The 69,503-nt window shown below is 42.3% G+C and overlaps 1 protein-coding gene across 1 annotated transcript; it reads right to left on the bottom strand.

Annotated features, from left to right (window-relative positions):
* Positions 1–9,664: 9,664 nt before the first annotated feature.
* LOC132882644 (uncharacterized) lies at positions 9,665–59,165 on the bottom strand. The gene is made up of 7 exons (XM_060915730.1): positions 59,090–59,165; positions 12,247–12,374; positions 11,902–12,030; positions 11,028–11,221; positions 10,543–10,690; positions 10,036–10,240; positions 9,665–9,948 (listed from the first exon to the last, which is right to left on the bottom strand). Exons 1-7 carry the CDS (start codon positions 59,163–59,165, stop codon positions 9,665–9,667), a joined length of 1,164 nt encoding a protein of 387 aa, XP_060771713.1.
* Between the last annotated feature and the right edge of the window lie 10,338 nt (positions 59,166–69,503).

The raw sequence follows: 69,503 nt of genomic DNA on the forward strand, positions 1-69,503 counted from the left end.
ACTGAAAGCAAAGGAGCTGGTAACGTCATTAAATGAAGCATCTTTACAACGTTAAGTCTTAATGCTTTATTAGTTATAAAGAAACATGAGCATTTGGTGTGAAAGAAATTGTTTGAAAAGGTTTAAAGAAACATTTGAAATAAAAAGATAATTACTTTCATGATATTACATGGCATTTAACAGACACTCTTATCCAGAGCGATGTACAACGAGTGCAAAAGTCAGATACATGAAGTGCTGAACTTCTAGATAAGAAAGTTCTAGTGCCAACTGAACAAGTGACAGCCATACCTAGTGTAATATGCTGTTGAAATACCAATATTCAAACAGCCAAGGAAAAAAAAAACCAACCATATAAAGGATAACTCAGTAAAGAATTCAAAACAGCTAACCCCAGGCTAGACCATACACAGCCTGGGTTGGTCAAGACCGAAACGCAGTTACACAGTCAGCAGGGAAGAAGGGGAGAGATACAGCCTGAAGACATGATTTTTCAGTCTGCCCTTGAAGGTGGTCAGGGACTCTGCAGTTCTGACCTCAATGGGAAGGTAATTCCACCAATGGGGTACCAGGACAGATAGTAGTCTTGAGGGGGCTGGGCAGGAGTGGAGAGAAGGAGGGGCCAGGCAACCAGTAGTAGTGGAACATAGGGATCTGGCTAGTGTGTAGGGGTGGATCAGACTCTGGAGGTATGTTGGCCCTAACCCCTTAAAAGTCTGGTACGCTTGCACCAATGTCTTAAATTTGATGCAGGCTGCAATAGGTAGCCAGTGCAATTCGGCAAGCAGAGGGATGACATAGGAAGAATGAGGGAGGTTGTTGGCCAGATAAGCTGCAGCATTCTGGATGAGCTGTAGGGGTCTGATGGCAGAAGCGGGAAGGCCAGCAAGGAGAGAGTTGCAGTAGTCCAAGCAGGAGAGGATCAGCGCTTGGACCAGGAGCTGAGTAGAGTAGGTGGTAAGAAAAGGGCGGATGCTTTAGATGTTGTAGAGGAGGAATCTATAAGTCCAGGTCACTGCAACGATGTTCACTGAAGAGGAGAGTTTGTCATTGAGCACGACCCCTAGGTTCTTCGCACTGGGTGAAGGAGACCTAGAGATGTCCCTATGGAGATGACAATGTCCAGGGGTGGAGAGTATGGGGCAGGAATGTAGATTACCTCTGTCTTGCCTGGGTTGAACTTCAGGTGATGGTTGTCTGTCCAGCTCTGGATGTCACACAGACAAGCCGAGATGGAAACAGAGATCTGTGTGTCAGAAGGAGGAAAAGAGAGAAACAGTTGGGTGTCATCAGTATAGCAGTGGTAGGATAGACCATGAGCAGAGATAATCAGGCCAAGAGACTGGGTGTAGAGGGAGAAGAGAAGCGGACCAAGGACTGAACCTTGAGGGAGACCAGTGGTAAGTGGGCATGGTTCTGATACCAGACCCTCCAGGACTTCGCGATGTTGCAATTTGCAACTTCAATGCAAATTCAACCAATCCCCGCGAATTCAGGGCAGTGTTGCAATTATATCCAATCACCGCAACTTTCCCGCAAATTTGACCAATCTTTGGTGTCATCTTGAGGTGACGTCGACAAACTACCTTCTGCCTTACTTCTGTGTATACGTTCAAGAGAAGCAGCATGTACACAGTGTTGCCAGATTGGGCAGTTTTAAGTGCATTTTGGCAGATTTTGAACATATTTTGGGCTGGAAAATGTCAGCAGTATCTGGCAACATTGCATGATGTGCGAGTCAGTGTTTATGTAGGCTTAAATTCTGTTACTGAAAGTGTGTTATGTTTACAATGAAGGACTGTGTGCACTTTATTTTTTTACTTAATACAAGAAATTAATGGATGACAACATTTTTGCCAAAATGGTATTTTATTTTCCATTGTTTAGGCAGCTTCAGCATCATACTGTGAGATTCTGTTCAAATTGTTTTTTTTTCTTCTATGAAGCCTGAGCCATTTATTTTATTAGTTTATAATTATTGTTTAATTTAGTCTTCAGGAGAGACTGCCTGCACACAGTACTAGTATTAATAGTTTTTTTATTTTCTTACATGAAAGCTGAGGCATTTATATTATATTTTAAGGTAACTTCATGTTGTGCTGTGAGGTTCTATGCACTTTAACTTTTGAACCAACAGGTGCATTTGGATAAGTAAAGCCTATTTTCTGCATTTTTGTAGTCCTAGTAATCTTTTATATTGGTAAAGATGTTTATAGGAGGCGGCACGGTGGTGTAGTGGTTAGCGCTGTCGCCTCACAGCAAGAAGGTCCTGGGTTCGAGCCCCGGGGCCGGCGAGGGCCTTTCTGTGTGGAGTTTGCATGTTCTCCCCGTGTCCGCGTGGGTTTCCTCCGGGTGCTCCGGTTTCCCCCACAGTCCAAAGACATGCAGGTTAGGTTAACTGGTGACTCTAAATTGACCGTAGGTGTGAATGGTTGTCTGTGTGTATGTGTCAGCCCTGTGATGACCTGGCGACTTGTCCAGGGTGTACCCCGCCTTTCGCCCGTAGTCAGCTGGGATAGGCTCCAGCTTGCCTGCGACCCTGTAGAAGGATAAAGCGGCTAGAGATAATGAGAATGAGAATGAGAGTTTTTCAGTAATAACTTAATATTTAACATATCACTCAATTTTAATCACGAAAAGAGAAAATCGCAACAATTTCTCACAACTTTCACTTCCTCCCGCAATGTAATTGCAACAAAAACCTAAAAAACACCGTAACTTTCATCGCAATTTTTTGGAACCCCCCCCTGCAACATCAGACATTTTAGCCCGCAACAATCACAAAAAAGGCCCATGAAATCCTGGGGGGACTGTGATACAGTACCAGACCAGGTAACCTGGAAGGAGTGACCAGAGAGGTAGGACTTGAACCAGTCTAGGGCTGTCCCATAGATCCCTAGAGCTGATAAGGATGACAAGAGGATGGAGTGATTGACAGTGTCAAATGCAGCAGAGAGATCAAGGAGGATCAGGATCGAGGAGAGGGAGGCAGGACACATGCTGCATGAAGTGCCTCAATGACTGAGAGAAATGCAGTCTCAGTTGAGTGTCTGGCTCGGAAGCCAGACTTGTGAGGATCCAGGAGGTTTCAACATATTCTCAGACACAGGTCTCTTTAATGGGACAGACAAGCACAAAGGCCAAGTCAAATTGTTCAAATGAACAATTTGAAAATACATATGTAAAATAAAAAAAAAATCTATTTATGTATTCTCATCTCATTATCTCTAGCCGCTTTATCCTTCTACAGGGTCGCAGGCAAGCTGGAGCCTATCCCAGCTGACTACGGGCGAAAGGCGGGGTACACCCTGGACAAGTCACCAGGTCATCACAGGGCTGACACATAGACACAGACAACCATTCACACTCACATTCACACCTACGGTCAATTTAGAGTCACCAGTTAACCTAACCTGCATGTCTTTGGACTATGGGGGAAACCGGAGCACCCGGAGGAAACCCACACGGACACGGGGAGAACATGCAAACTCCACACAGAAAGGCCCTCGCCGGCCCCGGGGCTCGAACCCAGGACCTTCTTGCTGTGAGGCGACAGCGCTAACCACTACACCACCGTGCCGCCTATTTATGTATTGTAACTTTAAAAATGTAATATTACATTAGCATATTATACAAATCTGCAAATGTTTATGTATTGGAGAGAACTGCAGCATGGGATGATCCAGGGTAGAAAATCCCTACAGAGAACTTGATCAAAAGTTTGCTCAAGCATCCTGAAAAACACTCTCCATTTCTAACCCAATTATCATTTTCATCAGGGCAAGAGAGAATGAGTCTCTGCTTAAGTTTATGAGATATTAATTAGCAAACAATTACGCATACATGATGGATGCTTTCTGCACAAGCCTTCACCTTCATTCAAGATCTAGCACCAGTGGAAACTGAATCCCAAAGCACTTGCTCCAGAGTGGAAGTTATTATACTTGTTTATATCAGCAGATTATCATATGGGACTATTCTGATATTTGTCGGCATTAGGCGGGGCTCAAACAAAGCTGACTGATCCATAACCAAACAGTAGGAACACTGAACTAGGTGAGGACAAGGAACTAAAATAAAAAAGTTTAATAATACAAAGAAACATAGAAGCCTTCACAAACACTCATAGAACCCCAGAGGCCTGACATGGCCAAACACTTCTCTACAGAACTTGACTTGATCTTCAATATGAAGAGCTTCCAGGTAATTTCAAGCACCAGGTGCTACCATCCAATCATTACATTACATTACATTACATTACATTACATTACGTTACATTGCAGGCATGTAGCAGACACTCTTATCCAGATTGACATACAACAGGGGTGTCCAAACTTTTTGCAAAGAGGGCCAGATTTGGTGAGGTGAAAATGTGTGGGGGCTGACCATTCAGCCTGACATTCTTTGAACCATTAACATTAAATGCAAATGAACTGTTTAATGAAATTTTTATTGCAAATGGCATACTTTTCATTTCTTCACATAGAACACAAATAAATCTAAACAAGTTTTTACCAAAAATCACTCTGCCTTTCATATTTGAAGACTATATAAAATGAAGAAAAAGTCTGACTGGAAAAAAAAAACTTTCGGGAAGATGAAACATATCTAGGTTCATTTGAAACATTACGTATTATTCACTATTAAATGCTCACTGTAAACTTCTAAATTCAAAACATGTGAACAGGAAAATAACACTAACAGTTATCTTATTCAGAAGTACAAAACATTGAGGGCCATGTGAATCCGTATATCACTCGTTCTTTCGTTTTTCAGTTGACAATCAAAAATTAAAAAAAAAAAGAAAATATGTTATTTGATTTTGAATCAGATATCAGAAATGAAAAAGGCCGTGTTTTTCATTATTTCAATTTTAGACTCGGATCAAAAATGCGTAATGGAAAAATGTGCTGCCGGACGGTCCGTGTATGTTTTGGTCATTGGATTTTCCCTTTAGGAATGGGTATTAAAAAACAAAAAACGACTGGTTTATTTGATTTTCGTTTTGAAACACAAAAACAAAAATTGAATTACACTGCATTTTTCTTTTATTTTCATGTTTTATTTCACATTACAAAAATAAATTCACTAGTCAACAGGAACGAAAAAACGGACCAAAAATAACCATTTTTTAATATTATCGCACTGGAAGCCAGCAAGAGCCCATCATAGACAATAGAAGAAAAGCGCATCATCCAGGACTGAAGGAGAGTGATAGCCTCATGACGATGACGGCAGCCACAGAGACTTCAAGGAGGAACATGGACCAGTACGTTGTGTTCAGAAAGGACAAGAAAGTTTGTCTTCGCGATGAGGACAAATTAAGTCGGATCTTTCAGGTAGGTAAAAAAAAAAAAAAACGGAGCTAACGTAGGCTACTAGCCTAACTTACTGTCTGCTTCATGCTAGCTCAAGTTTTTTTTTACTTCAAATTTAGAATTAATGTAATTTGGACAGTTAGTTTGGAGGACTATCCTCATAGTAACAATAGATCACGTTTTTAAAACGCTATAATAACACTAATATTAGGCTTAGCTGGTTAATGTTAATTGACTTGTGTATTTCTTAGGTCTCAAGTCACAGTCTGTATCTAACAGATGACTCCAACGTGGCTATATTTGCTGGAGAGATATCTGGCGCATTCAGCTCATTCGACCTGAGCCCAAGGGGGCATTATGAAGTGCACGGCGAGGACGATGTCGCCTCAGGGTCAACCACAACGGGGCAACGCTTTGCCTTCACACGACCTTCGAGTACAGTCACAAGTGGCTCATTGCGGGGTGCCTCAGCCCTCCCCAGAGCCACTTCCAAATTATTTCAAAGGTAACATTAAGTTACGTATGAAACCATAAATAACATACTGTATATAACAAATTTTGTTGCACACAAGCACCATTAGCCATTCTTTGAGTCGTTTGTAGACTCTATTATCTAGTTAACCCCGCCGACAGTAGTCGGAGGGGTTATTATTTTCACCTGCGTCAGTCTGTGTGTGTGTGTATCTGTCTGTCTGTCTGTCTGTGTGTCTGCAAGATATCTCAAGAACCAATGGATCGATTTGGACCAAATTTTGTACATGTGTTGCCAATCACCCAGGAAGGAAACCATTAAATTTTGGAGGTCAAAGGTCAAAGGTCAAGGTCATGGCAGAACTTCGAAATTTTCACCCAATGTATTTTAATAGGGAAAAGGCGGGGTTTGCACTCGTTAGAGTGTCCCTGTCTAGTTATTGTTGATATACAAAGTAGTGGAAAGTAGTCAACTAGGCTAAATAATTTTATTTAAGTAGGCTACTGAGCATTTTAATTTGCTTCTATACTTCTACCAATACATTTCATAGCAAATATTGAAATTGTTACTCTACAATATTTGCTATACACAATATTAATATTTACTCCACAATATCTTACATGGGTGGCACGGTGGTGTAGTGGTTAGCGCTGTCGCCTCACAGCAAGAAGGTCCGGGTTCGAGCCCCGTGGCCGGCGAGGGCCTTTCTGTGTGGAGTTTGCATGTTCTCCCCGTGTCCGCGTGGGTTTCCTCCGGGTGCTCCGGTTTCCCCCACCGTCCAAAGACATGCAGGTTAGGTTAACTGGTGACTCTAAATTGACCGTAGGTATGAATGTGAGTGTGAATGGTTGTCTGTGTCTATGTGCCAGCCCTGTGATGACCTGGCGACTTGTCCAGGGTGTACCCCGCCTTTCGCCCGTAGTCAGCTGGGATAGGCTCCAGCTTGCCTGCGACCCTGTAGAACAGGATAAAGCGGCTAGAGATAATGAGATGAGATGAGAATATCTTACATAAGACCATTAAGCATTGCTAGGTGTCATGGTTTGTGTTCATGTGTCTCCCGTTCGTGTCTTGTGTGATGTCATTCCCTGTCTTGTCATGGGGTCTGGCATGTTCCTTTAGTGGGAATTTGGTTTGTGTTTTATTTTGAAGTCTGTGTCTCCCCTCTGTGTGTCTCACCTGTTTTATATTGTGTATAGCCCTCTTCTCCCTGTGTATTTAAACCCTGTGTTTCCCCTAAATCTTCATTGGATCGTCTGTTACTTGTCATTTGTCCCTGCTTGGCCCTCTTGTGCTGTTCCTCCAGTGAGAAAAAAATGATATTCTTCCAGGTCAGTGTTCCTTGCTGAGGTGGTTGGTGGGAAGCTGAATCCTAGCAGAATGGTGGTGGTGAGGTTTTTAGAGTGCGAGGCTTCTTTTCAGGGGATTACCACAAAAGTACAGGATGCCATTGGAAGTCATGAGCCTTTAATATTGACTGATGCACAGGGCAACGCCATTGTGGAGTCAGAGGGAACAACAGGTGGGTAACATAAATACAAAAAATTGTGTTTCTCTGTCATGAGTATATGCTTCTGATTACGAATGAGTGAACCACTTCAGTTGAAATGTTTTTTCCTGGTTTCCACTCCTACTCCAAGGGTTGCCTTACTGGAAACAAAACACAAGAAAGGTTCTTGCTGTTCCAGAAAAGGACTTTAGAGAGCTGCAGGGCACCAAAAGAAGGAGAATGAGGTAAGGTCATCTCATTTACACTGAAATGCGTTCCTTTTTTGTTGCTTTGTTTTTTTCTGTTAGACTTATCATTACATGACTTTTCAGACAATTTTGCCATTGCCACCTCTGTATAGGCTACACCATACATAGGGTTAGCATTCCCTAATACCCTGTCTGACACTAAGGAACCAACTCCCCCTTAAAGTATGAAAGCCTATCGACCTCATATTCAGGAATGGAATTTTTCACCCCTTATCAATTTTACTGTTTTGTGTATTTTTCCTAATAAATACATTTCCTAAATTGCAGATCTGACCTGGCAAAGCTCATCTCATCTCATTATCTCTAGCCGCTTTATCCTTCTACAGGGTCGCAGGCAAGCTGGAGCCTATCCCAGCTGACTATGGGCGAAAGGCGGGGTACACCCTGGACAAGTCGCCAGGTCATCACAGGGCTGACACATAGACACAGACAACCATTCACACTCACATTCACACCTACAGTCAATTTAGAGTCACCAGTTAACCTAACCTACATGTCTTTGGACTGTGGGGGAAACCGGAGCACCCGGAGGAAACCCACGCGGACATGGGGAGAACATGCAAACTCCACACAGAAGGGCCCTCGCCGGCCCCGGGGCTCGAACCCAGGATCTTCTTGCTGTGAGGCGACAGCGCTAACCACTACACCACCGTGCCGCCCCCCTGGCAAAGCTACTTTTATAAATCAAATACTTATTATTTTTTAGTCTCTTTTCTAAACCTTCAAACCAAAGGTTAAGCTTCAACCCCACCACCACCAATCCTGCTCACCAAATCCAGTACATATCTAACCTGGGTGTTTTGTTTTATCCTCTGTGTAACAGCCGAAAAGATGAAGATGTTGGAAGCATTGCAGAGGTCACAGAGAAAATCGAAGACCTAGTCCTTGCATCTCAGGGTCTCCCAGATGTCACTTCAACAATCAGGGAGCTCACACAGCAAATTCCTCAGTGTTGAATTAACACTTTCAGAGTTAATTTGTGTCCCACTGGACCTATATAAACACAGTAGGGTGTTAAATCAACACTCTGGGTGTTAATTCAACACTGGGGATTTTGCTGTGCACCAGTCTGGCTGCAGCTCAAAAAGTGACCCTGACTCGTTCACAGCTACAAACCATTAAGCAGGGGTTCTCCTGTGTTATTTGCTTGAGTACAGTACCCAATGGATCTATTCTATATGGTGTGTGCCACAATTTAAGATTTACAAATAAACACTCTTTTTTTACATTATCTAACTAAGGTCAGCTGCGTGCCAGCCACTTTTTTTTTACATTTTTATAATTAACAACATAATTTTATAATTAACAATGTTGTGTAACTTAACGCTCATCCAATACACTAAGAACATTTTACTGGGGACACACTTGCAGAAATTGATTAGTTTTTCTCATTTTGTGTTTTAGAGTTCATGACACTTCACACAGTGTTGCCAAAACATCATTGGCTGCAAAACTTGCATGGAGCAGTGACTGGAGCACTCAGACACCTGTGCAAAATGTAGGGGAAGTGTTGAAGGAAACAGCATGTTTGAAGTCAATGGCCTGTCAGAGGCTTTTTCTGTGCTAAGGTCTCTTTTTGAAGAGGAATAATATTAATTTATTTACTCAAAAACAGGCGGCACGGTGGTGTAGTGGTTAGCGCTGTCGCCTCACAGCAAGAAGGTCCTGGGTTCGAGCCCCGGGGCTGGCGAGGGCCTTTCTGTGTGGAGTTTGCATGTTCTCCCCGTGTCCGCGTGGGTTTCCTCCGGGTGCTCCGGTTTCCCCCACAGTCCAAAGACATGCAGGTTAGGTTAACTGGTGACTCTAAATTGAGCGTAGGTGTGAATGTGAGTGTGAATGGTTGTCTGTGTCTATGTGTCAGCCCTGTGATGACCTGGCGACTTGTCCAGGGTGTACCCCGCCTTTCGCCCGTAGTCAGCTGGGATAGGCTCCAGCTTGCCTGCGACCCTGTAGAAGGATAAAGCGGCTAGAGATAATGTGATGTGTGTGATGTGTTACTCAAAAACAGGCAGGTAATTGAGTTTTGTTTTTTTTAATGATGAAAAATTGTTCAAACGCCCACTGCCACCAGTTCTACTCATTTACATTCATCGAGTTCTAACAACAAATTGTATGTTTACACATTGCGCCGAGTTGCCTCTTTGTATGGCGCGAAATCATTGTTGACTGCTCTAGAGAGCAGTTCAGAAATGTCAGGATATTTGTCTGCAAACTGACTCTCAGCCAGTACTTTTTCTTGTTCTGTTAAAAATGGATCTACTCCAAAGGTAGATTGTGGTGTCAGTGAGGATCCCAGCTGTTGTCTGTAGAGTTCTGCTGCTTCAACTGAGTGAGGCAACAGCTCCTGTGGGATTTTTTTGGGACACCCACTGCCAGCCAAGTCGTTTGGTATACCTTTACCTGTAAAATAAAGAACATACTGTTGACCTTGAGACTGATGTGTGTCTGTTGTAATTATTTTAATATTTGCAATACTGATTATTTCACCTGGAATTCGATGAGCATTCCAAGACTCTACCACTCTTGTAAGACCAATCTGGCACACCTGACCAGTCAGGCAGGACACACAGTATCGGACAAGGCTGTCATCCATGTCTAGTACTTCCTGGTCCACCAACTGCAGAAGGGCTGTCTTCAGGGGGTAGTTGACACGATTATTGATCTCCGGCCAGATTCGTTCAACTATGTGATTCTGAATGTGAGGCAAAAACGTGTTATTAATTTATTCCAATGGTCAAATGAAAGAATGTATTTTACAGTCCATTTGGCAGAATTCCCAGTAACTCCACCAAATCTGCAGACTTGCTAGAAAAGTGTTCTGCTTATCATAAAAGTTGGAAAGCATAGCAATTCTGAAAAAAGAAGACAGCATGCTGCTGAAACAAACTATAGTATCTAAATACTAAACAACACTAAATATTAACAAATAAATAGCTCCAACAGGCATAGACGGTGTGTGTTAGTGAAGCCACCATAGAAACTACTGAACTATACCCTTGTGGATGGAGTTTGTATGTAAGGTCTTGTCTCCTGATTATAGCGATGAGATGACAGCAGCTCCTGAATGAAGAGTGTCAAATAAAATTCCTTTCCATGATCGAGGCGTACCTGGTCCCACATCCCATTGGCAAGTACTGCAGGCCTATTGGATGAAAAACTGGGTTTTAATTTGAGCAAAGCTTTTCAAATTTAACCATTCCAAATCAGTTATTCCCTGTAAAATTTAATGATTCAGTCATAAAGTAACTGTTAAGCTGTCAGCATTTTGTCACACTCGCGTATGTAAGATACTATTTCAATGACAGTATAAGAGTCTGTCAGTTACATGGGACTATGCAGCCTTTCCTTTCAAGTAGGACGTCCAAATTCACATAGTGCATATCACAATCTTGATACCATATTAATACATTGGCCAGCATCCGCTGTCTTGCATAAATGACAGAATACTGTTTAAATGTCCACAAATTACAGGCTGTTACCTGAAAACATCTTCATAGATGGCAAGGTTGTTTTTTATGGGCATTGTGGAATGACCAACAACCTTTTTGCTGAAGCCATCAATGGCTACAACATGTGTGACCCCAAACATCACTAACTTTTCATTCTGGTCCAGATGAACCTTCTGTCCCATGTAGTCTGCCTGGTATGGTATGGGGTTGAGGTTGCGGGCACCCTAAAAGAAGACACAAAAATAATTTGACAATTCCACAAAACACAACGTAGGCTACAACGCTATCCTCCTCAACAACAAAGGCCTACTTTTAATGGGCTGATAATATGGCACCTTTGACACTTCAGGAGTAGCCTACAATATTATTCCCATAATTGAATCTAATTACTTTCTTTTGGCCTATCCCTTAGATTGCCTTATTGCTGTTGTTGGGATGCTTGTATGTGGGTTAGTGTAGTACTGCTACTTTTCGACACCAATAGGTGGCAGTAGCACCCTGATGTGGGCAGAGCCGTATACGACTCTGGATGTGGGTGGGTGACTGGCGCTCTTCATCAGAAGTAGGCTACTAGGAAAATAATACATTCTAAATGCTACACTAACAGAAGACAGCACAACCTGTTTCTATTTTCAAAGTAAAGCATTTGTTATTGTACTACCGCCAGAGACGTGCCCTTAACCACTGATCCTTGTTTACACCAACCTCTCTGTTTACACATCATAACACCACGTAGCGTAGGCTAGCCTATAATAATCCGCTAATCCATTAATTGATTTCTCAACAGCTTCGTTGAAAGCAAATGCATGTGTTTGTCATTGTGATGGTTATGAGGTAGCAGATAAGTTAAGTTACACGCCGCTACCTGAATCATCTTGAATTTGACATTTATAGTATAGCCTACCTGGCGTCTTGCTTCATTGTAAGGTTGGTGCATAGTTCTGAGCACTGATCCTATTCGTGTCTCTGCAGCATGTACCCCTTTCATGGCGAGGTATCCCTTCATCATCCTTCTGCCAAATGTTGGTCCCGTCTAGAAAATAACAAACACAATTTTAACATTCCAAAATCATGCCGATATGTTTTAGTTATTGGGAGTAAGCATGGGGGTGGAGTGATTGTGTAATGGAATTTGCAAGTGTTTTACGGAATCTGTTGACTCTATTAGCCTATTGTGATAAATGTGAAATAAACTTGCTTCTTTGCACACGCACACACATATCAAAGAAGAAAAGGTCAGTTTTCTTACCTCGGTAATGGCTTTTGCCACCTCCAACTCCAGATGTTCCTCGGGCAATCCCATCAAGTTTACGCCGTTTTCAGCACAGAATCTTCTCACATTTCTAGCTGAAAATCCTCTCCCGCCCTCGCTTACCTCTGAAATGCACGCAGAGATTTCGGAAGATGACAGGCCTTGTTTTGCCATGTCTAAAATCATTTCTGAGTAGGGCTCCAGAGACATTTTTCTCATTCGCGCTTTAGCCTAAATGGCAGCTTCCGGTGCGATAATATTAAAAAATGGCTATTTTTGGTCCGTTTTTTCATTCCTGTTGACTAGTGAATTTATTTTTGTAATGTGAAATAAAACATGAAAATAAAAGAAAAATGCAGTGTAATTCAATTTTTGTTTTTGTGTTTCAAAACGAAAATCAAATAAACCAGTCATTTTTTGTTTTTTAATACCCATTCCTAAAGGGAAAATCCAATGACCAAAACATACACGGACCCCGGACCAAATTTGGATTTAATATTTAATTTGTGGGGTTTACGAGACCCGGTTTAATTGTCAATTGAAAAACGAAAGAACAAATGATATATGGATTGAAAAGACTCAGTGCATATTCAAAACTGTGGTTTTGATCATCACAAAAAAGAAAAAATCAATCCACTGAGATTTTAGAATTTATTCACCTCAGAAGACTAAACAAATAACTTGCCTGCACTAATGTGAAGGGTGATACTGAGATCTCGACTGCAGTAAATAGGCCAGGTCTGGCTCAAAGACAGTGGTTTTGATGCGCAAGATGTCACGCAGGTGAGAGTCACTTAGTCTTGTCCTCACGCGGTTGTTGTTAAGGTTCACAACTGAGAACGTCTTCTTGCACAAGTATGTTGAGCCAAACAAGCTCAGCATTTTCTTAGCAAATGTTCGAATCTCTTGGAAACAAAACAGCTTCCAGTTGCTTCAATTTTTTGCTGCGTTCGCTCCCAGTTAGCTTGTCGTAGTTAGCATGTTTCGTCTGGTAGTGCCTCTTGATATTGAATTCCTTGAAAACAGACACAGTCTCTTGGCAAATTAGGCAGACACAGTTGTTTCGTATTTCAGTGAAAAAAATACTCCAATTTCCACTTGTCCTGGAAGCAGCGGCTCTCGCTGTCAACTTTCCTTTTTTTAGTTACAATCGCCATTTTAGAAATGGGCTGGAAAGGTTCACACAAGGGTCACGCGGCGAGAGTGCGGCCACAGGTCTGCTGCGATCTTCTGGTGAAATATAAAATAGCTTTTTTGTACACGTGTATTTTATATTATTATTGATTTTATCACAGAGGCTGTGGGCCGGTGGAAACTTGAACATGGGCCACAATTGGCCCCCGGGCCGGACTTTGGACATACCTGACATACAACATACCCAGAGCAGCCTGGGGAGCAGTTAGGGGTTTGGTGCCTTGCTCAAGGGCACTTCAACCATTCCTGCTGATCCAGGGAATTAAACCAGTGACCTTTTGGCCCCAACCCTGTTTCTCTAAGCATTAGGCTATGGCTTCCCCCACCTCTGACCACAAGTTGGCCGAGTGGTTAGCATGTCCGCCTCTCAACTGGGAGATTGTGAGTTCTACTTGTGGTTGGGTCATACCAAAGACCATCATAAAAATGGTACCTACTACCATCTGGCACAGCATGCTGCAATACAGATGTGAGTGAATAAGTCAAACTTTTGCAGTTACCAGAGGACTAGCCCTCTACTGTAACCCTAGCTGTATAGGCGAGAGGCCAAGGGCTATTGAAATGGAAATCAGCACCGCACCCATACGCCTTAAAAAACTTGGTTAGTACTGGAACAGGACTGTCTGGGAAGACCAGATTCTGGTGTGAGAGGGACGTTGACTTGACTTAACATCCCCCACCTCCAGCCATCACAGCATTACTCAACTCTCTGTCTGGCACATTAATCTACAGACCAACTACTGTACTTTCACTTGGTTAAAAGCCTGTTAGCACTGATCTATTCACCAGCTTCCTTTATTACTGAGATCAGCCAGGGATCTGGCAAGCCAAAATCAAGTGTAATTTCAGATCTCATATTCTCCATCTGCATATTGTTTAATTTTTGCTGTTTCACATCTCAGATGCTATTTGTGCCATCATACACATTGTAATTATAAAGAATTCTGTCAAACCCAAAACCACAAAGTCCTAATATAACTACTCCTTGAATTCTCGCACATATATAATATATTCCCATTCAATCTGTGATGGTCTGTGTCACATTATGGATCAGGACCGGGGACTCTGCTTCTATGAATGGGGACAGAAATAGGGTGCAGATTTTTGAGTGACCACTCCATTATTTCTGGGGAGCAGGCAGAAGAGGGTAGAGAGAGAGGGCCTCATCAAGCAACAGCTCTCAGATGTTGGACCAGCTGACCTAAACATTGTGATGGTGGAGAAATGTGTCCATGAGCTACTGAAACATGGGCATGGCTCCAAACAAACAAAAATTAAATGTGACAAATTTGTGCAATACATATAGAGTGGAAAAGTTAATGTCCCCCCACAGGATACTGGAGTAAAAGGGATCTACCATCAGTCCTTAACCATGCTTAAACACCACAGTTCTATCATCCATACATAACCAGATTACCCTAGTCAGCCTTAGGCACAAGGATTGTTCTCCAATCATCGTGGGATTTCTTGATTACTCCCATTTCACTCATAGCCCTGAGTTCTGATATTTTTTGTGTTTTGTTAATAGCTGTGCACAACCACTCCCAGAGGAGTCTTAGTGTGGTATTATATCAGGATACTGTGAGGTAGAGACAAAACCACTAACTGGGCAAACTCTTCTCTCTAGAGTTATCTCTAAAATTAGTAATTTAGAAGGTTAAGGTGATAAATCTGGAGTAGATAGGCTCTATCTATTGATCTCACCTCATAGTTGATTTTTCCAACTCACCATGTGACCTCAATGCTTTTAAATCTGGAATGTACAGTACATAATTTTGTTTATACTGTGTGAAGGTCACTCCTTCCAATGTTTGTGAATGATGCCCAAACAACCCTGGGTCATCCACCTATACATTAATCCAAATGGGGAAAATCCTGTGGAGGACTGTGGGGCCACTTATAATGTAACCCTGAGCAAGGGTTCTAGCCCCTGAGGCTCTGATTAAATCACTCAACCAGGCTATCCATCTGGGGAAAGATAATATTGGCTCATACTGACTTAATGCCCAATAATTCATACAGTTTCTTTAGTGTTCATGACAGAGCAGTGGTGCCATAGTCTTTCAGAACCTATCTTAGGATTCAACTATCTAATAGTGGGTCTCCATCCATTATCTGTAGCCACTTATCCTGTCCTACAGGGTCGCAGGCAAGCTGGAGCCTATCCCAGCTGACGATGGGCGAGAGGCAGGCTACACCCTGGACAAGTCGTCAGGTCATCACAGGGCTGACACATAGGCCAAGTTTACATTAGACCGTATCTGTCTCGTTTTCTTCGCGGATGCACTGTCTGTTTACATTAAAACGCCTGGAAACGCCGGGAAACGGGAATCCGCCAGGGTCCACGTATTCAATCCAGATCGTGTCAGCTCCGGTGCTGTGTAAACGTTGAGATACGCGGATACGCTGTGCTGAGCTCTAGCTGGCGTCGTCATTGGACAACGTCACTGTGACATCCACCTTCCTGATTCGCTGGCGTTGGTCATGTGACGCGACTGCTGAAAAACGGCGCGGACTTCCGCCTTGAATCACCTTTCATTAAAGAGTAAAAAAGTATGAAAATACTGATGCAAATACTGATGCAAATACTGCCCATTGTGTAGTTATGATTGTCTTTAGGCTTGCCATCCTTCCACTTGCAAGTGGTAAGTGATATGCGCTGGGATCACACACACAGCGGCTCAGTCCCGAATCACAGCTTGTGCACTTCACTCGCGTGCTCTGTGAGCTGCACAAGGCCGGAGTGTGCACCCTCCAGAGGGCACTCGCTGTTCAGGGCGGAGTGATTTGGAACGCAGGATGCCTGCGGAGCCGAGCGTATCCGTGTATTGGTGTTGCTGTGTGCACACTAATCGTTTTAAAAACGTTAATCTGATGATCCGCTGATACGGTCTAATGTAAACATGGGCATAGACACAGACAACCATTCACACTCACATTCACACCTACGGTCAATTTAGAGTCACCAGTTAACCTAACCTGCATGTCTTTGGACTGTGGGGGAAACCGGAGCACCCGGAGGAAACCCACGCGGACACGGGGAGAACATGCAAACTCCACACAGAAAGGCCCTCGCCGACCGCTGGGCTTGAACCCAGGACCTTCTTGCTGTGAGGCGACAGTGCTAACCCTAATAGTGGGTCTGTAACACCAAAAGCAGGGTCTACTAGAACTAATACAAAGTGGTACCTTTGTTCGCCTCTATCCAGTCGCTTCACAAAACCATTGCAAATATTTCTGAAGGGGATATCAGTGAGTTTTCCACATGGGAGAGTAGGTCTCCACAAGAAACGCGTGGCCAGAAGAAAAGGGGAAAATCGGATGGTTCAGTGTCTTACATCACTTTAAATGGCCAGTCATGTGCTTATGATAAGCTGTATGTCAAAGTATTTTCCTGCAGCTCTTTGATACCAAAACTTGGGATGCAGATTAAGTGTTCTGCATCACTCTTTATAATCTTATACTGTATATAATCTTTAATCACAGAGAAGTAAACATACATCAGTATGACTCCTGGTTGGAATAAAGGACTGTTGGTTTCTCTCACTTGGTCAGAGATGAAACAATCTTCAAGAGACTTCTTGAGGGGAATTCCACAGGAAGCAAATGAGGCAGGATGTTATGTCTCAACTTCCTTACATCAAGCAGCAACAAGAGCACCGACCCAGTGAGTGCTGTCATTTCTGGGAATTAAGGAGAGAAGGCAAAAAAGTGATGGTCTTGTCCATTGGTCTGATTAATGGCATTAAATGATCCCCTTTGGGAGCTAAGTGATGCACTACCATATCCTCTGCATTGTGCTCCTCCATTAGGAACCATCTTCACCACATGTTTTGTGCTCAAAGAGCTTTAGGAAGGCTTCTGACATGCCGAGGAGTAATCTTTCAGTGGATGACGTGGGGTGCAGCTGAAATATCAGAGGGTTGCAGCAAGTTCCAGAGCAAAGACACGCACATTAAGAAATAAACACTTGACTACTGTCTGAGACCCACATCATGTCATTAGTCATCACTCCTACACCATTGTTCCCACACTTTCAACTTGTCTGAAAGCAACAGCTACACAGAGCACATTTAATTCAAGACAACATCACTGAATGGATGGCACTTCAATCCAAAAATCTTTAAATTGGCCTTGTCCCTGTGAACTTTACTGGATAATGTTTATGCCTTGATTTTTTTTGTATTTTTTGTATTTGTGCATTTAGTATGTTTTTACACTTTTATCTACAGTGACTCAAAAGTAAGGACAGCTGATGGTTAAGGATAATGCTCAATTATCCTTCAGTATTAAACATTCACTTACAGTACTTTTACTTTTATTTTATTTTTATTTTGTTGAATATATAATTTTTAACCCCACTTGTTATTGTATACTCTAACTTTTGTTCTCATATTGATCGTGTAACTCCTCTTGGACCACGATAAAAACAAGTGCTTGCGCTTTATTGTGTTATCCATTTATTATTATGTTATTGTATCATTTCTATGCAATGTCATTTTAATAATGACTAAATCAAATCAAATTAAATCACTTGCTTCCTGGCTGTGAGGAGATTCAAGCCATCCAGGCACGCCCACAGATAACTGACAAATTCCAGGAGAAATATGGTTCAGTTTAGGCATATAAAGGGTGGTTATAGAAAGTATATTGATTATGGAAAATATAATGTGGGTCAAAAATGTTCAAACTGTCAGCAAAATAATAGAAAGGTTTTTCACTACATTTGGAATCTGTGGCCAAAAATTGTTTAAATGCAACCAAACATAACTAATACTTGTGCTGGTTTACAATGGCCTTACTGTACGTTCTGTTGTGTATAAGTTTTAAGACAGGTGAAGGTGTTGTGGCCTTATATGGCACAGATTTTAAGTAGTGTTTTAAGTCAAGATACATAGTACACTGAAAATAATGATTTAGTGGTAAAATGGCAAAATCAAACCTGTAAATTTTGCCATTTACATAAAAATAATTACTTATTAGAATTACTTAAGTGCTTTAAGTTTTATACTAAATTATTGCATGTAAATGTGTGGCTACAACCCAAAGTATACAGTGGATATAAAAAGTGTACACACCCCGTTAAAATAATAGGTTTTTCTGATGTGAAAAAATGAGACCACCATAAATAATTTAAAAACTTTTCCCGCCTTTAATGTGACCTATAACCTGTACAATTCAATTGAAAAACAAACAAATCTGTTAGGGGAAAAACAAAAAAAAAATAAAAAAAACATACAATAAGCTGGGGCGGCACGGTGGTGTAGTGTAGCTGTCGCCTCACAGCAAGAAGGTCCGGGTTCGAGCCCCGTGGCCGGCAAGGGCCTTTCTGTGCGGAGTTTGCATGTTCTCCTCATGTCCGTGTGGGTTTCCTCTGGGTGCTCCGGTTTCCCCCAAAGACATGCAGGTTAGGTTAACTGGTGACTCTAAATTGACCGTAGGTGTGAATGGTTGTCTGTGTCTATGTGTCAGCCCTGTGATGACCTGGCGACTTGTCCAGGGTGTACCCCGCCTTTCGCCCGTAGTCAGCTGGGATAGGCTCCAGCTTGCCTGCGACCATGTAGAACAGGATAAAGCGGCTACAGATAATGAGATGAGACAATAAGCTGGTTGCATAAGTGTGCACACCCTTAAACTAATACTTTGTTGAAGCACCTTTTGATTTAATTACAGCATTCAGTCTTTTTGGGGTCGGAGTCTATCAGCCTGCCATGTCTAGACTTGGCAATATTTGCCCACTCTTCCTTGCAAAAGCGCTCCAAATCTGTCAGATTGCGAGGGCCTCTCTTGTGCACAGCCCTCTTCAGGTCACCCCACAGATTTTCAGTTGGATTTAGGTCTGGGCTCTGGCTGGGCCGTTCCAAAACTTTTTTGGGGTCATTGTCATGATGAAAGATGAAATTCCTCGTCATCTTCAGCTTTCTAGCAGACACCTGAAGGTTTGGGGCCAAAATTGACTGGTATTTAGAACTGTTCATAATTCCCTCCACCTTGACTAAAGCCCCTGTTCCAGCTGAAGAAAAACAACCCCAAAACATGATGCTGCCACCACCATGCTTCACCGTGGGTATGGGGTTCTTTTGGTGATGCACAGTGTTGTTTTTGCGCCAAACATACCTTTTGGAATTGTGGCCAAAAAGTTCAACCTTGGTTTCATCAGACCATAACACATTTTCCCACATGCTTTTGGGAGAGTTGATGTTTTTTTTTTGCAAAATTTAGCTGGGCCTGGATGTTTTTCTTTGTAAGAAAAGGCTTCTGTCTTGTGACCCTACCTTATAGTCCAGACATATGGAGAATATGGGAGATTGTTGTCACATGTAGCACACAACCAGTACTTGCCAGAAATTCCTGCAGCTCCTTCAGTGTTGCTGTAGGCCTCTTGGCAGCCTCCCTGACCAGTTTTCATCTTGTCTTTTCATCAATTTTGGAGGGACGTCCAGTTCTCATATGCATCTCATATGGACCCAGTTTGCATATGCATTTGTGGAACCTTTAATTGATTTATTTTGAGCATTATGGTTGGGTTGTTTTCAATTTTTTTTCAGTATATTTTATATTTGCAGGTTGAAACCATTTAATATGTAGTGGAAATTCATTATGTCTGACTATTTAAGTATTTTTAAGCTCGTTTCTTAGACAAGGATTTTAAGATCGTTACCTTGTTAACAGTTTCAGCGTGAATCTTCCGCCTTCCTCAGAACTGTCACCAGATGTCAGGTGGTGACGTGCCTTATCAGCTGATGTTACATTACGGAGGCGTGAACGTCCCGCCCGATTTGACAGGTAGTTCACGCCTCCTGCTGTCAGGTCGCTCCCCCAGGATGGCGCTCCAGGTGTGTGACAGCGCGTACGCTCCCTCATCCCGGTTTATCGTCCTTTGTGCCCACTTGCGTATCTCCACTGCCTCTAAAATCCAACACTGGTATCTATTTTCTTCAGAGCGAATGACTCTGGCCTCTTCCCAATTCATTATGTGATTTTGTCGTTTGCAGTGGTCTGAAATGGCTGATTTTAGGTTTTCTTGGTGTGCTTTTTCTTTTTCGGATCTTGTGTGTCTTTTTGTTGTTTCTTTCTCACATTCTATTTGGTGTTCTTTCCTTCGTGTATGGAAGCATCTGCCCGTTTCACCAATATAGACTTTGTTACATGAACGGCAAGGGATTTCATAGATGACATTGCATTTGTTGTCCAGTTGTATTTTGTCTTTGGGGTGAACTAGCAACTGCCGGAGGTTCTTGTATGGTTTGACCGGGGTATTGATATGGTATTTCCTCATGGATCGTTGGATGCGTTCTGTGACTCCTTTTATGTATGGTAGTGTGACAAAGCCCCGGTTTGTTTTTTCGGTGTTTTTTCTTGTTTGTTTGTTTTTTCGGTGTTTTTTCGTTTTTTTCCTTTGTTTGTGTCTGTAGTTTCCCTTTTCGGATTGCCCACGATGGATATTGGCAGTTTTTTAATGCCTGTTGGATGTGTTGGTCCTCCTCCTGTCTGTCTTTCTCCTCCGTGATGTTCTGTGTTCGGTCGTATAGTGTTCTGATTACTGACATTTTGTGAGCGATGGGATGCTCAGATGTCTAGAGAAGATATTGGTCGGTGTGTGTTGGTTTTCTGTATGTTGTAATTCTAATGTTCCCTTCTTCTGTGAAAAAGTACACCAAGAAAACCTAAAATCAGCCATTTCAGACCACTGCAAACGACAAAATCACATAATGAATTGGGAAGAGGCCAGAGTCATTCGCGCTGAAGAAAATAGATACCAGCATTGGATTTTAGAGGCAGTGGAGATACGCAAGCGGGCACAAAGGACGATAAACCGGGATGAGGGAGCGTACGCGCTGTCGCATACCTGGAGCGCCGTCCTGGGGGAGCGACCTGACAGCAGGAGGCGTGAACTACCTGTCAAATCGGGCGGGACGTTCACGCCTCCATAACATAACATCAGCTGATAAGGCACATCACCACCTGACATCTGGTGACAGTTCTGAGGAAGGCGGAAGATTCACGCTGAAACTGTTAACAAAGTAACGATCTTAAAATCCTTGTCTAAGAAACGAACTTAAAAATACTGAAACCATTTAAGGTGTTTGTGGCCATTAAATGTATAATGTGTAAGAATTGACCACCAGGCATATTGACTACTGTAATGGAAATTTCTAATAAACACTTCAGAACGCTTAGCAGTCGTCTTTTCAGTTATTTATTATAGTAAATCATATAAAAGGAATATAGATAGGAAAGAAAGAAAATTAAAGCAGAACATCACCTCTAGTGATGTGAGAGTACGCGCACGCTCTGAGTTGTGTTTTAGTGGCTGTTATCTATTATACTCTAAAGGCATTCGCTTACTGCTTGTGTCTTCTCGTGATTGGCTCAAGATTTTCTATGAAGCTTTGCTAATGAGTGCACCTGGCATGCTTTGGTACGTGCAGGCAGATGCAAGTTAGGGAGAGCTCAAGCTCCCTGCTTATCACCACTGAGGTCAGGAAAGGTGGTTACATCATGAGAAGATGTGTAGTTAGGACGAACTCAAGCACCCTGTTCATTACCACCAAGGCCACAGAAAAGCGATTACAACATTGGAAAAAACATTTTTCTCAGTATATTAGGCCACTTGAGCTCAACACACAGAAACACAGAGAATAGGAATGTTCATCCACACTGTAAAAAAAAAATTTGTTGTTTTAACTTAAAAAAGTTAGTGCAAGGGCTGCCTTAAAATTTTGAGTTCACTGGAATTCACATAGTAAGTTAAATTGTTGTGAACTTACTATATTAATTTCAGTGAACTCAAAATTTTAAGGCAGCCCTTAAGGCAACCCTTGCACTAACTTTTTTAAGTTAAAACAACAAATCATTTTTTACAGTGCACTAAATTTCCCTCACACTACTTTCACATACCCATAATGCTTTGCACCTTGGGGGGCAACCAGGCACTATATTTGTTTACTAAGTCAGATAACCTCAGTCATTTTTTCAAATTCACATGGGGAAATGACTTTTCCTGATTTAAAGTTTTATAGAATACCTAAAGAGGCTAAGCATTGAAAAGCATGGTTCGACAGAATTCGCCGTCAAAATTTTACACCAACAGACAACATGCGACTGTGTTCTGCACACTTCAGTGAAATAGAAGAAGAAGAACAACAACAATAACTTTTATTCATCACACGCTTGTGAAATTCTTCTCTGCATTTAACCCATCTGAAGCAGTGAACACACACATGCACACACACATGAGCAATGAGCACACACACATACCCAGAGCAGTGGGCAGCCATGCTAACAGTGCTCGGGGAGCAGTTGGGAGTTAGGTGCCTTGCTCAAGGGTACCTCAGCCCAAGGCCATCCCATATTAACCTAACCGCATGTCTTTGAACTGTGGGGGAAACCAGAGCACCCGGAGGAAACCCACAGAGACACAGGGAGAACATGCAAACTCCACACAGAAAGGCTCCCACTGGCCACTGGGCTCGAACCCAGAACCTTCTTGCTGTTAGGCGACCGTGCTAACCACTTACACAGAGTAAAGTCTGATGATAGTAATAAAGTAATTCTGATCCAAGTCACGAAGCCTACAACCCTTCTGTCTTTGTGTTTAGTCATAAAAAGTGCGAAAACCAAAAAATAAGGACAAGTCAAATAACTGAAAAGGACAACTTTATTGAAGGATCAACTCCCAAAAGAAAGCGCAAATGATGCAGTGCAAGTAAGCTCACATGTCCTTCCCCTTTTAGTGTTTATGTTGGTAGATTGAATGTAGTATTTGACCCTGTTGCCCTAACAGCTTCCTCTAACAACCCAAAGATTGTCGTAATCTGGTAGCATACATGCTCGAGGAAAATCAGAGTGAAGGAAATCAAAATCAACTTAAACTTAAAAATAAATTTGACAGTTCTGCTGTGTTTACAGTACTGACTTGACTGAATGAATTCCTTGCTCGTGTTCCCATGCACAAAGTGTTTTGTATTTTCTTACTGCTTTCTTGTCGTAACCAGCACCCAGCAAAAATGATTTCACTGTGGATTCTACTATGATCAGTGTTGATCTTTCTCAGCTCTTCTGCCAATCTTTTAACTTCTGCAGGTCAGTAATTGTTGGAACACCCATGTTGAGAGACGAAGAAGGCTGCTGACTGTCACCCAATGTAGACATGTTCAAAGTGTTTGATATGATATTTACAAGCACTTTTTTACTGACTGATTTCTCGAAGTCCACAGAAAAGGCTTTGCAGATCTCTTTAAGCTTTGGTTTAGTTAGTTTTGACACTTCTCTGGAGGTTTTAGGGAGATTTTAAATTCGAAAGATTACTGTCAGTGTGCAGCACCGTGTTGTTTTAGACTGTTTACATTTTGGTACCCCCGGGTGCAAAGTATTATGGGTAATGTGAAAGTCGTTAATTTATGATTCACACTCCAAACAAACAGGGGGCAGTATATCACCAGAAAGTTAGGGTGTTCACCCATATCTCAAGAAACAAGGAAATGCATCGTCCTTCCCCTTGGCCGAAATGCACCACCACCATTACCACTTCTGTAGAATTATCACTCACTGAATATAGCGTAAAGCTATTTGTTGAGTTGATCCACTGCTGGGTTCATACAGTCTAACTTTATAGCCATCAGTTATATAAACAAAAACAAACAAAAAAGCAACTACTAACAGCAGGGCAAGAATATGCAAAATTCAACTAAACTGCCGAAACTCAGAGCCCAGTCAAAATAGCACTGCTATCTTCACGTGTGCTATCAACATTTGTTTACATTATAGCTTGCTTTGCTCTGTTTTTGGCAAGAAACCAGCCACAGCAACTTGTGCATCAGTAGTGCATGAGGCAGCTGCGGCTTGTGACATGACAGATACTATGTAACCAAACCTGAAAGATGCGGATTGCGTCCAAATTCACATCCCTAATTCTTGGAAAATTTGCAGTTTTCATCACAGTGAGGTACATCACATATGATATGAAATGGCACAATTTGACCTTTCCAATAATGCTAGTTGCTTGTCTATGAGACGAAGAGTTCAGGGAAAAAAAATGCATTTACATCAAATTTAATCATAGTTACAAGCATGTTTAGCATGCTAACTTCAGGAGATATCTCTGCAACACCATACATTGGCACCTTTGACATAACGTCAAAGCTGTTATTTCTTCACATTCTATTGATAATTTTGGTTAATTTTTTTGAATGTTTTAAGCATACATTCTTGCAAATTCTTACAAAGCGCCTTTAAGTAGTACATTTTTAGAAAATGTAGAACAGATGAAAATGTGCTGAAATTAATGATACAAACAAGAATCTCCCAACAAATATTTTGAATCCAGGAACTACTTAAGGAAGGTGTTAAAAGCTATCAGAAGCATGTTACCTCTCTTTCAGCTTCCGGCAAGGAGCTGTTGATGCAGCCTGCTGGGAGGTTGGCTTGGTAGCCTCCGGTGAGGAGCTGTCATTGCAGTCAGCTGGGGCATTGGCCTGCATTGAAGAGTTGTTGTTGCAGACAGCTGGGACATCATCCCAGGAGCCTCCAGCAAGGAGCTGTTGTTGGAGCTGTTTGGGACGTTGGCCTGTTAGCCTATGGCAGGGAGCTGCTGTTGCAGCTGGCTGGGTTGTTGGCCTGGCAGCCTCACCCTCAGCCTTTGTCAAGGAGCCTGCTGGTACATTGGCCTCCAGTGAGGAACCACTGTGGCAGCTAGTTGGGGCATCAGCCTTTGGTGAGAAGCTGTTTTTGCAGCCGTCTGGGATGTCAGCTTGGCGGACTCCAGCAAAGGGCTGTTGTTGAAGCTTGCTGGAGCATCAGCCTCCAGTATGGAGCTATTGTTGCAGCCAGCTGGGATGTTGGCCTGGTGGCCTACTTTGAGGAGCTGCTGTTGCAGCCGGCTGGATGGAATGTTGGGCTGGCAGCCTCTGATGATATGCTGTTGTTACAGCCATCTGGGGCATTAAACTGGCAACTGAAGGCACAGAAAACAGCTGCTAAACCCCTGAATATATATATATATATATATATATATATATATATATATATATATATATATATATATATATTTGATCAAATGGTTCTAATGAACGTTGTTTTGCTCTGTGAAACCTTTTAAAGCTGCTTCTCACTCACTGGATTTCACACAGTTACCCACTGCCAATGATTTTTTCCCCCTTTAATTTGCTAAGTCTCTTATTGATGGGCATTCTTGTCTTCAGTTACTTCTGGCTGCCATAGCATCATGGTTTGGATCTGCCTGGTGCAAGATCAGAATGAAGCTAAATACTACAGCTAGTTGTTAGATGTATTCCTGCTAAATAAATCTGTCTAAAATGTTTGAGAATAAATAACATTTATCTACTAGTGTCATGATGAACCATAAACATGATGAGCTCTTTGCAGATGTGGTCATCTATATGTGCACCAAAAACCCAGTGCTTTTATATTTCTGGAACATCCATCACTGTAAGGAGTGTTTGGGACAGAATTGGTGGGGTAGTTCTAATTCTTTCATAGGTGCCATAAATATGGGAAAAGTAATGTTTAATTTGTGCATTCTATGAAGTTCACAGCATTGTGATTATAAAGGTTTACACTATATCAGTTCTGTCCTGAGTGCTTAAACTTGAAACTAGCAAAAGTAACAGATTTTGCTTGAGTAGTTAAATATATAAACACAAATACCCAGCCACTGGGGTTGTACAAGACAGCACATACTCAGTACCAGTCCCAAGCCCGGATAGATTAGGGAGGGTTGCGTCAGGAAGGGCATCTGGTGTAGAACCTATGCCAAATCAAATATGTGGAACAGAGCTGCCTTGGCGACCCCGAATGAACAGGAGCAGCTGAAAGAAGAAGAAAAAGAAGAAGTTAAATATATAAACACAGCATTTAACAACTGCCTTGAATCAAGGAAAACATTTTGCATATTTGAAATAGAAAGATTTATGTAAAATGCAGCTTGTAAATGTAGTACACCGCCATCATTTCAAAACAAATGAACAAAAAGAAAACAAAACCAAAAAAGCTCTGAGTAAATGTCAGTTGAACAGGTATTAATTGATTCATTACCATGTGCCATACATTTTCCTCATTACACATGTTGATAAAGTATGTTGGATCTGCTTTGGTAAATTAAAAACCCAGTCAGCCCACTACTGGTCTGTCGTACCTAGAATTTGTTCTCTTAAACTACTACAGGAACTGTTATAAAGGGTGCATCATATAATTAGGGATAATTATATGTGACTGGGTGGCACAGTGGTGTAGTGCTTAGCACTGTCACCTCACAGCAAGAAGGTTCTGAGTTCGAGCCCAATGGCCAATGGGGGCCTTTCTGTGTAGAGTTTGTATGTTCTCCCCGTGTCTGCATGGGTTTCCTCTGGGTACTCCAGTTTCCCTTACAGTCCAAAGACATGCAGGTTAGGCTAATTGGTGGCTCTAAATTGACCATAGGTGTGAGTGTGAATGGTTTTGTCTCTAATGCCGCTTTTCCACTACAAACGCGGCTGAGCCGTGCCGTGCTGAGTCGAGCTGAGCGGGGCTATTGAAGTTGCATTTCGACTACAACCGTGCTGAACCGTGCTGGCTGGAAGTGGGTGGACACATTGGGTGGAGTTAGCGAAAGTGGGTGGACGTCACGTGATGTCGTTAAGCAGCGCAAACAGTGACATCAGTGATCTTTTAAGCGGTAGTCTCACGACCCGAATAGTAAACAATAAACATGGAGGACATGGAGTCGTTAGTGTTGCTGGTCTTGGTTCTGTGGCTTGTTGTCACCGACAACGCGAACAGATACTGGCAAGAGCGTATAGATGAGGCGAGGCGCATAAGGCTTCAGAAATTCTCGTAATTCGTAATTCTTCTTCTTCCGGGTTTGCGGTGTTTACAGATCCCAGCGTGCTCGCGGGGCGTGTGTGGGCATGTGAGGACACTCCTCCTCACCAATCAGTGCACAGGGGAGTGTCTGCTCACGCCCCCAGCCTCACTCGGCTCGGTTGGGCTCGCTTCAGCCCCACTCCAAAACGGTGCGAGTTTTAGGGGCTAAGCAGGGCCGAAGCGAGCTGAGTCGTGCTGTTTTTTGGTAGTCGAAACGCGAGCCGTGTCGGGCTGAAGTGAGCTGAAGCGAGCTGAAGTGAGCTGAAAAAGGGTAGTGGAAAAGGGCCATATGTGTCAGCCTTGCAATGATCTGGTGACTTGTCTAGGGTTTACCCTGCCTCTCGCCCATAGTCAGGTGGGATAGGCTCCAGCTTGCCCGAGACCCTGCACAGGATAAGTGGTTATGGATAATGGATGGCTGGATGGATGTTTGTGATTGTTGCCCAGGTGTGCCTTATTACCTCTGCCAACCTTGTTGGAGGAGGTAATATTTTTGCCTCTGTTTGTTTGCCTCTTCCCAATGTAAATCAAAAAGTTGTTCATGGATTTTGATGAAATTTTGAGGAAAGGTGGGCCATGGGCCAAGGAACAATTTTTTAGATATATATTTTTATGCGGGTGGCACGGTGGTGTAGTGGTTAGCACTGTCGCCTCACAGCAAGAAGGTCCAGGTTCGAGCCCTGTGGCTGGCGAGGGCCTTTCTGTGCGGAGTTTGCATGTTCTCCCCGTGTCCGTGTGGGTTTCCTCCGGGTGCTCCGGTTTCCCCCACAGTCCAAAGACATGCAGGTTAGGTTAACTGGTGACTCTAAATAGACCGTAGGTGTGAATGTGAGTGTGAATGGTTGTCTGTGTCTATGTGTCAGCCCTGTGATGACCTGGCGACTTGTCCAGGGTGTACCCCGCCTTTCGCCCGTAGTCAGCTGGGATAGGCTCCAGCTTGCCTGCGACCCTGTAGAACAGGATAAAGCGGCTACAGATAATGAGAGAGAGAGAGAATATTTTTATGCAAATCCAGATATGTACAGTATGTGGATCCAGGATTTTTTTTGTCTGTTCCTCCTAACGTAACTCAAAAAGTAGTGAACAGATTTTGATGAAATTTTGTGGAAAGGTGTAGTATGGGCCAAGGAACAATTGATTAGATTTTGATGCAAATCTGAATTTGTGGCTTGGCGGAGGTATGCATGCTAGTGAATACCCTTCTAGTTAGACTGATTATTTAAACAATTAATAGCTCTGAATGTCTACTTTTGGTTCGAGCCCTGGGTTTTGCCTGTAAAGACTGCATGTGTTGTTAAAAAGGATAAACCAACATGAAGACCAGAGAGCTGTCTATGGGAGAAAAGCAAGCCATTATAATGATGAGAAAAAAGGGAAAATCAATCAGAGCTATTGCACAAGAAATGGGTACAGCCAATACAAGGTGCAAACTATGTATCAGCAGTAAGAACTGGAAGGTCAGATTAGAATTCACAAAGAAATATCGAGATGAGCCACAAAAGTTCTGGAACCAAGATTAACCTCTTTTGATAGTAAGGCCAAAGTATGGAGAGAGAAAGGATCTGCTCATGATCCACAACATACAAGCTCATTGGTCAGTCATAGTGGAGGTAGTGTCTTGCATGGCTGCTTCTGGAACAGACTCACTAATCTTCATTGATGATGTAACTCATGATGGTACCAACAGAATGAATTCACAAGTCTACAGAAACATTCTGCCTGCCAATTCACAAAGAAATGCATCCAGTCTATTTAGGAGGAATGTAATCAAAAATGACCCAAAACACACTGCCAACACAACAAAGGACTTAATCAGAGGAAAAATGTGGAATGTTTTCGTTGGCCCAAGTGAATCACCAGATCTTAACCCAGTTGAGCCTGTATTTCACCTCCTGAAGAGGAGACTGAAGGAAGAAAGCCACCAAAATAAACAACTGAAAGATGCTGCAGTACAAGCCTGGAAAAGCATCACAAAAGAACAACAGTTTGGTGATGTCAGTGGGTCACTGGCTTGATGCAGTTATTGCAAGGAAGTATTAAGGTTTTAATTACTTTTAGACTATCTGTTCATTTACTTTTGCTAACTGAAAAACTGGATGATCTAGATGTAAATATTGGCAAATGAAAGCTGATATTCTCATCTATCTATCATATTCATCTTTCGATCTCAAACCTAAACTTCTTCAGTGTATATCAAAAATAAAATAATTGCTCTTGCTGTTCTAATACTTTCAGAAAGGACTGTTTTTGTTATCCCCTGCTGGCCGAAAGGCCCGAAGGGAGATTATGTCATGGCAATGTTCATCCGTCTGTCCGTCCGTCTGTCCATCCCAGGAAAGGGTACTCACCTTCTGAAGTCATCTCCTCTCACAATTTTTGGAGGAATTTCACGGAACTTGGCAGAAGGCTTTGTTATAGGACAGTAATACACATATTGCAATTTCGTTTCCAGTATATTGTAGCAGGGGATACTGTGCTCTCAGAGCACTCTTGTTTGGTGTGCAATTATTTATATTGTTTTCTTCGAGTTTGATAAAGGTGCACATGACTAAAATATGATTAGTTTTATTTATTCAAACTCACACACATTGTGTACTGGGACTTAGGACTTAAATGGATCAGATGACTGAAATGAGTCAAGGTCATTGTTCCGGATACAACCCATGGCTTAAATTATATCTGTTTTGAGCTAAAAGGACTGATGAGGATTGTGGAATTCCGTTTAATGTGTAGAAAGATAAAAAGGAGGAAGAGAAGGGAAGAGAGAGAAGGGGTGATGTTGTGATGAGCTGACGGCATTTTGATTCATTCCCTTGTGTCTGTGGTGATAATGTGAGTCACGCAGGAGGCTGCAGGAAAAAAGAACTTATTAACCTCAGAAACACAGTTAATTAAACAGGCCCTCCTCACTCCTGCCTGTTCATCAGATCAAAGGCAGAGGAACTGGATCAGAAAAATGGGGGAAGAGAGAGAGAGAAAGAGAGAGAGAGAGTGGAAGAAGATAGCCGACCGCTTATCACAAGAACACTCACAATGTCATAGGGATTTAGCGGCGGACTGCTACTGGGTGCCTGCCTGCTCAGCAAGTCTCCATATTTCAAACAGTGACTTATGTGAGTCAGATGAAAATTCCTGGTTTCATATAAAGCTTTTTTTCTGAAAGGGTGAAGAACAGCATGGTCCAGGATTAAAGAGATGGCTCTGTGTTAGGATGTCTAATTGCTCTCCCATGAGATGCGTTGAAGATGTGACTGAGAGCAAGAATCTCCTTAGAGCTAGATTAGTTGGTGAACCACCAAGTGTTGGTCAACCTTGTCTAATGATAAGTGAATAAGGACACACATTTCCATTCTTCAAGGACAAGTCCACCCCCAAACCTATTAAGGATGCTCGCATGGAAGGATTTGTGAAATGCTTGGCAATTTTGTTGCTACTTTATTGGCTGATGCTATATTTTCAATATTCCTGTGACAAGTTAGATGTTTGCTGTCCTGAGAATAGTGGACTGAAGGAATACACACACATGCATACAAAACTATGGGTAGTTTAAGATTGCCAGTCCACCAACCTGCATGTATTTGGGAGGTGGGAGGAAATAGGTGAACCCAGAGAAAACCCATGCAGATGCGGTCACAACATGAGAAATTTGATGTTATATTTTTGTTAATCCAGTGAGAAGTTACTGGTTGTCTGCTGCTCTGACTTTACTGTGAGATATTGCTTGTGCAGGATGCAGACAGTAAAACCCTGGAATTGACTGTATTACTATGTGAGTTAGCAAGCCTGCTAACAATCAATTCAGAGTAATGAGTAAACATGGTAGGTTGCCAAAAAGCCTCTCTTTGTTTCAATATGGAAGTCTGGTTTTAACTGCAATGTTGGAATGAAAACGAAACAATTCAATTAAAGGGAGCAGTTAAATCATCCCAAGCATATACAATATATGAAGGTTTTGAAGGCTTGAAGGTTGTGTTTGCTTTGACAGAGCATGCAACATTATTTTGGGTGGCACACTGGTGTAGTGGTTAGCACTGTTGCCTCACAGTAAGAAGGTTCTGGGTTCAAGCCCAGTGGCTGATGGGGGCCTTTTTGTGTTAAGTTTGCATGTTCTCCCCATGTCTGCATGGGTTTCCTCTGGGTGCTCTGGTTTCCCCCAAAGGCATGCAGATTAAGGCCCTGTCCACACGGCAACAGATTCAGGTGAATCTGATAAAATTTTTTATCGTTTCGGCCTGGCGTCCACACGGCACCGGCGTTTTGGGTGCCCCAAAACGAAATCTTTTGAGAACGGGTTCCAGAGTGGAAAAATCTGGCAACGGCCCTGTTGCGAAGTTGTCTGGATTAGTAGAACGGATTTGTTTACGATGACATCACAACCACATGACTGTGAGTGCTTCACGCCGGGTAGAAGTGTAACGAACTCGATGCGAGTTGTCAACAAATCCTATAACTTGGTTCATGAAATGCGCTTACAAAATATTTTCACTGTGAATATTTATTGTGTAATGGTGCAAAGTGAGAGAGAGAGAGAGAGAGAGAGAGAGAGAGAGAGAGAGAGTGAGAGAATAGCCCTTAGGGCAGAGTCTTTAGTCCAAACACTGAGGAAGCAGTATAACCAAAACCGCGCACCGCCCGTGCGCTTTCCAAAAACAAAAACAATCCCGCCAGCAAAAATAGGGAAAAAAAGGAGCGATCTCACCTCTTCAGATGTTGGTTTAAGTCCGACAATACATTCCTCAAAAAGGGCGTAGAAGAACAAAGTAATCCATCAACGTGTAGCATTCAATTTATTCCGGACCATTAAAGAATTCTGAAGGATATCAGAATGTTGGTGTACTGGCTTCCATCTACCCCCATTCATTCCTCTTTCCGTGTCTCCATTCAAAAAACGAGCATGTGATTTAAAGGGACTATAGCCATAGGATAGGGAGTGAGAAGGTGTGTGCGTGTGACAGTGACAGGGTGAGTGACAGGGAAGAACCTAGGCTCATGCTCGCCCTGAATTTCTCTTAAAGTGAAGGCAGAAGAACGTTCAGCGCCTGGCCAGGCTTTCTATGTATTAATTTACATAGACATTTTAATATGAAATATAAATAAGTGTCTTAGACAATAGATACTATTTTACGCTACTGATTAATAATCAAAACTTTATGTGGCTGATGCTACAGAAGAAGGGGTTTATGTACATGCGTCTACTTCTTCTATTGTTCTGGTGTCTCCGATGGTACCGTCTTACAGTGCACGTAGAGGTGTGGCATGTGTATTGCATCGTTTTCAGCAAGCGTTGCGTTGCCATATGAACCTGATATTTTACTGATCCGTTGCCCATGTGGACGCGATATTTAAAAAAAAAAATCTCGTTGCCGTTGTCGTGTGGATGTAGCCTAAGTTAACATGGGGCAGCCTTGGGCTGAAGTGCCCTTGAGCAAGACACCTAACCCCCAACTGCTCCCTGGGTGCTGTAGCATGGCTGCCCACTGCTCTGGGTATGTGTGTGTGGTCATTGCTCACTTGTGTGTGTGCATGTGTGTGTTCACTGCTTCAGATGGGTTAAATCTAGAGGATGAATTTGACCGTGCTTATGTGACAAATAAAGTCTTCTTCTTCTTCTTCTTCTTCTTCCTACAAGCCTACATTTATGCTCAGTCTCACCTCAATGTGGAACAAGAGCCTGCCTTGTTCTGCAAAGCTGTTGAATTCTTGGCTCAATTTTGGATAAGCACAGCTTCAGGCCATCCTCAATCTGAGTGTGATTGTGGTATTTTGTTTTGAGCATGGTGAATTTGGAAAAGCCTGTCTCTCACAAGCATTTCGAAGTGAAAGGGAGGAGAAGTTTTCAGGCCACATCTGAGAGTTGGGGGTATTCCTGCATTAATGCTACCCAGAAGGTCACAAGAGAACAAGTGTAAAAAAAAAGATGCTTCAACTTGCCATGACTCTTCAGCTCAATAAGTTGTTCAGGCATTTCTAAAGACAAATTATTTACTGTGCAGACAAGTGGGTCCTGAACCCACATGAATGAACTATAGTCCTCCTTAAAGTATGAAGCAAACTGTTCCTTCAATACAGTTAAATGATCATTAGCAAAAAGAAGGAGAGGAGAGAAATCAGTCCCGTTTATGTCAGCAATGAAATCTGCAAGGTTTGGGAACATTTCATAATTTCTAGCAATTATACGGTCATGCCAAAGGTCAAGTTTTTGGACGAATGCTTCCAATTTGTCAGCTAGGAGCAACATGCTGGCATCTCGGCCTTGCAAAGAAAAGTTCAAATTATTGAGCCCATCAAAAATGTTGGCTAAATACGACAGGGAGGCTAACCACACAGAGTCGTCGAAGTGTTTGGCAAGTTCTGATTTGCTCTCTACCAAAAACAATTTCACTTCTTCTCACAGTTCGTAAAGGTGCTGTAACACTCTCCCTCTGGAAAGCCAGCATACCTCAATGTGAAAGAGGAGCTGCTCATATCCAGAGCCCATTTCTTGAAAGAGGAGTGCGAATAAGTGCGAGTTCAGTGGCTGTGCTTTAATGTAATTTATTATCTGAATTGCATGATGATGGACAGGCTCTAAGGGCTTCAGCATTTTTTTTTTTTTGCTGCAAGTGCCTCATGATGGATCATGCAATGAGTCAATCTTGCCAGCGGACCTACCTGCTGGATGCATGTGACCAGGCCACTCGCATATCCCATCATTGATCGCACCCCATCGGAATAATATCCAACATATTAATCCCAGTGCAAGTCAGCATCTTTGGCAAATGTGTGAAGCACATCAAAATTTGCCTCACTGGTTGTATGGGTGGGCGGCACAGTGGTGTAGTAGTTAGCACTATTGCCTCACAGCAAGAAGGTTCTGGGTTCGAGCCCAGTGGCTGACGGGGGCCATTCTGTGTGGGCTTTGCCTGTACTTCACGTGTCTGTGTGGGTTTCCTCCGGGTGCTCTAGTTTCCCCCACAGTCCAAAGACATGCAGATTAGGTTAATTAGTAGCTCTAGGTGTGAATGTGAGTGTGAATGATTGTCTGTCTCTATGTATCAGCCCTGTGATGATCTAGTGACTTGTCCAGGGTGTACTCCGCCTCTCGCCCATAGTCAACTGGGATAGGCTCCAGCTTGCCTGCGACCCTGCACAGGATAAGCGGTTATGGATAATGGATGGATGGATGGTTGTATGGGTTCGAATAGGACAACAGAATAGAACATCTCCAATCCTCTGGTCTTTGAGAAATCCTACAAAGGTAAGCAACTTGGCCCAGCAACATCAGTGATCTCATCTCATTATCTCTAGCCGCTTTATCCTGTTCTACAGGGTCGCAGGCAAGCTGGAGCCTATCCCAGCTGACTACGGGCGAAAGGCGGGGTACACCCTGGACAAGTCGCCAGGTCATCACAGGGCTGACACATAGACACAGACAACCATTCACACTCACATTCACACCTACGGTCAATTTAGAGTCACCAGTTAACCTAACCTGCATGTCTTTGGACTGTGGGGGAAACCGGAGCACCCGGAGGAAACCCACGCAGACACGGGGAGAACATGCAAACTCTGCACAGAAAGGCCCTTGTCAGCCACAGGGCTCGAACCCGGACCTTCTTGCTGTGAGGCGACAGCGCTAACCACTACACCACTGTGCTGCCCATCAGTGATCTCATCTAATTGTAATAATAACAACCATAATATCTCCTAGACTCTACCTAACATACTATAGCAATTGCTCTTTCACATCATTTGCCATATCAGAAATCCTGCGACCAAACATGTCATTTGAAAGTGGAATAGCGTTAAGTTTAGTGGCATCATTTTCTCCAAGCATGATTCTGCACATATTTTGTGCTGCAGGCAAAATGAGTGTCTTGGCTATAGTACATGGCTTCCTATGTTTTGTGGTATGTTGGGAGATGGCATACAAAGCCTCGAGACACTGACTAGACATGGACGTATGTTTATTTATAGTGGCTTTTTGATTATCAAGGGAATCATGCTTTCTTTTAAAGAAATCAGTGGGCTAATTTTTTATTTCTGGGTGCTTGGTGTCTAAGTGTCACTTTAATTTGCAGGGTTTCATGATGTCATTTGCAAGTACCTCCACACAAATTACACACTATGGATGTGGTTCTGATGTGCCAGTTACTGAAAAACTGAATTGCAAATAACTCTCATCACATTTGTGGAATTTGAGTTGTTTTCAGAACTGTTAAGGCATCTGTTGGAGCAGCATTTTTCTCTCGAGTTTAAAATTTATCCGTAGTGTGTAGTGTGCTACTGCTTCCCAAATTAAATGTGATGATATTGGTTGATCTGGTATGAGTGTTTGTTTCGGTGTTGTGCTTATGATATGGACTGTTTTATATATAACAGTTATTCCATGAAATCAAGTCGTACATGAACTGATAGCCGACGAAGCGTGTCGCACCAAGTCGGCGATAAGCCATGTACGACGAGATTGAGTGGAATAACTGTTTTATTCTATTCACATTCACTGGATTTTGAGAAACAGAGCATTTTTATTTTTATTTTTTTACAAATTCGATAAATAAAAACTTTATGCAAAATGTCAGACAAAATCATTTCTGCTTAGAATGTAAACAAACCGTCAAAATGACAAGAGACAATTTGTAAAAAAAAAAAAAAGCTATACAAATAATTATTGAAAAAAAAAGACAAGTGCTTACCATCAAATTACTTTATTCCATTTTTTTTGGGGGGGGGTGTTTTCAAGTAGAGTTTTTATTTCTTATTCGGTTGGTTCAGTAACACGCACCACCATTTTCTTCTTCTTTAGGGTTTTTTGGTGGTTGGCAAACCAACTTAAAGGTGCATTAATGCCACTGACTGGGCTGGAGTTTTGGGGGGGGGGAGCGGACACACACGACTATATTCTTTTAGCTATTTATGTTTCTTTTAAATACTTGATAACAAAGTGATATATCAGACTTGATACACTCGACCATTTTGTTTTTCTCTACTCACAGTATATGAGCTGATATCCTAGTAGTAGCCAATCAGAGCAGGCGATTGCTCATATCCAGTGAATGTGGATAGAAAAAGAATAAAAAAAAACACACACACAAATATATATATATATATATATATATATATATATATATATATATATATATATATATATACACAGTGGTGCTTGAAAGTTCGTGAACCCTTTAGAATTTTCTATATTTCTGCATAAATATGACCTAAAACATCATCAGATTTTCACACAAGTCCTAAAGGTAGATAAAGAGAACCCAGTTAAACAAATGAGACAAAAATATTATACTCGGTCATTTATTTATTGAGCCCCTCCTTGAACTGCCACCTTATTGTGGTGGAGGGGTTTGTGTGCTTGAATGATCCTAGGAGCTATGTTGTCGGGGGCATTATGCCCCTGTCAGGGTTTCCCAAGGCAGACAGGTCCTAGGTGACAGGCCAGACTAAGAGCAGTTCACCAAAACCCCTATGGAGAGAAATCCGAGGACCGTGACGTCGCCCGGGATGACGCAGCCGGGGCCCCACCCTGGAGCCAGGCCCGGGGTTGGGGCTCGTATGCGAGCGCTTGGTGGCCGGGCCTTTGCCCATGGGGCCCGGCCGGGCTCAGCCCGAAGAGGTGACGTGGGCCCGACCTCCTGTGGGTTCACCACCCACAGAGGTAGCAGTAGGGGACTGGTGCAATGTGGATTGGGTGGCAGTCGAAGGCAGGGGCCTCGACGACCTGATCCCCGGACACAGCGGCTGGCTGTTGGGACATGGAATGTCACTTCGCTGGGGGGGAAAGAGCCTGAGCTTGTGCGGGAGGTTGAGAGGTACCGGCTAGAGATAGTCGGGCTCACCTCCACGCACAGCTTGGGCTCTGGAACCCAGCTCCTCGAGAGGGGCTGGACTCTCCACTTCTCTGGAGTTGCCGGTGGTGAGCGGCGGCGGGCTGGTGTGGGCTTGCTTATAGCTCCCCAGCTCAGCCGCCATGTGTTGGAGTTTACCCCAGTGAACGAGAGGGTCGCCTCGCTGCGCCTTCGGATTGGGGAGAGGGCTCTTGCTGTTGTTTGTGCCTATGGCCCAAATAGCAGTATAGAGTATCCGGCCTTCTTGGAGTCCCTGGGAGAGGTACTGAGGAGTGCTCAGACTGGGGACTCCATTGTGTTACTGGGGGACTTCAATGCTCACGTGGGAGATGACAGTGACACCTGGAGGGGCGTGGTTGGGAGGAACGGCCTCCCCGATCTGAACCCGAGTGGTGTTTTGTTATTGGACTTCTGTGCTAGTCACGGTTTGTCCATAACGAACACCATGTTCGAGCATAGGGGTGTCCATAAGTGCACGTGGCACCAGGACACCTTAGGTCGGAGGTCAATGATAGACTTTGTAGTCGTTTCATCTGATCTCCGGCCCTATGTCTTGGACACTCGGGTGAAGAGAGGGGCTGAGCTGTCAACTGATCACCACCTGGTGGTGAGTTGGATCCGCTGGCGGAGGAGGAAGCTGGACAGACCTGGCAGGCCCAAACGTATGGTGAGGGTCTGCTGGGAACGTCTGGCCGAGCACTCTGTCGGGGAGGTCTTTAACTCCCACCTCCGGGAGAGCTTTTCCCAGCTTCCGAGGGAGGCGGGGGACATTGAGTCTGAGTGGACCATGTTCTCTACCTCCATTGTGGATGCAGCTGTTCGGAGCTGTGGCCGCAAGGTCTCCGGTGCCTGTCGTGGCGGCAATCCCCGAACCCGGTGGTGGACACCAGAAGTAAGGGATGCCATCAAGCTGAAGAAGGAGTCCTATCGGGCCATGTTAACCTCCAGGACTCCCGAGGCAGCTGACGGGTATCGGCAGGCCAGGCGTGCTGCAGCTCGGGCAGTTGCGGAAGCAAAAACTCGGAACTGGGAGGAGTTCGGGGAGGCCATGGAGAAGGACTATCGGTCGGCCTCGAAGAAATTCTGGCAAACCGTCCGGCGCCTCAGGAGGGGGAAGCAGTACTCTGCCAACACTGTTTACAGTGCGGGTGGGGAGCTGTTGACCTCGACTGGGGACATTGTCGGGCGGTGGAAGGAATACTTTGAGGATCTCCTCAATCCCACCGTCATGTCTTCCACTGAGGAGACTGAGGCTGATGACTCAGAGGTGGACTCGTCCATTACCCAAGCCGAAGTCACTGAGGTGGTTTGCAAGCTCCTCGGTGGCAAGGCACCGGGGGTGGATGAGATCCGCCCTGAGTATCTCAAGTCTCTGGATGTTGTGGGGCTGTCTTGGTTGACACGCCTCTGCAACATCGCGTGGCGGTCAGGGACAGTGCCTCTGGAGTGGCAGACTGGGGTGGTGGTCCCTCTTTTTAAGAAAGGGGACCGGAGAGTGTGCCCCAATTATAGGGGAATCACACTTCTCAGCCTCCCAGGGAAGGTTTACTCCAGGGTACTGGAGAGGAGAATTCGACCAATAGTCGAACCTCGGATCCAGGAGGAACAATGCGGTTTTCGTCCTGGTCGCGGAACACTGGACCAGCTCTATACCCTTCATAGGGTGCTCGAGGGTTCATGGGAGTTTGCCCAACCAGTCCACATGTGCTTTGTGGATCTGGAGAAGGCATTCGACCGTGTCCCCCGTAGTATTCTGTGGGGGGTGCTTCGGGAGTATGGGGTTCGGGGCTCTTTGCTAAGGGCTGTCCGGTCCCTGTACGAACGGAGCAGGAGTCTGGTTCGCATTGCCGGCAGTAAGTCAGACCTGTTCCCAGTGCATGTTGGACTCCGGCAGGGCTGCCCTTTGTCACCGGTTCTGTTCATAATTTTTATGGACAGAATTTCTAGGCGCAGCCAGGGGCCAGAAGGAATCCTGTTTGGGAACCACAGGATTTCATCTCTGCTTTTTGCGGATGATGTTGTCCTGTTGGCTTCTTCAAACCAGGACCTTCAGCATGCACTGGGGCGGTTTGCAGTCGAGTGTGAAGCGGCTGGGATGAGAATCAGCACCTCCAAGTCCGAGGCCATGGTTCTCGACCGGAAAAGGGTGGCTTGCCCTCTCCAGGTTGGTGGAGAAGTTCTGCCTCAAGTGGAGGAGTTTAAGTATCTCAGGATCTTGTTCACGAGTGAGGGAAGGATGGAGCGTGAGATCGACAGGCGGATCGGTGCAGCCTCCGCAGTGATGCGGTCGCTTTACCGGTCCGTTGTGGTGAAGAAGGAGCTGAGCCAAAAGGCGAAGCTCTCAATTTACCGGTCGATCTACGTTCCGACTCTCACCTATGGTCATGAGCTTTGGGTAATGACCGAAAGGACAAGATCGCGGATACAAGCGGCCGAAATGAGTTTCCTTCGCAGGGTGGCTGGGCGCTCCCTTAGAGATAGGGTGAGAAGCACAGTCACTCGGGAGGAGCTCGGAGTAGAGCCGCTGCTGCTCCACATCGAGAGGAATCAGCTGAGGTGGCTCGGGCATCTTTTTCGGATGCCTCCTGGACGCCTCCCTGGGGAGGTGTTCCAGGCATGTCCCCCCGGGAGGAGGCCCCGGGGAAGACCCAGGACACGCTGGAGGGACTATGTCTCTCGGCTGGCCTGGGAACGCCTCGGTGTTCTTCCCGAGGAGCTGGCCGAGGTGTCTGGGGAAAGGGAAGTTTGGGCTTCCCTGCTTAGACTGCTGCCTCCGCGACCCGGTCCCGGATAAAGCGGAAGAAGACGAGACGATTTATTTATTGAGGAAAATGATCCAATATTACATATCTGTGAGTGGCAAAAGTATGTGAACCTCTAGGATTAGCAGTTAATTTGAAGGTGAAATTAGAGTCAGGTGTTTTCAATCAATGGGATGACAATCAGGTGTGAGTGGGCACCCTGTTTTATTTAAAGAACAGGGATCTATCAAAGTCTGATCTTCACAACACATGTTTGTGGAAGTGTATCATGGCACGAACAAAGGAGATTTCTGAGGACCTCAGAAAAAGTGTTGTTGATGCTCATCAGGCTGGAAAACATTACAAAACCATCTCTAAAGAGTTTGGACTCCACCAATCCACAGACAGACAGACTGTGTACAAATGGAGGAAACTCAAGACCATTGTTACCCTCCCCAGGAGTGGGCGACCAACAAAGATCACTCCAAGAGCAAGGCGTGTAATAGTCGGCGAGGTCACAAAGGACCCCAGGGTAACTTCTAAGCAACTGAAGGCCTCTCTCACATTGGCTAATGTTCATGAGTCCACCATCAGGAAAACACTGAACAACAATGGTGTGCATGGCAGGGCTGCAAGGAGAAAGCCACTGCTCTCCAAAAAGAACATTGCTGCTTGTCTACAGTCTGCTAAAGATCATGTGGACAAGCCAGAAGGCTATTGGACAAATGTTTTGTGGATGGATGAGACCAAAATAGAACTTTTTGGTTTAAATGAGAAGCGTTATGTTTGGAGAAAGGAAAACACTGCATTCCAGCATAAGAACCTTATCCCATCTGTGAAACATGGTGGTGGTAGTATCATGGTTTGGGCCTATTTTGCTGCATCTGGGCCAGGATGGCTTGCCATCATTGATGGAACAATGAATTCTGAATTATACCAGCGAATTCTAAAGGAAAATGTCAGGACATCTGTCCATGAACTGAATCTCAAGAGAAGGTGGGCCATGCAGCAAGAGAACGGCCCTAAGCACACAAGTTGTTCTACCAAAGAACGGTTAAAGAAGAATAAAGTTAATGTTTTGGAATGGCCAAGTCAAAGTCCTGACCTTAATCCAATCAAAATGTTGTGGAAGGACCTGAAGCGAGCAGTTCATGTGAGGAAACCCACCAACATCCCAGAGTTGAAGCTGTTCTGTACGGAGGAATGGGCTAAAATTCCTCCAAGCCGGTGTGCAGGACTGATCAACAGTTACCGCAAACATTTAGTTGCAGTTATCGCTGCACAAGGGGGTCACACCAAATACTGAAAGCAAAGGTTCACATACTTTTGCCATTCACAGATATGTAATATTGGATCATTTTCTTCAATAAATAAATGAGCAAGTATAATATTTTTGTCTCATTTGTTTAACTGGGTTCTCTTTATCTACTTTTAGGACTTGTGTGAAAATCCGATGATGTTTTAGGTCATATTTATGCAGAAATATAGAAAATTCTAAAGGGTTCACAGACTTTCAAGCACCACTGTATATGGTCAGGTGCTATTGCTCAGTATGCTATTCAAGGAGTGACTGCAATGCTAGCAATGCTAAGGATGTGTTATGTTTTTCGCATAATACGAACCCAATGCTGGTTAGCTCAAGGCTAAGCTCAATAGAAAGAGAAAAGTAATGGAATATGAAAGATTAATATGTACTGAAGTGGACATTGCAAGACAGAAACGAGAGGAGATGTGAAAATAGCCTTCAAAAAGGCTGTTTATTGTGTCCTGCAAGCAGTGTTCTAAGGCTAAGGTTAGCTTTTGAAATTGAAGAGAGGAAATAACCTTTAAAACAGCTGTCATTAATGCTATTGAAATGCTGTAAAACTAATCAGAGTAAGAAGCTATCGATGTGCAAGCGGTATGTTTCATATGTCTGAACTGTCTTATATACTCGTGGACACCTGCTAAAGTTCATTGTTGAGATTTCAAATTATAACATTCAGTTTTCATCAGCCAAGCAGAAGGCAAAGGTGTCTGATTTGTTGGTGCAACTGTCATACATGCCCCAATGAGACCAACATGCCCTCCCCCAGTTTGAAAAACACTGTATTAAATAATGCTTCATAAATATCGAAAAGGGGCGCCACGGTGGTGTAGTGGTTAGCACTGTCGCCTCACAGCAAGAAGGTCCTGGGTTCGAGCCCCGGGGCCGGCGAGGGCCTTTCTGTGTGGAGTTTGCATGTTCTCCCCGTGTCCGCGTGGGTTTCCTCCGGGTGCTCCGGTTTCCCCCACAGTCCAAAGACATGCAGGTTAGGTTAACTGGTGACTCTAAATTGACCGTAGGTGTGAGTGTGAATGGTTGTCTATGTGTCAGCCCTGTAATGACCTGGCGACTTGTTTTAGGGCATACCTAACAACATGTTTTCTTTCTCTCTCTCTCTCTCCCCCCCCACCCCCCATCTGTCCCTCTGAGTTACATGTTGATCCTGGGATTGAGATGCTGGCCTCTTCTGCCCCTCGGACCTGCTTGATCCATCCTGGTGCCCTGTGTCTGGTCGGAGTTTTATCGCCCCACTCCTGTGAAGGACGGCCCCATGAGGACAGTTGAGGGTTATACCTGTTAAAACTGTTAATATTATAGTCAGGCTGTCTGTTGTTGCCCAAATGAGGATGGGTTCCCTTTTGAGTCTGGTTCCTCTCGAGGTTTCTTCCTCATGTCGTCTGAGGGAGTTTTTCCTTGCCACCGTCGCCACAGGCTTGCTCATTGGGGATAGATTAGGGATAAAATTAGCTCATGTTTTAAGTCGTTCAAATTCTGTAAAGCTGCTTTGCGACAATGTTTATTGTTAAAAGCGCTGTACAAATAAACTTGATTTGATTTGATTTGTCCAGGGTGTACCCCGCCTTTTGCCTGTAGTCAGCTGGGATAGGCTCCAGCTTGCCTGCGACCCTGTAGAAGGATAAAGCGGCTAGAGATAATGAGATGAGATGAGATGAGATGAAATATCGAGACAAAAGAAAACAGGACACAAAACAAGAAAGATACACACTCAAAGCCTACACAAATTCAAAACCTTGAAATGAGCAGAAAAACAAGAGTTTCTTAAGTACATCAAGAAAAATCTTCATACATTGTATGAAAAATGGTAATCAGGCGTGTACAAAGGAAAAGGGATCAGAGGCGGAGACAGAACCAACAACTAGAATAGAATGTCAAAATAAACGCGCATGCCACTAATCGTCAGCGAGCAGCACTTGTCACACTGGGAATCAAGCCATGTGCTGAGGGGAACTCATGACAAAACTGACGAGCATGTTTGTTAATTTGTTAAATTCAGAAGGCTAAAAGCAAGTTCCATTATTTACACCTGGAGTTCAGGAAGTTATCATCATTTCAGAACATGCTGTAATTTGCATTTTGCAAATTTATGTGGATTACCTTGTAATCATGGATGAAATAAACCTGAAGCAATGCGAGTGTATTTCATGAAGATTTAAACAGTTATTTGGCAATACAAGCAATCATCTAATAATCCATCTGTTACTTACCTTGTAAATGTTACAGAGGTTTATTAATGTTCATGGTTTGTAAATTAGTAATGCAGTAAATAATGTTATACAAGTACAGCCCCAATTCCAAAAAAGCTGGGACTCTTCATGTTAATGTTCACATTAAACATCAGAATGGGGGAGGGAGAATGTGATCACTATGAATTTAATTGTAGTATGGTTGCTGGTGCCAGATGGAGTGGTTTGAGTATTTCTATAAACTGCTGATCTCCTGGGAATTTCACACATCACAATCTCTAGAGTTAACAGAGAATGGTGGAAAAAAAACAAAACACCCACACCACTGTGACAGTTTTGTGGGTGGAAATGCCTTGTTAATAAGAACGGTTAGAGGGAAATGGCCAGATTGGTTTGAGCTGCCAGGAAAGAAACAGTAAGTCATAAGCAACTGTGGTGAACAGAAGAACATCTCAGCATGCACAAAACATCAAACCTTGAGGTGGATTATGCTAGAAGACCATATTGGGTTCCACTCCTGGTAGCTAAGAACATCTGAGGGTATCATGGGCACAAACTCACCCAAACTGGACAGTTGAAGACTGGAAAAAGACCAGGTGACCATTTCTCCCCCTTAATCTTCGACTCTACAGTTTAGGTGAGTGTGTGCCCACGATAGCCTCAAATTTATGTTCTTGGCTGACAGGAGTGGAGCCCACTGTAGTCTTCAGCTTTTGTAGCTCACCACGATTGTAAAGAGTTTTTTTTCTTCTTTTTTTTAAATTGCTATATCCTTCCTGGCAGTTTGAACCTGACCATTTTCCTCTGACCTCCCTTATCAACAAGGCATTTCCACCCATAGAACTGTCCCTCACTCTGTGTAATGTTACTTCATTTAAAATCCAATGTACCAACATCTGGGTATGTGGAGGCAAAACTAGAAAAGTTCTTGACTTACAAAGAGAAAGGCATCGTTGACCAATTTTCCCAATGGTGTATCATTTCAGATGTTAAAGTTCCTTTGAGTTTTTAATTTACCAACAATTTACCAGCACTTAAATAAAAACAGCAACAAAAATGGGTTTCCATCATTTAACAGTTAAGAATGCACCAAGTAAAAAGAAACAAGTGAAAGATCCACTTTGTCTTGGCTCCTGCTTGAAAGTATTTTGCAGCTAGGCAATAGCTGAAAAGGCAAAAGGCTGAACCATATAGCATGTTTGATCTTTGCCTTCACTTTTAGAGAAAACCACAAAAGTCTCATTGGCACAAAAGTCTACAGGTGGCAGAGGGTCCACTAATTTTCATGGTGGCATGGACTCATGATCGTGCATGCTAGAGGAACTTTGGTACAGGACATAAATAATGGGCTTCAGAGTTTTGACAGCTCACAAATGTAGTTCTAAATCTGTCCACATTTCTGTCATGACAGGTGTTACTTGGATTTGAGGAGTTGAGTGAATTATTTGATTCATTGGAGAGATGGTATTTTCAAAGGCTCATGCCATGACAAGCATATAAATTGGACTGAGTAACAGAAATGGTCGTGTACGCATCAATAAGCTCCTACACCTGCCAGTAATACGAAATGCCCTGCGTGCATGCATATTCCTTTTGTTATTATTCTTTGTACATTTGTTATTTTTGTGATATTTGCTGTCTCTTTTTTTTTTCTCTTTTTCATGCACAAAATGTCACGTGACATACCACGATATCTATTCGAGGGTATCATTTAAGACAATTAATTAAAAAAAAATAATAATAATAAATAAATAAATATATATATATATATATATATATATATATACACACACACACACACACACACACACACACACACACTGTCTTGCAAAAGTATTCATCCCCCTTCGTGTTTGGCACAATTTGATTTGCACAACATGCCTACCACTTTAAAGGTGAATATGAATATTGTTGTTTTATGGTGACACAAATAATAATTAAGATGAAAAAACACAAATCTGGAGTGTACACAGGTATTCAACCCCATGCCCACAAAAAAAAAGTAAATACTTTGTAGAGCTGCCTTTTGCTGCAATTACAGCTGCAAGTCTTTTGTGGTACCGTATGTCTCTGTTAGCTTAGCACATCTAGCCACTGGGATTTTTTGCCCATTCCTCAAGGCAAAACTGCTCCAACTCCTTCAAGTTATATGGGTTGCATTGGTGTACAGCAATCTTCAAGTTATGCCACAGATTCTCAATTGGATTGAGGTCTGGGCTTTGACTAGGCCATTCCAAGACATTTAAATCTTTTCATTTAAACCACTCCAGTATAGCTTTAGCAGTATGTTTAGGGTCATTGTTCTGCTGGAATGTGAACCTTCGTCCCAGTCTCAAACCTCTGGCTGACCCAAACAGGTTTTCCTCCAGAATTGTCCTGTATTTAGTGCCATCCATCTTTCTTTCAGTCCTGACCAGCTTTTTTGTCCCTGCAGATGAAAAATATCCCCACAGCATAATGCTGCCACCACCATGCTTCACTGTAGGAATGGTGATCTCAGGGTGTTGGGTTTGCGCCACACATGGCATATAAACAGCAGTAAGCCATAATAAATGAAACAAAGTCAATATTTGGTGTGAGATGACCCTTTTCTTATATATATATATATATATATATATATATATATATATATATATATATATATATATATATATATTAGTTTGAGGTACAATGAGTGCAGTTTTATGAGGAAATGAGCTTTAGGTTTTACTGAGCATCTTGCAGAACCAGCTACAGTTCTTCTCGACACATTGACTGTCATACTCGCTTCTTAATTTTGCACCAAAACCCAGGAGCCTTCATTATGTTTTTCTTTTTTAATCTGAAAAGTGATGTCTTATGGAACATGTTGCTCAGATACAAACTTTTTTTTCCTGTAGCATTTAATTTTGCACTGGAAAGTGAACATTTGGAACTCTAAAATGTTTCTGTACTGACTCGATAATGTTGAAGTCAAAAAAAAAGTTGGGATGCTGTGAAAAATATCAGTAAAAGAAGAATGCAGTGATTTGTGAATCATGGAAACCCTATATTTCATTGAAAATAGTACAAAGACAACATATAAAATGTTGAAACTGAGAAATGTTATGGTTGTTTGAAAAATATATTCTTACGTTGTATTTGATGTCAACAACATGGTTTGAAAAAGATGGGATACGGGCATGTTTTCCACTGTGTTGCATCACCTCTTCTTTTCACAACATTCTGTAAATGTTTGGGAACTGAGGAGACCAATTGCTGTCGTTTTGAAAGTGAAATGTTGTCGCCTTCTAGCCTGAAATACGATTTCAGCTGCTCAACAACTCAGGGTCTCCTTTGTCATATTTTTTGTTTCATAATGCACCTAATGTTTTCATACTTTGTACAACCTCCCTTTGCCAGTAAAACAGCACCGAGTCTCTCCAATAACATTTTATAAGGTTGGAGATCCAGAGCAGAGTATCTGAGACCATTTCTCTTTTGACAATCTCTCCAGATCATCCAGAGTCCTCGGCCTTCAATTGTTCATTCTCCTCTTCAGCTCACCCCACAGGTTTTCAATGGGGTTCAGGTCAGGGGACTGAGATGGCCATGACAGAAGCTTGATTCTGTGCTCAGTGAACCATTTTTGTGTTGATTCGGACCTACGCTTCGGATCACTGTCCTGCTGGAAGATCCAACCATGAGCCTGTTTTAGTTTCCTGGCAGAGGAGTCAGATTTTAAGTTAAAATGCCCTGGTATTTCATGGAGTCCATGATGCCATGGACCCTGACAAGGTTTTCAGGGCCTCTGGAGGAAAAACAGCCCCAAAACATGACAGAACTTCCATCATATTTGACAACTGGGATTGGGTTCTTTTCATTATAGCCATCCTTCTTTTCACACCAAACCCATCTTGAGTGTTTTTTTGCCAAAAAGCTCCATTTTTGTTACATCAGACCAGAGAACATGGTTCCAGTCAAAGTTGTAGTAGCTTTTTTAAACTTCAGGTGCTTACATTTGTGGTTAACTGACAGAAAAGGCTTTTTTTTCATGACATACAGTGGTGCTTGAAAGTTTGTGAACCCTTTAGAATTTTCTATATTTCTGCATGAATATGACCTAAAACATCATTAGATTTTCACACAAGTCCTAAAAGCAGATAAAGAGAACCCAGTTAAACAAATGAGACAAAAATATTATACTTGGTCATTTTTTTATTGAGGAAAATGATCCAATATTACATATCTGTGAGTGGCAAAAGTATGTGAACCTCTAGGATTAGCAGTTAATTTGAAGGTGAAATTAGAGTCAGGTGTTTTCAATCAATGGGATGACAATCAGGTGTGAGTGGGCACCCTGTTTTATTTAAAGAACAGGGATCTATCAAAGTCTGATCTTCACAACACATGTTTGTGGAAGTGTATCATGGCAGGAACCAAGGAGATTTCTGAGGACCTCAGAAAAAGCGTTGTTGATGCTCATCAGGTTGGAAAAGGTTACAAAACCATCTCTAAAGAGTTTGGACTCCACCAATCCACAGTCAGACAGATTGTGTACAAATGGAGGAAATTCAAGACCATTGTTACCCTCCCCAGGAGTGGTCAATCAACAAAGATCACTCCAAGAGCAAGGCATGTAATAGTCGGCGAGGTCACAAAGGACCCCAGGGTAACTTCTAAGCAACTGAAGGCCTCTCTCACATTGGCTAATGTTAATGTTCATGAGTCTACCATCAGGAGAACACTGAACAACAATGGTGTTGTAGGTGTAATTAATGATTATGGATATGTAGATTGGTATCAAATGATCACTCTTTAATAATTACATGAAATCAGTCTCATTAAATTTGAAGGTTAATAGTTAAAATGAATCAATCCTATTGAATCGTTTAATTTGACTCATTTGAATTGAATCATACCATAGAATCAGTCTCATTGAATTGGTTGAAGTGAATCATTCAGTGAATCGAGTCAGTGAATCGAGTCAGTGAATCATTTAGTGAATCATTTAGTGAATCATTTAAAGAATCAAGTGAAGAATCGTTTAAAATTTGATAATTCAAATTTATCACTTACCAAACTGCATCTAATTAATTATTCATACACCTTAGGAGTTCTTTGACAATGTGGGCTACTTCAAGTATTTAGAACAACAGACAATGACACCATTTTAATAATAATGGAATTTATTATAAAAAAGATAATAAAAATTTTAATAAAAAGAAAAGGAAAAATTTGAACAATCTAATAGCAGCAGAATTGAAATCTTCTGTAAACAGAGAGAGAGTGTGTGTGTGTGTGTGTGTGTGTGTGTGTGTGTGTGTGTGTGTGTGTGTGTGTGTGAGAAAAGAGAGAGAGAGACCTCGGCTCTGTATGGAGGAATGGGCTAAAATTCCTCCAAGCCAGTGTGCAGGACTGATCAACAGTTACCGCAAACGTTTAGTTGCAGTTATTGCTGCACAAGGGGGTCACACCAGATACTGAAAGCAAAGGTTCACATACTTTTGCCACGCACAAATATGTAATATTGGATCATTTCTTCAATAAATAAATGACCAAGTATAATATTTTTGTCTCATTTGTTTAACTGGGTTCTCTTTATCTACTTTTAGGACTTGTGTGAAAATCTAATGATGTTTTAGGTCATATTTATGCAGAAATATATTAAATTATGAAGGGTTCACAAACTTTCAAGCACCACTGTACCTTCGACATTATCTGTTGGCACAGAGGTGGCTTTAAAGACTTGGAAAAAAACCCAATATCTTACTTTTTCTTGTAATTACATTACAGGCGCTCTTATCCAGGGCAACATAGAACAGGACCCTGACATACCCACCTCAGTGGGCAGCCTAGGGAGCAATTGGGGGTTGGGTATGTTGCTCAAGGGCACTTCAGCCATTCCTACTGGTCCAGGGAATCAAACCAGCAACGATTTGGTCCCAAAGCTGGTTCTCAGGCAAATTTATAACAGTTCCAGTTTGTACCTATTCTATTATTGCCCTAACAGTAGAAATGGGCATTTTCAAGGGAGTAACTATTTTTCTAACCATTCCCTGATTTCGCACATCTCCCTCATTTGGTTTGTTTGTTCTCTTATTTTTTCCATGTTGATGGATGACTAAGGGAATTTGGCCTCTGTGTCACCTCATATTTGTACCTCAGTTAATCAGGATCTCATGGATTACAGCTTGAAAGTTCCTTCACACTCCAATCAACTAAAAAAAAAAAAAAACAAGCAAAAAAAAACATGCTTCAGTTACACTGTGTTCACTATAATTTCCAGGGGTGCCAGTAATAGTGGCACATGTGTTTTTGTTGAAAACCTGTGCGGTGAGCTGAAGAGGAGCGTGCACAAGAGAGGGCCTAGTACCCTGCATGTTCCAGAGAGATTCTGTAAAGAGGATTATAAAATGTTCTCGGAGAAGATTCAGTGCTGTTTTACAAAGGGAGGTCGTACAAAGTACACAGAGGAGAATCTTGAAAATGATGGAGAAGTGTGTTGACCTTCAAAAGTCAGGGAATGGTTATTAAAAAAAAAAATGCATGGGTGCCGGTAATAGTGGCACATGTGTTTCTGTTGACAATAATTATTTCTTGATGAGTGATTTGTTTTTTTCTGAATACATTTTTTTCTAATTTTTTCAGTGGGAAATGTTCACCAAAACGTGGATTTTTTTTTTCCGAACCCTCTTCCCTCATCTTTACCAGAGGTGGGAATAATTGTGGAGGGCATGCACACACACACACACACACACACACACACACACACATATATCAGGCTTATAGTACTCGAGTCCAACTCATGCCCTAATTTTAAGGACTTGTGACTTGACTTGGACTTGAGCACTGACGACTCAGACTTGTGCCTTAATTGCATTAGGACTTGTAAATTGGAGACGAGGACCCAGATTTTTTCTTTATTTTTTGTAACATAACATAATAATTTGGCATAAGATATGTATATCTACATTAATTTTTAGACTTATAATACACAGGGCCAAATTACTCAATTCTGATTGGTCAGTCAAGGAGGGCTTTTTTTTTCCTGAACACGGGGCCGTATTTCTGAAATGCTATTGGCTAGTTCATTGCTTGGTTACGGTTACAAAAATTAGCAAATTTTGTCAACAAAATGGCTGACTCTGCTGGCTCAGCAGTGCCGTGTTTGGCTATATTTGACGAAGAAATGATAAACCAATTGAAAGCTGCAAGCGAAAGTGAAAATACCAAAAAAGTACGAATTTTTGGCTTTCTGTGTTTAAGAAATGGGCCGCAGAAAGACAAATAAACGACTTTCTAATGGCATATGAATACTGCGAGTTAGACAAGGTGCTATCGCAGTTTTTTTGTGTCATGATGAAAGATGCTTTAGAAACTGATTCAAACGTGCAAGATAGTCTCACGCCCTGATTGGTTCAGAAAACGTGAATGATAAATGTTGTGAACTTGAATGGCTTCTGAAGTATGAATTTGGCCCTATATATTATAAACAAGTAATCGTATGGTTCCTCGTAAAATTAAGGATCAATTTCACTTGTGATTTCAAAGTTTTTAAAACTTTGAAATTACTCGTGAAATTAATCCTTAATTTTACTCGGCCCCGTACGATTACCTACACTAATTTCGTGTAAGAGTGCCACACCTGCGTGCCTTGGCTCATGCACCAGATAGACTCTCAGGCGCACTCCGGACAGCGCACGTGCCAAGAGGACTCTCGCACGCACACTATAAACAACTCGCACCTGCACAGGATTAAGGTGCAGTCACCGCACCTATATAAAAACTGTGAAAACACACTTACTTTGCAAAGTATTGAGTTGCATTACTGATACATTACTGAGCCTTAGGCCAAGTTTACATTAGACCGTATCTGTCTTGTTTTCTTCGCGGATGCACTGTCCGTTTACATTAAAACACCTGGAAACGCCGGGAAACAGGAATCCGCCAGCGTCCACGTATTCAATCTAGATCGTGTCTGGTCCGGTGCTGTGTAAACATTGAGAATACGTGGATATGCTGTGCTGAGCTCTAGCTGGCGTCGTCATTGGACAACGTCACTGTGACATCCACCTTCCTGATTCGCTGGCGTTGGTCATGTGACGCGACTGCTGAAAAACGGCGCGGACTTCCGCCTTGTATCACCTTTCATTAAAGAGTATAAAAGTATGAAAATACTGCAAATACTGATGCAAATACTGCCCATTGTGTAGTTATGATTGTCTTTAGGCTTGCCATCCTTCCACTTGCAAGTGGTAAGTGATCTGCGCTGGGATCACACACACAGCGGCTCAGTCCCGAATCACTGCTTGTTCACTTCACTCGTGCGCTCTGTGAGCTGCGCAGGGCTGGAGTGCGCACCCTCCAGAGGGCACTCACTGTTCAGGGCGGAGTGATTTGGAGCGCAGGATGCCTGCGGAGCCGAGCGTATCCGTGTATTGGTGTTGCTGTGTGCACGCGAATCGTGTATTGGTGTTGCTGTGTGCACACTAATCGTTTTAAAAACGTTAATCTGATGATCCGCTGATACGGTCTAATGTAAACCCCACCTTATTTCCTTGTTTGTTTTCCTGATCCCTGATTTCCTGTTTCTTGTCTTTGATTCTGCTGAGTCCATGATAGCCTGTTTGTGCCTCGTTTGACCTATTGCCTGTTTCACTGTTTTACGGTTTTGCCTGCCATTCAGGATTGTTTACCTGTCTTCACTTGTATTATATGAATAAACATACATGGTGGTGTAGTGGTTAGCACGGTTGCCTGACAGCAAGAAGGTTATGAGTTTGAACCCAGCTGCTGTCGAGGGCCTTTCTGTGTGGAGTTTGCATGTTTTCCTGGTGTCTGAGTGGGTTTCCTCCGGGTGCTCTGGTTTTCCCCACACTCCAAAGACATGCGGTTAGGTTAATATGGGACGGCCTTGAGTGAGGCACCTAACTCCCAACTGCTCCCTGGGCGCTGTTAGCATGGCTGCCCACTGCTCTGGGTATGTGTGTGTGCTCATTGCTCATGTGTGTGTTCACTGCTTCAGATGAGAAATTTCACAAGTGTGTGATGAATAAAGTTGTGCTTTCTTTCACACCTTCTGTACTTACATCCGTCTCCCATCCATCTCTGACAGAATACTTCACACTCTCTGACAAAGAGAATGCACACTCACCTGTTCATACATCATGTTCAGGAACAAACTAATGTTCATGGTGCTAAAATAGCCACCGTCACATGGTGCGGTTGGAGTCTTGTTCTCGGACTTGACTCGGATAAATAGTGGACTCAACAAAGAATTTTTTTAATGACTTGGACTTGACTCAGACTTGAACACTGGGGACTCGAGGTTTAGTGACTCGACTACAACACTGATATACACACATCCATCCATCCATTATCTGTAGCCGCTTATCTTGTTCTACAGGGTCGCAGGCAAGTTGGAGCCTATCCCAGCTGACTATGGGCGAGAGGCGGGGTACACCCTGGACAAGTCGCCAGGTTATCAGAGGGCTGACACATAGACACAGACAACCATTCACACTCATATTCACACCTAGAGCCATCAATTAGCCTAACCTGCATGTCTTTGGACTGTGGGGAAAACTGGAGCACTCGGAGGAAACCCACGCAGACACGGGGAGAACATGCAAACTCCACACAGAAAGGCCCTCGTCGGCTGCTGGGCTCAAACCCAGAACCTTCTTGCTGTGAGGTGACTGTGCTAACCACTACACCACCGTGCCACCATACACAGTGATACTTGAATTTTTGCGAACCCCTTCGAATTTCCTGCAAGAGAATGCACATTCACCTGTTCATACATCATGTTCAGGAACAAACTAATGTTAGTGCTAAAATGCCTGGAGAGAACGCCCCAGGATTGTCCGCTTTGCTGATACAGACTTCTCGTGCAGTGGGAAAAAATGCACTGCTATGTGTTCCATATGTAGAAGAACTATTGAGGAGACGACGGGGACAACCTCAAACTTCAATTGTCATTTGGCAAGACTCCACCCAGAGAAGGAAGTGACATGCTATATTCATTGCTCTGTTGATAACAGGGCTTGCTTGCTGACCAATGAACTAGCTGTCTCAGTACTGGGCTGATGCCTAAATCTTAACTGAAAGATTCCATGCAAGTGGTGCTTGAAAGTTTGTGAACCCTTTAGAATTTTCTATATTTCTGCATAAATACAGTTAGGTCCATATATATTTGGACACTGACACAAATTTTGTTTTTTTTTACCTGTTTACTGAAACATATTCAAGTTATAGTTAGATAATGGACATGGACATAAAGTCCAGACTTTCAGCTTTCATTTGAGGGTATCCACATTAAAATTGGATGAAGGGTTTAGGAGTTTCAGCTCCTTAACATGTGCCACCCTGCTTTTAAAGGGACCAAAAGTAATTGGACAATTGACTCAAAGGCTATTTCATGGGCAGGTGTGGGCAATTCCTTCGTTATGTCATTCTCAATTAAGCAGATAAAAGGCCTGGAGTTGATTTGAGGTGTGGTGCTTGCATTTGGAAGATTTTGCTGTGAAGAAAACATGCGGTCAAAGGAGCTCTCCATGCAGGTGAAACAAGCCATCCTTAAGCTGCGAAAACAGAAAAAACCCATCCGAGAAATTGCTACAATATTAGGAATGGCAAAATCTACAGTTTGGTACATCCTGAGAAAGAAAGAAAGCACTGGTGAACTCATCAATGCAAAAAGACCTGGACGCCCACAGAAGACACCAGTAGTGGATGATCGCAGAATAATTTCCATGGTGAAGAGAAACCCCTTCACAACAGCCAACCAAGTGAACAACACTCTCCAGGAGGTAGGCGTATCAATATCCAAATCTACCATAAAGAGAAGACTGTATGAAAGTAAATACAGAGGGTTTACTGCACGGTGCAAGCCACTCATAAGCCTCAAAAATAAAAAGACTAGATTGGACTTTGCTAAAAAAGCATCTAAAAAAGCCAGCACAGTTCTGGAAGAACATTCTTTGGACAGATGAAACCAAGATGAACCTCTACCAGAATGATGGAAAGAAAAAAGTATGGCGAAGGCGTGGTACAGCTCATGATCCAAAGCATACCACATCATCTGCAAAACACGGCGGAGGCAGTGTGATGGCTTGGGCATGCATGGCTGCCAGTGGCACTGGGTCACTAGTGTTTATTGATGATGTGACACAGGACAGAAGCAGCCGGATGAATTCTGAGGTATTCAGAGACATACCATGTGCTCAAATCCAGCCAAACTGATTGGTCGGTGTTTCATAATACAGATGGACAATGACCCAAAACATAAAGCCAAAGCAACCCAGGAGTTTATTAAAACAAAGAAATGGAATATTCTTGAATGGCCAAGTCAGTCACCTGATCTCAACCCAATTGAGCATGCATTTCACTTGTTAAAGACTAAACTTCAGACAGAAAGGCCCACAAACAAACAGCAACTGAAAACCGCTACAGTAAAGGCCTGGCAGAGCATTAAAAAGGAGGAAACACAGCGTCTGGTAATGTCCATGAGTTCAAGACTTCAGGCAGTCATTGCCAAAAAAGGGTTTTCAACCAAGTATTAGAAATGAACATTTTATTTACAATTATTTAATTTGTCCAGTTACTTTTGAGCCCCTGAAATGAAGGGATTGTGTTTAAAAAAAATGCTTTAGTTCCTCACATTTTTATGCAATCATTTTGTTCAACCCACTGAATTAAAGCTGAAAGTCTGAACTTCAACTGCATCTGAATTGTTTTGTTCACAATTCATTGTGGTAATGTACAGAACCAAAATTAGAAAAATGTTGCCTCTGTCCAAATATTTATGGACCTAACAGTATGACCTAAAATATCATCAGATTTTCACACAAGTCCAAAAAGTAGATAAAGAGAACCCAGTTAAACAAATCAGACAAAAATATTATACTTGGTCATTTATTTATTGAGGAAAATGATCCAACATTACATATCTGTGAGTGGCAAAAGTATGCGAACCTCTAGGATTAGCAGTTAATTTGAAGGTGAAATTAGAGCCAGGTGTTTTTAGGATGACAATCAGGTGTGAGTGGGCACCCTGTTTTATTTAAAGAACAGGGATCTATCAAAGTCTGATCTTCACAACACATGTTTGTGGAAGTGTATCATGGCACGAACAAAGGAGATTTCTGAGGACCTCAGAAAAAGCATTGTTGATGCGCATCAGGCTGGAAAAGGTTACAAAACCATCTTTAAAGAGTATGGACTCCACCAACCCATAGTCAGGCAGACTGTGTACAAATAGAGGAAATTCAAGACCATTGTTACCCTCTCCAGGAGTGGTCGACCAACAAATATCACTCCAAGAGCAAGGTGTGTAATAGTTGGCGAGGTCACAAAGGACCCCAGGGTACCTTCTAAGCAACTGAAGGCCTCTCTCACATTGGCTAATGTTAATGTTCATGAGTCCACCATCAGAAGAACACTGAACAACAATGGTGTGCATGGCAGGGTTGCAAGGAGAAAGCCACTGCTCTCTAAAAAGAACATTGCTGCTCATTTGCAGTTTGCTAAAGATCACATGGACAAGCCAGAAGGCTATTGGAAAAATGTTCTGTGGATGGATGAGACCAAAATAGAACTATTTGGTTTAAATGAGAAGCGTTATGTTTGGAGAAAGGAAAACACTGCATTCCAACATAAGATCCTTATCCCATCTGTGAACCATGGTGTTGGTCGTGTCATGGTTTGAGCCTGTTTTGCTGCATCTGGGCCAGGACGGCTTGCCATCATTGGTGGAACAATGAATTCTGAATTATACCAGCAAATTCTAGAGGAAAATGTCAGGACATCTGTCCATGAACTGAATCTCAAGAGAAGGTTGGTCATGCAGCAAGACAACGAGCCTAAGCACACAAGTCATTCTACCAAAGAATGGTTAAAGAGGAATAAAGTTAATGTTTTGGAATGGCCAAGTCAAAGTCCTGACCTTAATCCAATCAAAATGTTGCGGAAGGACCTGAAGCGAGCAGTTCATGTGAGGAAACCCACCAACATCCCAGAGTTGAAGCTGTTCTGTACGGAGGAATGGGCTAAAATTCCTCCAAGCCGGTGTGCAGGACTGATCAACAGTTACCGCAAATGTTTAGTTGCAGTTATTGCTGCACAAGGGGGTCACACCAGATACTGAAAGCAAAGGTTCACATACTTTTGCCACTCACAGATATGTAATATTGGATCATTTTCCTCAATAAATAAATGACCAAGTATAATATTTTTGTCTCATTTGTTTAACTGGGTTCTTTTTATCTGCTTTTAGGACTTGTGTGAAAATCTAATGATGTTTTAGGTTATATTTATGCAGAAATATAGAAAGTTCTAAAGGATTCACAAACTTTCAAAGACCACTGTGTGTGTGTGTGTGTGTGTGTGTGTATACACACACACACAGATTCAGATTGGGTTTACTCGGCAGAAAAGACGACAGCGGATGTTATTTCAAGCTTTGAGCGTCTTCAGAAAATGAAGCAATGCTCTTCCTTGCATTTGGTCGAGATAAAAAATGAGCCTCTGGCACATGTGTAGTCTCTTCATATGTCACCTCCTTCACAGTTTTTGCTTTTCTGATGAGGAAGATTTGTGATTTCTATCTTGGTTAGATAACTTTTTGTCAGTATGAAAGGGTTTTGTAAGCATTTGTAGAAATATTCTGAGCAGTCTTAAAGGTGTACCTAGTAAATTGTATCCTTCATGGCAGTCTAACCTTGCACAAAATACTTTCCCAAAAGCACCAGGCCTGTCCTATCCAAGTCTAAAGAAGTTCTTCATTATCTAGAAGAAAGTGACTAAAGTGTCTGATTTACTGGGGGGAGACTTATCGCACAGTGTTACAGTAACTTCCTCTGCTACGATGGCCACTGTTACCTCAAATAGATCTTGACATCTTCGGTCAGCATGATGGTAACTTGCTAAATAAATACACACAGGCAGAAAGCTAGCGCCCAGCATGTGGCACGCCTACTTTTATCAAAGCCCCCGGACAGAGACAGATGGCTTAGAAAGGCGGGTGGGAGTGTAAAAGTGTTTGCGGGATGGCGGCGTAGCAGATAACAACGGTGCAGAGGAACAGAGCTCTAAATCACAGTTTATCTCCCACCGACCACAGACACACACTAATGGTCATCACCACAGGAGGGGGACAGTGCAGGTTTGCAATGGAATGAGGATAAACACAGGCCAGCACACTCTTGGGGAAAGGAGACGCTCACAGTGCTACTTCTGCATAAGACTACTGAGCAATAAGTATAACAGAATTATAGATATGATAGAGTGGATTGTACCAATTCTTTTCACCCACTCCATCTTTCTGCCCATGGTTTTGAATGAGCACATATGGGTGTGATGGCCACTTTCGGCCATATTGTGCACCAATCTACATTAAGGTGAGTGAAGCTGAGATAGAGATATGATGCTGACATTCATCTCATCTCATCTCATCTCATCTCATTATCTCTAGCCGCTTTATCCTGTTCTACAGGGTCGCAGGCAAGCTGGAGCCTATCCCAGCTGACTACGGGCGAAAGGCGGGGTACACCCTGGACACGTCGCCAGGTTATCACAGGGCTGACACATAGACACAGACAACCATTCACACTCACATTCACACCTACTGTCAATTTAGAGCCACCAGTTAACCTAACCTGCATGTCTTTGGACTGTGGGGGAAACCGGAGCACCCGGAGGAAACCCACGCGGACACGGGGAGAACATGCAAACTCCACACAGAAAGGCCCTCGCTGGCCACGGGGCTCGAACCCGGACCTTCTTGCTGTGAGGCGACAGCGCTAACCACTACACCACCGTGCCACCCCCTGCTGACATTCAGTTTAATTAAATTTTATTTGTATTGCACTGGGCGGCATGGTGGTGTAGTGGTTAGCACTGTTGCCTCACAGCAAGGAGGTTCTGGGTTTAAGTCCAGTGGCTGATGGGGGGGCTTTCTGTGTGGAGTTTGCATGTTCTCCTCATGTCTGTATGGGTTTCATCCAAAGACATGCAGGTTAGCCTAATTGGTGGCTCTAAATTGAATGTGAATGGTTGTTTGTCTTTGTATCAGCCCTGTGATAACCTGGCGACTTGATCAGGGTGTACCCCCGCCTCTCGCCCATAGTCAGCTGGGATAGGCTCCAGCTTGCCTGCGACCCTGCAGAACAGGATAAGCAGCTACAGATAATGGATGGATGGATGGATGGATGGATGGATGGTTGTTTGTCTCTATATGTCAGCACTGTGATGATCTGGCAACTTGTCTAGGGTGTACCCTGCCTCTTGCCCATAGTCAGCTGGGATAGGCTCCAGCTTGCCTGTGACCCTGCACAGGATAAGTGGTTATGGGTGGATTGTATTGCACTTTTAGCATTAGTCATTATCACAAAACAACTTTACAGAAATGTGGATTTTAATTGAGATCCGTAATGAGCTTCCGACATATGCTTCAGATTGACAAATACTTGGTCGATGACGTCCTCAGTGTCGTACTCTCCAGTCAACAGCCACCATCGGCAGGTATCTCAGAGCTGTTTGGTGAAAACGAACAGGTGGCCGATCTCACTGTATGCCAGTATGTGGAAGCAATGGCAATGCTGTTCCAGTGTGTGACTGACCTGCTGCAGAAAAGCTTGCTTTAGGTTTGGATAATCCAGCAGGTCAATGGCTGGGAGCTGTTGAGCTTTAAGCTGGGCTTCCCCTGACAGAAGCAGCAATAGGTGCACTGCTCACTGTGAGGCTGCTCTCCGCCTCCCAACACACACTCCGACAGCTCCACAAATGTTTCTGGATCATCCAGTGGCCCCATCTTAAACAGTTGCAAAGGTTGGGTTGGCAGCAGTATCCGTGGGAGTGGCTGCTGGAGTACTCACTGGCTGGCTTCAGATCACCTGCCAGTCCTCTGACTGGGCCTGGAGCAAAGCCTGGAAGCACTGCTCCTGATCTGCGCACAGCGTAAGGGCCTGGTGGTAGTTGCCACGCAGGGTCTGGGAGATCTCCTCAACTGGTGTGGACTCCATGAAGGCATTTTTTTATTATTATTCCTCACTTCCCATGTTTTGGCACCACTTGAATAGCTCAGGGAATTAGGAACAGAGAGACAGGCTTGACAACTTAAGGTGCATTTTCATTTTTTCTCTAATTTGACTTTTCAGTGACGAGTTTCTTTTTCTTTTCACACACAAACACAGCACTTGGTAACTCAGCTCTCTCTGTGATTACCAGCTTCTCTCTGAAAGAACACAGAAAACACAAAAGTAAATTACCAGCAATCAAACACAGGTGAAACTCATCATGTGTTACCTGCTGGTTCTACCGGACTCCTCGCTGCCCACAGCTGATGCTCGACCATGCCCTGCTGCCACAAACATACATGGAATTATATAGCAAACAAAAAAGTATTAAAAACAAAATATGTTTCATATTTTAAAGGGTTTTTTAACATTTAAGTTTTATAACATATAGATATTTTAACAGGTGTGCCTTGTCAACAGTTAGTGGAATTTCTTGCCTTCTTAATGCATGAGAACATCAAAGAGTAAGCAGTAAATAATAAAAATACAGTAAATAGCCCTGTTTCACAACTGTAGTAATGCAAATCATGTCAAGAACTGTTCAACTAAGTAAAGAGAAATACTTTATCATTACTTTAAGATATGAAGTGTCTTTTAATCAATAAAAATAAAGAAAAAACATTGAACTAGAAGGTGTGTCCAAACTTTTGACTGGTAGTGTAGGTACAATTAAAATAGTGTAGTTATCATTAAAGTAGTTGTTATATTGTCCATCCTTCTGGCTGCTGCATTTGGGAATAATGGAAGTTTATTCTTGTAGGCTGGAGCATCCACATTTTTGTTTCAGTCAGGCACCACCCAAACTGATGATCACATCATCAGCTTTTCTTTGGCTAGACAGACACAAGGTACATCACCAATCTTGCCAGAACAGTAAAGGGTAAGGTACCTTGCTCAAGGGCACTTCGGCCAATCCTGCTGGTCCAGGAAATCAAACCAGCAACCTTTTGGTCCCAAAGCAGCTTCTCTAACCATGAGGCCATGGCTTCCCAGCAACATAGGCCAACCAGTGGAAGCTGTTACTGAAGTCTGCAACCAATTCAATGCTTTCTATGGAGTTGAGCACCTGGATAATTAGTTATGAATACAGGATACCAGATTCTTGGTTTTCTTTCTGTACAGAAACTCATCAACTTTGGTTATTAAGAGGCAGACTCTAGTGGTGGTGTCATCTCTAAACTTCAGGATTTTTATCGATTGGTTCCTTGAGGTACAGTCATTGTTATAATGACTAAAAAGAAGGGGCAAAAGCATACAGATTTAAGTTGATCCTCTACTGAGAGTCAGAGATTCTGGTATGTTTCTTACCAGCCACCAGCCTTTCTGTCAGGAAATCTGTGATCTGTGAGAAATTGGATTTGGCACATTCAACTGGAGGCTTGACTTGCAGCAGTAATGTTCTTGGTCAGTGGTGTTAAAAGATGAGCTGAATTCCACTGATAGAATCCTCGCATAGCTTCCTGGACTGTCAAGATGCTGGAGTGTGAAGTGCAGGCTCAGATTGACTGCTGGCTTTATACACTAAATGCAGAGAGCCCAGTAAATGGTCAGTTATAGCCTTCAGATAAAGTAAGACCAGACATTTGAAGACTTTCATGCCTACAGAGGTCAGTGAAACTAGCCTGAAGTCATTTAGACTCTTATCATTTTGGGAACTGGGACTGAGAGTCATGGATTTGCAGCAAGTGGAAACAGAGCAGAGCTCCCAGGACTGAAAATATCTGTAAAAATATTGGTCAGAGCAGTGCTTATGGGTGGATGGGGAAACTAGGTCTGGTCCTTACTGTAACCTAAACAATAATATTACATAATTAAGAGTCACCTTCTACTTGGCCACATTCACTGAATCACAAAACTCACTGCCTGCCTGGAGGAGATAAAGGTGTGGATGAATCACAACTTTCTCCAGTGGAACAGTTCCAAAACTGAAGCAATCTTGATTGATACCCCACAACAGATCCAGTCGTCCTCCATAACCAGCATTACATTCTCTGATCACAACATTCCCATCTCCTCATTCCCTTAGCAAAAAGAAGTTTAATCAAGTGTGCTACAAGTATACTTATTTTATACTAAAATCGAGGAAGTGTACTTGAAGGTTACTTCTTATAAACTAATTCTTGATACACTTACAACATAGTACAGGGAAGTATACTTGGTTTATACTGAACCAAGTATAAAAAAGTATAAGTAGACCTATATCAATACTAAGACTTACACTTATACATTACTTTAATACTAAAACTTATACTTAGACCTAAGTATACTTTGTAAATCTTTTTGCCACAAAATAGGAATGCTTAGCATATATCTTGCTTCAAGAGCACAATAAGGTCAACTCATTAATTGACTCAACGTTTAATTTATATATTTATACTATATGTATATATTATATTTATAATTTATATTACATTATATTTTATATATATATATATTATATTTATAATTTATATTACATTAGCTGAGCTATACAGCTGGTAAGTGATTAGGGAATCCAACCTGATCAGAGGGCCCCTCTCACCCCCTCCATCACTCCTTCCAACTGCTCCCATCAGGCTGGCGCTACAATGTACCACTATAAACAAAAAGTCCTTCATCCCCTCTGCAGCAGCCTTACTCAACAGCACATGATGAACATTACCAGCCAACCCAACCGTCAACATGCATGTCTTGTTTAATGTCTTATTATAATTCTGGAGATTAACACTTAGTCATTATGTGTACTGAATTGCATTATCTTCATGTACCTTACACTTCATCATACACGAAAACAGAAAAAAGTTTGGCTTGACTTTATTTATTTAACTAGTCCCTTTCAAAAGGGTTTGGCAATGGTGTTATGTACAGTGTGTCAGCTGTTTCAACAAGGACACATTTTGTTTTGATCATGTCAGGCGAGACAGCATGAACAGTTTCAGTTTTTTGAACATCATATACAAAATGACTTTGTACATTTATTTGCGAATCTTTACATACAGGCCTGCCTGATTTACTAAGTACGTCAACTAAAACACAACATAGTTTGCGACATGGACAAAAAGCAGAGATTTCATGTGAACATATTTGTTTAAAAACAACCAATTTTATAATACAACAAAATGTACCATCTTTCAAGTATGCAGCACTGTTGAATCTCGTCTTTAGTCTGTCATAGGTTTTACTGTGGTATGTAACTCCATCAACCAAAAAACGGTGGTAAGACCAAAAGCAGTTACTTAGTTTCCCACACAACTTTTCAATGGCAAGCCTATATGACATTTTTATACTGGTTTCCCTTAGCAAAAAGTAGTATACTTAAAGTTCATTTTGTAAAGTATTCTGAAGTGTACGTATAAGTATATCAAGTGTACTACAGGCCATGTACTTCAAGTGTACTAGAAAGCATACTAATTTAATACTTCTTCGGACTAAATTGGAACATTTTAAGTTTATAAAAGTATACTTCAAAGTTACTTTTAAGTTAGCAAAAGTACTATTTAAGTACTCTCATCTATACTATATCTATACTGTAAATGTACTTGGTATATCCCTCTTGTATACTTACAGTATATAACTAGTACAATGGCAGTACATAAATAAGTGTACTTATGATATACTTCAAGTACACAATAAGGATATACCAAGTACATTGATAGTATATAAATGAATATACTTACAGTATATAACTAGTACAATGGCAGTACATAAATAAGTGTACTTATGATATACTTCAAGTACACAATAGGGATATACCAAGTGCATTGATAGTATATAAATGAGTATACTTGAAAGTGTACTTTTGTAAACTTAAAACGGACTTGAAAGTATACTTTTATAAACTTAAAATGTTCCAATTTAGTCCGAAGAAGTATTAAATTAGTATGCTTTCTAGTACACTTGAAGTACATGGCCTGTAGTACACTTGATATACTTATACTTACACTTCAGAATACTTTACAAAATGAACTTTAAGTATACTACTTTTTGCTAAGGGTTAGTAACCAACCTTGGTGTAAAATTTGACCGTCAACTCACCTTTGAAGCCCATATCAAACATCTTTGCAAGATCTGTTTTTACCATCTCAGAAATATTGTCAAACTCCTTCGCACTCTTACCTTATCAGATGCTGAAAAGTTAGTCCATGCTTTTGTCTCCTCCAGGCTGTATTACTGCAATGCACTTCTCATTGGGGTCCCTAGCAAGAGTCTTCAAATACTACAATATATTCAGAACAGCGCTGCAAGGATCCTGATGAGAGTGCAAAAATATGAACACATCACACCCATTCTCCATTCACTTCACTGGCTCCTTGTCTCTGCCAGGATTGAATACAAGGTCTCCCTTCTTACTCACCAGTGCATCTATGGAAATGCTCCCATCTACCTGAAAGAATTACTCACTTCACTAACCTCAACGTGATCCCTTCACTCTACCCATTCAAATCACTTCCGCCACCCCAGGACTAAACTCAGCACCATGGGTGATCAAGCCTTCTGTTCTGCTGCCCCTCGCCTATGGAATGCCCTCCCTGATCATCTGAGGGGGTTTACGGTTATTTAGCACAAAAGTCTTTTAGCACAAATCCAAAGTCTTTTAGCACAAGTTCTAAAGTCTCTTAGCACGATTCTAAGTTCTTTAGCACAAGATCCAAGAACCCTTGAGCATGTTTAAAGATGTTTGATGGATTTTTTTTATGAAAGTTGCTGAGATTCCAATCTTATATATATATATATATACAACCCCGATTCCAAAAAAGTTAGGACAAAGTATAAATTGTAAATAAAAACGGAATGCAATGATGTGGAAGTTTCAAAATTCCATATTTTATTCAGAATAGAACATAGATGACATATCAAATGTTTAAACTGAGAAAATGTATCATTTAAAGAGAAAAATTAGGTGATTTTAAATTTCATGACAACTACACATCTCAAAAAAGTTGGGACAAGGCCATGTTTACCACTGTGAGACATCCCCTTTTCTCTTTACAGCAGTCTGTAAACATCTGGGGACTGAGGAGACAAGTTGCTCAAGTTTAGGGATAGGAATGTTAACCCATTCTTGTCTAATGTAGGATTCTAGTTGCTCAACTGTCTTAGGTCTTTTTTGTCGTATCTTCTGTTTTATGATGCGCCAAATGTTTTCTATGGGTGAAAGATCTGGACTGCAGGCTGGCCAGTTCAGTACCCGGACCCTTCTTCTACACAGCCATGATGCTGTAATTGATGCAGTATGTGGTTTGGCATTGTCATGTTGGAAAATGCAAGGTCTTCCCTGAAAGAGACGTCATCTGGATAGGAGCATATGCTGCTCTAGAACCTGGATATACTTTCAGCATTGATGGTGTCTTTCCAGATGTGTAAGCTGCCCATGCCACACGCAAAAATGCAACCCCATACCATCAGAGATGCAGGCTTCTGAACTGAGCACTGAGAACAACTTGGGTCGTCCTTCTCCTCTTTAGTCCGAATGACACGACATCCCTGATTTCCATAAAGAACTTCAAATTTTGATTCGTCTGACCACAGAACAGTTTTCCACTTTGCCACAGTCCATTTTAAATGAGCCTTGGCCCAGAGAAGACGTCTGCGCTTCTGGATCATGTTTAGATACGGCTTCTTCTTTGAACGATAGAGTTTTAGCTGGCAACGGTGGATGGCACGGTGAATTGTGTTCACAGATAATGTTCTTTGGAAATATTCCTGAGCCCATTTTGTGATTTCCAATACAGAAGCATGCCTGTATGTGATGCATTGCCGTCTAAGGGCCTGAAGATCACAGGCACCCAGTATGGTTTTCCAGCCTTGACCCTTACGCACAGAGATTCTTCCAGATTCTCTGAATCTTTTGATGATATTATGCACTGTAGATGATGATATGTTCAAACTCTTTGCAATTTTACACTGTCGAACTCCTTTCTGATATTGCTCCACTATTTGTCGGCGCAGAATTAGGGGGATTGGTGATCCTCTTCCCATCTTTACTTCTGAGAGCCGCTGCCACTCCAAGATGCTCTTTTTATACCCAGTCATGTTAATGACCTATTGCCAACTGACCTAATGAGTTGCAGTTTGGTCCTCCAGCTGTTCCTTTGTTGTACCTTTAACTTTTCCAGCCTCTTATTGCCCCTGTCCCAACTTTTTTGAGATGTGTTGCTGTCATGAAATTTCAAATGAGCCAATATTTGGCATGAAATTTCAAAATGTCTCACTTTCGACATTTGATATGTTGTCTATGTTCTATTGTGAATACAATATCAGTTTTTGAGATTTGTAAATTATTGCATTCCGTTTTTATTTACAATTTGTACTTTGTCCCAACTTTTTTGGAATTGGGGTTGTGTGTATATATATATATATATATATATATATATATATATATATATTAGATTAGATAAAACTTTATTGATCCCTTTGGGAGGGTTCCCTCAGGGAAATTAAGATTCCAGCAGCATCATTACAGATAAACAGAAAAAAGAAATAGAGAAAACATCTAGATAAATAAAAAATAAATTAAGTATTTACATATACAAATATAAAAGAATAAGGTATGGGGAAGAGAGGAAGGGGGAGGGAGAGGAGGGGAAAGGGGGGCAGCAGGAAAGAGATTGCACATTATATTGCACATTGTCCGGTATTGCTTATTGTTAGGCTAGGCTACTGCTCCTTCCCGTCCTCTGTCCTCCTGTTACCCCTCCTCCCCCCCAGAGAGGAGGTGTACAGTCTGATGGTGTGAGGGACAAAGGAGTTTTTGAGTCTGTTAGTCCTGTACTTGGGAAGGAGCATTCTGTCACTGAACAGGCTCCTCTGGTTGCTGATGACGGTGTGCAGAGGGTGACTGGCATCGTCCATGATGTTCAATAGTTTGTCCATAGACCTCTTCTCTGTCACCGTCACCAGAGAGTCCAGCTTCATGCCGACCACAGAGCCGGCCCGCCTGATCAGTTTGTCCAGCCTGGATGTGTCCTTCTTGGATGTGCTGCCCCCTCAGCACACGACGGTGTAAAACAGGACACTGGCGAAACAGTGTCCTGTTTTATATGTGTGTGTGTGTGTGTGTGTGTGTGTGTGCGCACACACACACACATTGTTGTAAAGATTAGTAAAAAAAGGTTTAGGAAAAAAAATCCACTTTTTGGTGAAGCCAGTTCATCTCATACTGCTGAGATTCCGATCGAAAACAAGTGATTGTACTTCCCCACTCCGCCATCTTGAATGTAGCCCATATGTTAGTCACCAATGCTCCCTCCAAATTATTAACACAGCACGTACCCTGACACAGTACACCGCTACAGCCAACTTCCAGGTTTGTTTTGTCTTTATTAAAGTACTAAGCTGCTAAGCTTAAATTATATCATATTTATTATTTACAATTTGCTAACTAGCCACAGCTTCGAGACTTGTCTTTTTTCATATATGTTTTCGATTATTGTGACCATAATCCAGAGTTGTGCTAAGAGACTTTAAAACTTGTGCTAAAAGACTTTTGTGCTAAATAACCAGATAACTCTGAAGGGCACCACAGACTACTGAGAGTTTTTAAAAAAGGACTTAAAACATTTCTTTTTAGCAGAAGATATCATTTTTAATTATGCTTTATTTCTGTTCATTTTTATGTTGTTTGATGTTGTTTCTATCTGCTTTTTTAATGATGTTTCTATTTTCTATTTTGCAGCACTTTCAGATTTGCTCTAAATGTACAGTACGTTAAAATAAAATGTGTTGTTGTTGTTGTTGTTGTTGTTATTAAAACATAATTTCACACCTGGCTGTAAAGGTTATGACTATTCTACAAGCTGAGAACTAAAGCTACAGTGGTGCTTGAAAGTTTGTGAACCCTTTAGAATTGTCTATATTTCTGCATAAATATGACCTAAAACATCATCAGATTTTTCACACAAGTCCTAAAAGTAGATAAAGAGAACCCAGTTAAACAAATGAGACAAAAATATTATACTTGGTCATTTATTTATTGAGGAAAATGATCCAATATTACATATCTGTGAGTGGCAAAAGTATGTGAACCTTTGCTTTCAGTATCTGGTGTGACCCCCTTGTGCAGCAATAACTGCAACTAAACGTTTCTGGTAACTGTTGATCAGTCCTGCACACCGGCTTGGAGGAATTTTAGCCCATTCCTCCGTACAGAACACCTTCAACTCTGGGATGTTGGTGGGTTTCCTCACATGAACTGCTCGCTTCAGGTCCTTCCACAACAATTCGATTGGATTAAGGTCAGGACTTTGACTTGGCCATTCCAAAACATTAACTTTATTCTTCTTTAACCATTCTTTGGTAGAACAACTTGTGTGCTTAGGGTCGTTGTCTTGCTGCATGACCAACCTTCTCTTAAGATTCAGTTCATGGACAGATGTCCTGACATTTTCCTTTAGAATTCACTGGTATAATTCAGAATTCATTGTTCCATCAATGATGGCAAGCCGTCCTGGCCCAGATGCAGCAAAACAGGCCCAAACCATGATACTATCACCACCATGTTTCACAGATGGGATAAGGTTCTTATGTTGGAATGCAGTGTTTTCCTTTCTCCAAACATAACGCTTCTCATTTAAACCAAAAAGTCCTATTTTAGTCTTATCCCTCCACAAAACATTTTCCCAACAGCCTTCTGGCTTGTCCACGTGATCTTTAGCAAACTGCAGACGAGCAGCAATGTTCTTTTTGGAGAGCAGTGGCTTTCTCCTTGCAACTCTGCCATGCACACCATTGTTGTTCAGTGTTCTCCTGATGGTGGACTCATGAACATTAACATTAGCCAATGTGAGAGAGGCCTTCAGTTGCTTAGAAGTTATCCTGGAGTCCTTTGTGACCTCTCTGACTATTACACGCCTTGCTCTTGGAGTGATCTTTGTTGGTCGACCACTCCTGAGGAGGGTAACAATGGTCTTGAATTTCCTCCATTTGTACACAATCTGTCTGACTGTGGATTGGTGGAGTCCAAACTCTTTAGAGATGGTTTTGTAACCTTTTCCAGCCTGATGAGCATCAACAATGCTTTTTCCGAGGTCCTCAGAAATATCCTTTGTTCGTGCCATGATACACTTCCACAAACATGTGTTGTGAAGATCAGACTTTGATAGATCCCTGTTCTTTAAATAAAACAGGGTGCCCACTCACACCTGATTGTCATCCCATTGATTGAAAACACCTGACTCTAATTTCACCTTCAAATTAACTGCTAATCCTAGAGGTTCACATACTTTTGCCACTCACAGATATGTAATATTGTATCATTTTCCTCAATAAATAAATGACCAAGTATAATATTTTTGTCTCATTTGTTTAACTGGGTTCTCTTTATCTACTTTTAGGACTTGTGTGAAAATCTGATGATGTTTTAGGTCATATTTATGCTAAAATGTAGAAAATTCTAAAGGGTTCACAACCTTTCAAGCACCACTATATACAGGAATCCTTATGAAAGTAACTCCACTGATTGTTGCTTTAGGGATACTATAGTTCAGTTCCCAATAATGCTGAATTAGAGTCAACTTCCATACAGCCACATGTATGTCTATGTAGCCAGTCTATATAGCTTCTGCAGAAATAAATAATGGGAGATATAGAGGCCTAAAAGATCAGCTTCAATTCAGCATGCTAGCTGCCAAGGATGCCAGGTCAGTTAACACAGCAATTAACTAAGCCAACAGTTCTTTTAAATTAATGATATAGGTCATAGAAACAGTGTGAAAACTTGTTTTATTCAGAGTACCCGCTAGTTATTTTAGGCATTTATAAAAACCTGCAGTGCACAGGTTTGTTGAACTTCAGTTCACTGAACTGCTGTGTCTGTGAGCGCATGCTAGTCACAGCTGACTGAATTGAATGTGAATTGTCATCAGGGGGAAACGGCAATAAAAACCACTTCTCTTGGTGACATCATAGCCTATGAACCATGTGGAGTAGCAGAGTGAAAACAAAAACCTGCCTTACTGCCATTATCAAATGAATCAGGTGGCATGGTGGTGCAGTGGTTAGCACTGGCACCTCACAGCAAGAAGGTTCTGGGTTTAAGCCCAGCGGCTGACTGGGGCCTTTCTGTGTGCAGCTGTACATTCTCCCTGTGTCTACGT

The sequence above is a fragment of the Neoarius graeffei genome, chromosome 3 (genome assembly GCF_027579695.1).
Source record: "Neoarius graeffei isolate fNeoGra1 chromosome 3, fNeoGra1.pri, whole genome shotgun sequence".
Lineage (NCBI taxonomy): Eukaryota > Metazoa > Chordata > Actinopteri > Siluriformes > Ariidae > Neoarius > Neoarius graeffei.

Bases quoted from the DNA above. Each gene is read 5' to 3' on its own strand.
- LOC132882644 (XM_060915730.1), bottom strand. From the start codon at position 59,165: ATGGGGCCACTGGATGATCCAGAAACATTTGTGGAGCTGTCGGAGTGT. The intron at 11,222-11,901 runs GTAGGCTATACT...GTCTTCTTTTAG, and splicing joins ACAATGAAGCAAGACGCCAG to GGTGCCCGCAACCTCAACCC. The intron at 9,949-10,035 runs GTGAAATAATCA...TTTATTTTACAG, and splicing joins GAATGCTCATCGAATTCCAG to GTAAAGGTATACCAAACGAC.